Genomic DNA, 72,089 nt, shown 5'->3' on the forward strand with positions numbered 1-72,089 from the left:
TCAGGGCTTCCCAGAGGCCACTTTCTCTATACTAATTCTGCTCCATGCAGACCTCTGTTCTCAGATGGTGGGTTTGAGACCCTTTCCACTTGATCCCCTGCATATCAACTCCCCTTTACAACCAGAGCACACTCACATGCAGGGCCCTGCATCCTACTTGTGGTTACATGTTAAGTCTTTGGAGGTCCAGCAGAACACCCCGGGCCCATGAGACATGGGGGCCAAGGTCACCTAGTTTGTGTTCTGTTGACGGGGGAACTCTCCTCCCATGGCCAGGAGGGAAAACCCATCTCTAAACCACCACCAGCTCCAAGGCTAGGCTGTCCAGGTGTGGACTCACTCAGATAAACTGTTACAAGGCATTGGCTGTGCATAATAAATTGCCCTATTTCTTAGTCATTGCATTACAAAAAGAGGCTACGTTCAGCACATAACTCCTTTAAATAGTTGTAAATAATCCACAGCAATGGGATAGATACAATTCCAAAGATGTGGTAACAGTAACTTCATCACAGTCCATAGAAATGGTAAGCAGTCCCATATAAGGGTGGTTCTCTATAAATATCCAGCAAAGTGGAAGAAGGGGGCACATAATTACAATTACATTTCTTTAGCTTCTCCTTAGTTCCCATCCTCCAAAAGAAAGAACCCACAGACCCACAGACCCCCCCCCTATTAGTTTTGATCCCTTAAAATTAGGGGGAAGCTTCTTTCTCCAAGTAGAGGGTTATTTTTATAGTAGAAGGGCAGTAACCCCTTCCTACACCCAAGAGTTATGAAGATGGAGAGGGATTTGCAGTCCTAAAGTACCTTCTGTTCAAAAGTGACAACGCAGCTGCTCCATAGGTACAGTGGGGTCAGTAAATGTTGTCATTCTAGAAAGGGAAGTGTGTCACTGATAGGGTCAGCAGGTGAAAATGTAAAATGAAGGCTCAAAAATGGTGGGCAACCACCACATCTTATGACTGGTAAGCTGTATTGTACTACATTTTTGTTTTTGGGTTTAAATATGCTTTAAGCTAGTGAAACATCTGTCTTGTTTCCTAAAAAGTCCATGGCGGACTGTTGAGTTAAAGATACTAATTAGGTTGGGTTTTCCTGGCAATTGCTGCCGATTTCCACCAAGGCTAGCCGATGTCAGGGTTCACACCTGTGGCTGGGTACTCACAGATGTGGTTGACAGTAGCATTTATATTTCAGGGTTATGTGGTGAACAGTAAACAGCAAACACATGACGACCAACAAGCAGCTTGTTTTCAGATTAGGTGGTCAGGTTAGGCCCTCATTACAGTTTCCTTATTTATGGTTTCAAGGATTTTGGGGAAACATTCTGACCACTTTCTTCTGAAGTCCATAATATAGAGAAAATGCACATTGCCTTTTGGTAAATGACTGTCAGATGCAGAAAAAAGTAGGCAATTTGCACATATATCATTCAAAATGACTTTGTACATGACCCCATCGACTGTAATGCTAGAAGAATAATACGGCTTGATGAAACACGCATGTGATTAACGAACTACACAAATAAATGACCAAATCTTACTATAAACAGAGTTTGCTGCAAGCATAACATTACCATACCATATGTCAGCACCAGTGGCGGAATTACCAGGGTCGCAACAGTTGCACTTGCGATGGGGCCCGGCCTTCCACCACTGTGGGGGAGCCCAGCGGGGTTGCTATTCACAGGGCCCTGAGCGGAGAGCGTGTCTCTCATCTAACAGCAGCGCAGAGACACCGGCATTGACAGTTTTATTTCCCTCTCTGTGCGTCCTCTCTGGCACGGGATGACAGAGGACACACAGCTGATCTCTCCCCCTTCTCCCCCCTCCCCTGTGTGCTACGCGGGAAATGAAAGCTCCTTAGCTTCACACTTGACTGCCCGCGGAGCACACAGGAGAGGGGAGGGGGAGAAGGGGGAGAGATCAGCTGTGTGTCCTCTGTCATCCCGTGAGAGAGGACAGACCGGAGAGGGAAATAAAACAAACTATCGATGCCGGTGTCCATGTGCTGCTGTTACCTGAGAGACACGCTCTCCGCTCAGAGCCGTGCTGTCCTGAGAAGACAGAGGATTGATGGACACTGATAGACACTGATAGAGGACACTGATAGAGGACACTGATGGGCACTGATGGGCACTGATAGAGGACACTGATGGGCACTGATAGAGGACACTGATGGGCACTGATAGAGGACACTGATAGAGGACACTGATGGGCACTGATAGAGGGCACTGATGGGCACTGATAGACACTGATAGAGGGCACTGATAGAGGGCACTGATAGACACTGATAGAGGGCACTGATAGACACTGATAGAGGGCACTGATAGACACTGATAGAGGGCACTGATAGACACTGATAGAGGACACTGATAGACACTGATAGGGGACACCGATGGGAGGCACTAGGGGGCACTGATAGGAGGCACTGGTGGGCACTGATAGGAGGCACTGATAGGGGGCACTGATAAGGCACTAGGGGGCACTGATAGGATTTACTGATGAGCACTGAAGGGAGGCACTGATAGGGGGCACTGATGGACATTGATGAGCACCGTTAGGCAGAACTAAGGCAGCATTGATGGGCACTGATGGGCAGCATTGAAGAGTACCAATAGGTGGCACGGATGGACGCTGCAATAATGAGCACTGATAGGTGGTGCTGATAGGCAGATTTGATGGGCACTAATAGGCGTCATTAATGAGCACTGATAGGTGACACTTGTAGGCGGCATTGATGGGCACTGATACATGGCACTGATGATTGGGGCACTGATTATCAGTGTAAACAATTTACTGACATTCTTGGCAGTCCTTTCCTAAAACAGACACAGCGTGGGAGGAAAGGGCTGCAGATAACCGGCAAGTCTGTTTACATGTGATCAGCTGACATCACATGGTAAAGAGCCACTGTGATTGCGCTGGATGCACGTCCCAGGGGGCATGCGGGAAGCATGGTTTTGGGAGGATATCCATGGACACCCTCCTAAAATTGGAAGCCCGGTGTCTAGCCGAGAAAGTTCCCCCCGCAGATAAGGACCCCCCTGTACTGCGCAGGCGCAGCGCTTGCGCAGTACGAACGACTGCGACTAACGACTAAGGAGCCGCCGAAGATAGCCGAAGCTGAAAACCTTCAGCAGTACATGGCGCCTGCGCCCTGAGTCCAGGTTCAAGCCCCACCATCCAAGTGGACCTAGAGGTAGAATAAAAAAGTGCAGAGCGAAGCGAGGCCATGCCCGAAGCGTGGCGAGCGAAGCGTGGCCAGCGAAGCGAGCCCACGAGGGGCCCTGTTACAGGCGCCATGTATAGCTGATTTACACCTATTCAGCTTCGGCTATTTCTGTCAGCTCGTACTGCGCAAGCGCTGCGCCTGCGCAGTACAGGAACTTTCTCGGCAGAACACCGGAGCTCGGATGGAAGGGGGGGCCCCATCATGGTTTCTTGAACCGGGGCCCTGAAGGTTCTAGTTACGCCTCTGGTCAGCACAGACTTACTATGTCTGTAGTGTTTATTTTAAAAACCTAACTGACGGGTTCTGAGATCACAGGACAGAATAATTGTTTCATGAACATATAGCTGTGAACCTTGGAAGAGGGTTGGTGTGTCACCGCTTCTAAAAGGCTACTGCCAACTGTGCAACGCTTGATTGACTGCAGTGGCTTTATGTCTTCCCTACCCTATTATCGGCCCCTTGTCTGCATTTTTCACTCCCGCCCTTGCATATAGGGTGGCAATTTCCCATCCATGATAGTATAGGGTGCCAATGACTTCTTACTTTCAATAGGCAGCTAAATACAATCTTGATACTATCTGAGCTTTTCCAGAATGGGGAATATAATTATAAACTCAGGAGGGGTCAAATTTTATAAGTCCTGTTCTAATGGCACTGCAATGCCAGTGTCCTTTCTAGTGACATATTTGACATGCTCAATTATGAGGTTTTAAAATCTTTTTTTTTCTAAAAGGCCTGGCACAGTATTTCTAGCTCCTACTGCTATAATTAGCCTTCTACCATCTATAATGCCAATTCCTGCTAAATCATCTGAAATTTGACCGTGGATGGTCCTAAATCGGCACCATCTGTTCAACAAAAGAGTTGATTTTTCAATCAACTTTTGTCAACGGAGCCAGGTGGGAAAAAAAAATCCAATCAAATGTAGTCACTGTTTGAGCATTCTGACAGCCCCCGCCCAAGACAATGCAATAACCAGCAGGAGAGATGCCTCCACCCACCCTGTTTAAACAAGAGAAATCTGCACGAGTGGCTAGCCTAACAGAAGTCCACAAAGAGCCTGGGGTCAAATTGCAGGCAACTTTTTTAAAGTGTAAAGCCAGAGGGTCTTGGGTGTTTTTTTAATAAACACCCCTTACAAGTTTTGTCTTTTTTTTGCAGTCTGTGTTCTCATATTCCAGAGTTGTCATAAGAATGGGTGTCAAGCAAAGTGATGGGATTTCCCCTCACTTTCTGTCTTGAGACAATGACCACCAGTGAAAATAAAAAGGGATGAATTTCCCCAGTGGGGACACAGTCAGCAATAAAAACTTATTGAAAGGTCTATTTCCCCACTGCTCTATCCAAACATGGATAGAAAATTTGCCTTTATATACACCTATAAGGAACCTGACATACATGGCAGTGTACTGTATTGGAAGTTTTGCCTTAACATGAGGCTGGGTCAAATGGATTTCCAGTTATGCTTGGCAAGAGTTAACACCTTCAAAACCCTCCCCCACAGGTCTAGTCCGAAAAATGTATTGACATTTCTTCATGTTTATCAGGGTTTATGTTTGTGTTTGGTCTTGGTATGCATTTTAGTTTATTCGATTCCGGGGGGATACACTGTAGGGAAAGTGCATGCAGTACATGCCAAAACAGTCTGCACTTCTGCACCCAGCACCCATATGAGCAAGGCCTTGTACATCTAAAGAGATGGGGTGGCATCACTATTCTTACAAAATTGGACCAGGTTATGATTAAAGGTCCAACTGTTCATCCTTGCTTAACAATTACTATTACGATAAAATACAAATTATTATTATCAGATGAACCACACATACTGTATTTACCATTCTTCCAATATAAGCGTTATTTGACACATTCTGTATGATAACTTTTTGTTTGTACAAATTATCCAGAAAACAATCAAAATTCTCATTTTCAACTTAAACACACTGGACTTATTTACAAAGCAGAAGCAGTTGAAGATCTGGAGATTTACATAAAAACAAATCTTTGGTCATGATGGGGTTGACCACAAGGCAAGACAAACTGGAGTGTTGGGAGTCCTCAAAAAGAATACCCTCTTACCTGTAGAAGTCATGGCTAGGTCCTGGTATGGGCACTCCAAGCTGCCACCTTGTACTCTTCCAAACGTAGCAGAATAGATAGCAATTACTGTATTCCTCTTACAGCTCAGCCTCAGTCGGTCGTCCTCACAGGCCACCTTAATCTTAATTTCATCTAAAATGAAAGCATAGATATAACAGTACAATGTTCTAGTCTGATTAAAAACAAACTTTCTTCTAATAGTGAATTAAACCATTCACCCACTGGTCAAAAACCAGCTTTTACATAGAGGCAGAGTCACTGAAAGTTCCAGTGCCGTATTTTTGGTACAAATTGTTTTGGCTTGAGAGGCACTTTGAGTTTTCAGTGCTGGATAGTGGGTGAGGGTTAGCATGTTTGTCATGTTTGCTGGTTTCTGCAGCCCCATTTTCCCTTACTTCTTGTCCAAGTGATAATAAGTCATGATGGAAAATACAAAAATTTACAGTTTTCACTTGATGAGAAAAGGATAGAAAATTTTCAATGGGTAGAACTGTTCTGATGGTGACAATCTAACAGGGGATATGTTCACTCAAACCTTGTTCTCTCTTGTCTCTGGAATAGGAAGCAAAATGAGGTAAAAAAAACTGTACTACATGCTAAACTCCCCACCCCAGTCCTAAATTCTAAACATAAAAGGTCTACCTCCCATGCAAATACACTACCTGGCTTGGAAAGGTCATTTGGTGCCTACAGGCCACAGTGCAGGAGTACAGCTTATCCCTTGTACATAAGTTCACACGTGAGCATTGAACATCATAGAAAGCAATTGCCTTACTTGTTATATGCATATATATTAAAACAAATAAGTAGGCCAGAGTCAAGGCCTGTAAACATGAAGGGGGGTTGACTATGCACAGTACTTTACAAAAAGCTTCTACAGACTCTACACATGCATACGTTTGGCTGAACATGCCCTTTAAATAATTGCAATGGGGATTCTTCTCTACAAGTCTTACAAAGTTCTGGGGAATGTTGTACTTACTTGGCCTACATTTATATCCCACCACCAGGTATTTGCTGGTTCCTTGACATGGATCAGAGCCAAATAAACGACTGTTGACAAGCAGCTGGCAGTTCCTCTGATCCTGGCACTCATCCAACACTTTCTAAACAAGAAAATTTCAGCACTAAGTTATGGCAAAAAAAAGACACGCAAACAGATGTCACATTCAAGAAAATTTGAATAGAAATGAATGTGGCGCTCACTCAATGAATCATCACAAACAGTAAAATTATAGTTTAAAATCAGGACAAACAGCTTCACATATAGTACTTCCAGTCTCGGCCGTGACTGGAAGTGATGTCACCTGGCTCCTCCCGATGCATTGCGTCACTGATCACGTGACTTCATCAAAAAGAGCACTTTATATATTGCATTATCACTTTTAATACTGTGGCACCTTATTATGCGTGTTAATTACGTTTTTGATGCACTGTCACTTTTGTATTTTGCACATAATTTGTTGAAGTTTATTATGATGATTCATTCAGTGAGCGCCACATTAATTTCTATTCAAATTGTCACTGTGTGGGAACACTTATCCATGTTGGCAGCTACTTCATTTTATTTATATTTATAATCACTTTGTTTGCGCATTAGTATATATTATTATAACGTTCAAGAAAATATGACTGGGTAATCCCAAAATAATTGTCTACAAAGGAAATACCAGAGCCCAATCTTGGGTCTTGAGTGGACTCTCTGCCAAAAGTGTATAAATGGTTTTATTATGCTTAATGAAAGTTCACTACCAGCAAGCATCCCATTGGACATTGGTAGGGAGATCAATGCAAGCACCAGCTGTCTCTTGGCTGGGGAGATGATCTAGTATACACCCACTACCCCATATACCAGCAAGGTCCTGTGTAAAAGAAGTGGTCCATACTGCATTTCAATTCATACAAACATACACCCACTTATGCCAGCATGAGCTGAGAAGTGTACTATGTATATACTGTATATGAATGTAGCCATTCTGCTTTGCCTACACATGATATTTACAGCTTGCCCTAAATGAGTAAATTATATGGTGGTGGCTCAGGCATAGAATGTTCTCGGTCTTCAATCATTTAGAATAACTGAACCCCGGGGTCATTCTGTACTTGAGTTACCATTACCTACAAATTGTGTACATCTTGTTCCTGAATTTACTTGGCGGTGGGGCGCATTGTGCAGTAACACTGTATCCATGTAAATGTTTGCATAAACATTTACGGGCGTGAAGAGTAAAATATGGTTTAAACCGTGAGCAGAGAATTTTCTTGTTTTGTTGATGCAGCCCAACGATACAGACCAAAAGAAAGCTGTGTGAATGGAACCCATGGAATACAATACTGCTGTATTTAGAGCCTTATAAAATTTACAGATCCGAGGCAGCATATCATATACCCATGTGCATTAGCCCTAAGTGTTAAAGTGTATTTCAATCCAAAAGTTTTTGCTTTTTTATAGTTATGGGTAGGGATTAGACAATGTCAACTTTTTACTGTCCCTGCTGTTACCAGGACTAAAAGTGAGGGAAAATTAAAAAATGTTGACTTGTCTCCACAACAGGAATCTTCAAATACATGTAAAGGTAGGTGAGTGGTTGGTCATCACGTCCTCCATATTTCCCTCCTCATTGAGCACCAAGCAAGAGTCACATAAGAGGCCTAATGCGGGCTTGGTTCTGGGCTACGCTAGACTCTTTGGTGGGATACCTTTACTTGAACAACTGACTGTACTCTAATCTCTCCTGATGTATTAAGCATCAGCACAGTCACTTGTGCATTTAGTAGGGACACACAGGGCCAATGCCTTCTCCACCAGTCCAGCATATCACCGCTACCTCACTCCCAGTAACGGTATGGGGTCCCGTCCAGCGTGGACTTCATGTGTGTACGTCACTTAACTCTTCCTCTCTTATACCTTTGCACAGGATGAGGGCCCCAGTGGTGCAGACCTACTCCCCGTTGCTATGGGAGATGGATCGCTGTTGAAGTTGATGGAGTGCCGCAACATCTCCCTCACTGCAAGAGGCTCTCTCACCTGCCACATATACACGCTTATGACAGGCTGCTAGAGAGACTTTTGTTACCCTTATTAACCACTGTATCTTCACACTGTATTAACTCTTGTACCATTATCTTAATTCCCCAAGGTGTTTAGTGACCCAAGCTGTAGACTATATATGCCAGTTACTTGCATTACATCCCTTTAGTAACTTCAGACCAGGCAAAAGGCATTCACAGGTATCAGTTCAACATAAAGTGCAATCTTTCCCTAACAACCCTGGTCTCTAACTCAGGCTCGTGGCTGCCCCAGCATACCTGCATAGCAAAGAGTCCATATCTGGCAAAGGCCATAGTTGGCATATTCAAGAGGGTCGACAAGCGATCCTCCTGGGCAGTGGGAACTAGGGCTACGGTACGTCACTGGATTCCATACTCCGGTTGAACAGCATTACATAATCCCCTAGGTTTTCTCCCCCTCTGGGTTCAAACCCCCTGTTCCTTTTATAACACACAGAACCAGTGGGTGGGACCCAGTGACGCCTGTCAAAAGAAAATTTAGGAACACAATTTACTCAACTTCCCCGCTGGGGCAGCGTTAACTAATACCTGCCTACATACAGGATACGGGTTATACCTGTTCTGGTGGCAACTATAAGATGGATTTCCCTCTCAAGAGAGATTTCCTCTATTTTATTGACTCCATAATGGAAAGTGAAATTTCCACAATACTTTCTATTTGCTAACAGGGGTTTTAAATGATCCCTACTGCTAAATAAAAACTAACCCCAAACTATCGGGAAAGAAACAAATACTACCTCAGGAAAAATATTATTTTCCCATTTTAATTATGGTCAATTAATTTTATCACAGCAGTTGCTCACCTGGGAAATTTACTACACAATTGCATGAATGTTACACCAATTGCTTGCATGTTTAACCACTTCTGGACCACCCTATAGCAGATTTATTGCTACCCAGCGGCCCTCCTGTGCAGGATCACACATATATATGTGATTCTGCACTTCCTCCTACAGGGGGGAGCAGCAGTTGCAGCAGCGGGCCGCTTCTGCTGTGCTTAATCAAAACAGAAGCCGATCTGTGGGCGCCGGACACTGGATGTCTGCCGGCACCCGCCAATCGTCAGTGTAACACACAAAATGGAGAGCCATCTCTTCCCCTAGTAAAAGCAGCACACAGTACACAAAAACACTGGCTAGGCACACAGTTAACCCTTTGATTGTCCCTGATGTTAAACCTCTTCCCAGCCAGTGTCATTAGTACAGTGAAAGTGCATATTTTTAGCACTGATCACTGTATTAGTGTTACTGGTTCCCGCAAAGTGTCAAAAGTCAGTTAGTGTCCAATTGTTTGCTGCAATATCGCAGTCACCTTATAAGTCACCATTACTAGTATAAAAATAAAAATTCCATAAATATATACCAAAGTTGGTGGGTGCTTTAACGTTGGCGTAAACTAATCAATATACGCCTATTGGGATTTTTTACCAAAAATATGTAGCAGAATACATATTGCCCTAATTTCTTTTTAATTGGATATGCTTTATAGCAGAAAGTAAAAAAATATTGTTTTTTTTTTCAAAATTGTTGGCCTTTTTTTGTTTACAGTGCAAAAAAAACTGTGGTGATCAAATACCACCAAAAGATTGCTATATTTGTGTGAAAAAAATTAAATAAACTTTTTTTGGGTAAGTGTTGCATGGCCGTGCATTTGTTAAAGCAATGCTGTGTCATATCTCAAAAAATGGCCCAGTCATGAAGGGGGGTAAATTTTCCAGAGGTCAAGTGGTTAATCACAGAAATACAATAAAGAAAAGTTTCCTCTCTTTACTGTTCTATGGATAGTCATAGGATCATTGGGATGAAAAATATGCTATAGACGCAGGGAAGAGGAGCGCCTACGTTCTGTATGTGTATACACACACTGTGAAGAGCAGAGTACACCTGTTGATGAGTTGTCAGAAGGCTCATAGCCAGCTGGCTCTGTGGCGCAATGGATAGCGCATTGGACTTCTAGCAGTGTTGTAGACATTCAAAGGTTGTGGGTTCGAGTCCCACCAGAGTCGCTTTTTTTTCAAAGGCCTGTGTTGTGTCAGGAGAGGTGTTACATGGTGACTCTGGAGTGTGTTCTGTGTACATCAGACATGCCAAATTAAGAGGAATAAATTAACTGGGGGCCACACTTACCCAACTCTAGAAAAATTATTATAGCACTTTGGTATTATTAGTATGTTAGTATAATTAACAACATAAAAAGTTCAAATTACAACATGTTATTGGCAAAAGGGGCCATAGAACATTTCCTGAAGTGCTGAGCTGCAAAAATCACATGAGGAAATGTAGCCTTTGTCTACTGGAAAATAGCCGAGATCCACTCACATAAAATCCTTAAATAAACTGAGAGCTGTGGACAGAATCACCAGCTTGGCATTTTCATTCAAACATTTGTACTGAATTCTGAAAAATTGTTTGTCAGAGTTTTCAATAATGCCATAATTGAATCAAGCAAGGTCCTTTAAAAATTTTGTCCAGACCTGCTATTTGAATGGATTCCCAGATATATTAAAAAATAACAAAAAATCAAAGTATATATATTATTTTTTTTTTTTTCTTGACTGAGGACTGCATTCAGAATTTCCTTCAGATAAGAAAAAGAAAAGAAAAAATCATCTTTCACTTTCGATTTCCCTCATTATTAAACTTAAAAATGGTTACATTTGGTCCTAATTGAACATTTCAAAAACCTACAATTTTTTAAACTAAAATTTTAACCTTGTATAACCAGCTTAAAGCCTAGTACACACGAAAAAATTCCACTTTTGAAGCGATCATACGATAATCTGATTGTTCGTAACAGCTTATGTCTGAAATCATCCGAAGGAAAAAACACAAAAATTTTCCTCCTACGATCCCAGATCGTACGATTTTCGTTTAATCAGTACTGGTTTTCGTCCGAAAATACAATACATATACATGACACCGCGTCTGAATTTTTATTCTGTCATACAGGAATTTTCGCATTTTAGTAACCTATTTGTTTTCAGTATGGAGACTAGCGTGCAAAAAAAAAAAAAAAAACAGACGATCATTAGTTTGATGATCTCATCGTGTGTACTAGACTTTAGATGTATTACAGGCTAAACCAGCCTTTTTCAATCAGGGTGCCTTGAGGTTTCTTCAGGGATGCCTTGGTAAAATGCCTAAAAATTGCCTTAAAATTGTATACAAGCTGGTGTGTGGACGACGGCTGCCTTTTAGTTACACAAAGCCACGGGTTTTCATTGTACACCATTACAACCCTGAAGCTGCTGGCGTCCTAACAACCATCGGTTGGTAAGGAGGATGTCAGTCGCCTGCATAGCATCCTTGTTTGACCCTCCTCTGCCCCTCTCTATCAGCATTGGGGTCACATTAGCTGAGTGATGGAGAAAAACTGAGGGAGAAGAGAAACATTGGAATACTAGTCAGTACTCGTGTGCAAAAGTGTATTTGCTGTGGAAGAATAAATCACTTCTAACGTTGGGTGTCCTGCTTGTGTGGATGTTGCTGCATTATGTAAAGCTATTAGAATAGTTTTTACATTTTAGAATGGGGTGCCTCGACTGTCCATCATTTTTAAAGGGTGCCTTGAATGAAAAGAGGTTGAAAAACACTGAGCTAAACTATGAATGCTAATTAACATTGTCCTCCCGTATGTATGATTCTAATTACTTGCAAAGATCCTGCAACCTTTTCTGTAAAGAGGTGGACCAGCTAACTCTGTTTAGAAATGTTCATAACCTAACATTCAGCCCCACAGTGCATTGCTCCAGTATAGGTCAATACCAGATTTGATGACAGATATACTGATCTATAATGAAGGGGTTTGTGGTCACTTAGGTTACCAAGTCTAAAGAAAAATGAAGAAAATATTGCTAAATGAGGCCTGCAGGCTTGATTGATAGAGTAGGCCAAAAAGCAGTAACAGTAGAAAATTAAAGCTGAGCGCCAGGCAAATGGCTAAATAAACAAATAAATACACAGGAGCGATTTTAGTTGCCAGTGGATTAGCCATTTTGTGTTTCTGTCCACCCAGTCTTAACATTTCAAAGCTCTGGCACATGGCGCAGCACTGTTCAGCAGAAGATCTGATTTTTCTCTGCTGCAGTCCACTAACATGTACAGGTCTTGTCAATTCCTACAGCCTGTAAATGAGCATAGTGAGCAAATGAGAAGCAGCAGACTCATAAGCTCATCTCCGCTTTCTCCTCCAATCAGCATGTTGGCACATGAGCACTGCAGCACAACTGGTTGGTTCTTTGTGCTGCTTCTCCTTCTCTTATGCCCCATACACACGGTCGGACTTTGTTCGGACATTCTGACAACAAAATCCTAGGATTTTTTCAGACGGATGTTGGCTCAAACTTGTCTTGCATACACACGGTCACACAAAGTTGTCGGAAAATCCGATCGTTCTGAACGTGGTGACGTAAAACACGTACGTCGGGACTATAAACGGGGCACTGGCCAATAGCTTTCATCTCTTTATTTATTCTGAGCATGCGTGGCACTTTGTCCGTCGGATTTGTGTACACACGATCAGAATTTCCGACAACGGATTTTGTTGTCGGAAAATTTTATATCCTGCTCTCAAACTTTGTGTGTCGGAAAATCAGATGGAAAATGTGTGATGGAGCCTACACACGGTCGGAATTTCCGACAACAAGGTCCTACCACACATTTTCCGTCGGAAAATCCGACCGTGTGTACGGGGCATTAGTCTGCGCTCTGTTGTACAATGGCTTACAAGAGGTCGAAACCCAGTCAAATTTAGGGACTTGCGCTAAAAGCAAAATACATATTAATGATTTATTAATATAGAACTGAAATTAAGCTGTGTCTAATAAAACTACGTATAGTTCAGCCTTAATGTATGCTGTTGGACAAACATGGTTCAAAGGCTTCTTAGTGCTGGTACAAATCCCATGGGGACACACCACCACCAAAGAAACATAAAGTAAAGGAATGACAGGGACACACAACACATACTGTATTAAAGTTTTCTGTGCTTTTTTAGTGGCAAGAGGGGCACCTAGTGTCAACCTAATAGGGTGGGGGGCAATTGTAATGTAACAAGATTTCACCGACTGCTTTCTGTCAGATTACTCCTTTGGGTGTCTGAGACATTAACCGGTTCAATACAGGGCAATTTCACCCCCTTCCTTCCCAGGCCAATTTTTAGTTTTCAGCACTGTCGCACTTTAAACGTCAATTGCGCGGTCGTGCGACGTTGTACCCAAAAAAAATTGACGTCCTTTTTTCACCACAAATAGAGCTTTTTTTGGTGGTATTTGATCGCCTCTGCGGTTTTTATTTTTTGCGCTATAAACAAAAGAAGAGCGACAATTTTGAAAAAAACACAATATTTTTTACTTTTTGCTATAATAAATATCCCAATTTTTTTTTTAAAAAACACATTTTTTCCTCAGTTTTGGCCGATACGTATTCTTCTACATATTTTTGGTAAAAAAAATCGCAATAAGCGTATATTGATTGGTTTGCGCAAAAGTTATAGTGTCTACAAAATACGGGATAGATTTATGGCATTTTTAAAAAAAAAAAAAATTTTTTTAATTTTTTTAGCGGCGATCGCGATTTTTTTTGGTGACTGCGACATTATGGCGGACACTTTTGACACATTTTTGGGACCAATCACATTTATACAGCGATCAATGCTATAAAATTGCATTGATTACTGTGTAAATGTGACAGGCAGTGAAGGGGTTAACCACTAGGGGGCGGGGAGGGGTTAAGTATGTTTCCTAGGGAATGATTTTAACTGAAGGGGGAGGGAACGCACTAGGGGAGGAGATCGATCAGTGTTCCTCCGTTCTGGGAACACAGATCGCTCTCCTCAGAGCTGACAGGCTGTGGATCTGTGGGTTTACACCCACAGATCCACATGCCGGCCCGGTTAACGGGCAATCGCGGGTGCCCGGCGGACATCGCGGCCGCCGGGCACACGCACCGGGTCCCGAGGAACGCGGCGGGCGCTCGCACTCCCGGCGGCGCGCGCGCGCCCCCTAGACGGCCGGGAATCCCAGGACGTCATATGACGTCCACCCAGGATAGGGGATCCCATCTGTGGACGTCATATGACTATGGGCGGGTACTGAAGTGGTTAAATCATTGCCATCTGTTTATAGACAGCTAAAGTGAACCAGTCATGTGGAAATATGGAGGCTGCCATAGGTGGCCAATTCCTGAATATTCTAGGTTTTCTGCCTCTGTGCCGATCTAGTGGCTTCAATACTTTACGTCACTGATGTGAAATGAGTATACAAGCAGAATAGCTAGAAGTCCTAAACTACATATTTGTGCCAGGCCTGTGCTTCAACGTATTGACACACGAGGTTGAACATGACAGGTAAGTAGTATCAGAAAAGGGTGGCAGCCTCTTTTGCTCATGACCAGTTAACTTTGAGAGTATTGAACATAAAATAAAACTGGTAGCTCTATCAAGTAGTTAAAATGACTACCCCTGCCAGGGACAGCTCTTCAACAACTAGGACAGTCAGCGGATAATAGTTAAACCAAAATATAAAAACTGGAAGTGCCAGAAGACAAACTAGTGGACGGTCTGATGAACCCTAGAATAGTCTTGACAAAGGCACTGGGGCATCAATTTAGATGTTTGATACTCGTGCGGGTAAATTTCTAGGAATCTTGAGCAGAGGCACATGAAAAGGGGTACCTGATATACATTCCTTGCACCCACTTGCGCTTGAAGACACCCGGTGCCAGACAGGAAATACTGAGCTGATTGGATTGATGAAACATTTACAGCAATGTTCTCTCAGCACTGTATGCTGCGTGGTGGTCAGAAATGGTGCTTTCATTATTTACACACCTTCATGGCAAGATTCTCATCCAGTGGGTCCTCCAGCCTTGGAAGAGCTGATACAGTATTGTTTTTGACTATTCAAGACAAATGTTTGGTGTCTTAGGGTTACAATCCTTCGTGTTGGCCAATCAAACAATTTTCTTGCAATTTCAACAATTTGCTTGAATTCTAATGCCCCGTACACACGGTCGGACTTTGTTCGAACATTCTGACAACAAAATCCTAGGATTTTTTCCGACGGATGTTGGCTCAAACTTGTCTTGCATACACACGGTCACACAAAGTTGTCGGAAAATCCGATCGTTCTAAACGCGGTGACGTAAAACACGTACGTCGGGACTATAAACGGGGCAGTGGCCAATAGCGTTCATCTCTTTATTTATTCTGAGCATGCGTGGCACTTTGTCCGTCGGATTTGTGTACACACGATCGGAATTTCCGACAACGGATTTTGTTGTCGGAAAATTTTATCTCCTGCTCTCCAACTTTGTGTGTCGGAAAATCCGATGGAAAATGTCCGATGGAGCCCACACACGGTCGGAATTTCCGACAACATGCTCCGATCGGACATTTTCCATCGGAAAAAAAAACGACCGTGTGTACGGGGCATAAGAATTTCTATCAGCTGCAGTTTAAAAACACTGAAGGTAGATTTCCTTGGTTTATTCGCTTGTTGAAATTGCTAAAGAATTGACTAAGTATATGGTCAGCATTAGGCCATATTCAGTGTGACGTGTTGACAGGGTTGTGCAAGGATTCTAGGATGCAACAATTGGCAAGTGGAACCATTGGAATTACTCATTGCAATACAAAGAGCTTCCAGCTTTTCTTATAAAAAAAAATAAAAAATTTAAAATTGGCCAACAAGTTGCACATTAGTAATTAACACCGTGTCTGGTACAAATGGTTCCTAAGCACTTCGTTTTTTTCTTTATTAGATGTGTCCCTGAAAGGGAGCATTTTTTTTGCTTCAACTTGTAACAAAACAATGCTCAAACAGCTTTTTACCTGCATAACTAAATCAAAGTTGATTAAAGTTTTCTAACCCTGCCCTTGGTTTGTGTACTGAGCATACATATGAATTGAGCACTTTACCATTTACACCTTCAGGTTTCACTAGCAAAAGAACAATAAATATAGAACGACTCCCGGAGACCTTTTATTGTCAGACCTGTGCAATGATTACATTTTGAATACAGACAAAGGCGGCTGGAACATTAGCTGCAGTGTTAAAATATCACTCAAATCCACTGCTTTAAGGGTAATTTCATTTTTATATACGTTATTGCAAATGTGATATTTTACACTAAGACTGGGAAATAATCTGAGTTGTACAATGAGATTCACATATTCTGTAGGTCTACTTCTCAGTTCAATTCACAGCTGAATATCTTGTGAAAACAAACCATGCAAACCCATGTTGTTACAAAAAGATACCATAATCTTTATTCAAAAATTAAAATCATATAAAAACCCCATCATACAAGTCATATTCTTATATATGCAACCATTTAGATATTTGGTACCCTGAAAATGTCCAAAAGGTTATCAAGTCCATAAGTCACCAAGTAGCCAAATGTATGTACCCATCTTAATAACCAAGATAGAGTGTAGAGAGTTTAAAACACCTGTTGGGTTATTATTGCTGCTTGTGCCCCCATTAGGGAGATTCACTCTCTCAATTTTCCTGTTGGCAGTTATCAGTGACAGCGAAAATGAAAGAAAATCCTAAAATTTGTCGCCAAAAGAGGAATAGAGAGAAAATCTTCTAATGAAGGCACCAGTTCTGGTGACATTCAGGGATTCCCTATCTTTGGAGGAACAGTCGATAGAACTATCCCTTAAGCCGGGTACACACGAACAGTTTTTTTTTGTGCTACCCAGCGGGTTGCACAAAAAAAACTGACAGCTCCAGTCGGAGCCACTTTACTAACCATGTAAGGTTAGTCCAGCGATCTCCCCCACTGGACTGTTGTGTTCTGACAGGGGGATGCCCCCCCCCACCCACCAGAACACTCCGATCAGCGATCTCTGCCATTGGCTGAGAGCGCTGATTGGGAATTAGCTGTTTTTTTTTTTTTAACCGGCCGTTGCCGATTGACATTTGTCCCGTGTGTATGGGGCTTTACTCTAACCAAAATTGGAAAAAAGTTTTACCTTTAGCTCTACTTTAGCAAAGAACATTTTTATACAGAAAGATTGCATAACCGAGCAAGGCACCCTCACTGTATATGATGGTGTGTATATAATGTACTGTACATTACTGTCAGTCCTACCTCATCTACTGTAAATCAGGAATACAAGAAGTAACCCTTTGACTAATGCATTTAATGATTTAAATTTGAGAGTCTGGTGTATGAAATTCCTTCTGAAATAGAAATGCTCTTTTTTCCAGAATTGTAATAAAATAAAGTGTAAAGAATTTTTTTTATACTTGACCAAGATATTTTTGTGACACCTTCAAAGTCCTACATGGTATGATAGTTTTTCAATATTCTGCTATAGGGATGAGACATTTATTTTTATCATTATGAACCTTATTCAGATATATACTTGAAAAGTATATAAAGTTGATCCAGGGAAAATCCGATTGCCTCTTGGGGGATCAGGAAGGAATTTTTTCCCCTGCTGTAGCAAATTGGAGCATGCTCTGCTGGGGTTTTTTGCCTTCCCCTGGGTCAACTGAGGGTATAAAATTGGACTTGTGTCTTTTTTCAACCTGACTAACTATGTAACTTGAATTACCTTTTGTTACAATATTGAGTTTTAGCATTAAAAAACCTAAGCAACTAAAGCCAGCAGCACACAGGCTAATCTGAGCAACAGCTACTGTATAGATGTTACAAAGCGTTCTGTAGTAGAACATATTAGGAGTGACGCTATGGTAATAAAATGGTTTATGAAATTTTATAGATTAATAAGTCCAAAAAATTATTAGAACAGAAGATATTTAAAACCGAGACTGGTGCAGTGAGAAGTAGTCATTTGTAACCAATAGTGTATTTTATCTACAATACCAGTTTTGCATAGAGCTATAGTTTTCTCCTTAATCACCTCAAAGATGATCTAATTATTGCCTGATCCCATAAAGTAGGTAAAGGCTAAAATCTAACATGTTTTACTTTTAAAACCCCTTTTTACTACAGAAGTTTTAATCTGAACAGGTCAAACGCCCTCAGAGGTTCAATTGTTGTCAACATTACCAATCTGAAAACAGTGAAAATAAAGACATGTCCACTCCCTACTACCCACTGTGATGGGAACCTGTTTACACTGTAGACACAAAGGAGTCACATTGATTTATCAAGTTCAGGTGATGATTCGATTTGCATTCAAATGAAGGTTTGAAGCTTCCTGGCTTGGCTCCTGTCTAAACTTCTTTATAAAAGACCAAGATGGTCTGTGAACCACAAATATCCACTTTTTTCAAGATCTTTCTAAGACTGGACCTTGCAGAAGCTATTTTATCAACTTTTGCAGAAACTCAATCTACTTTGAACTTCTACTCCTAGCTGTCCGTTCTGTGCCTAGGTAAGTCTAGTCTTCTAAATGTATCTTTGCTATATTGCTGGTATTTTGGTTTTCTTTTCAAAAAGAAAGTAATTGCAACATTTGAAATACATTTATAAAGAATTTTGAGCAAAAAGTCTTTACATAAAAATGTTGTGCTCTTATGTGCAGAGAAAGCCTGATATCACCATATTCAAAATGGCAGCCTACTCAACTTGTGGGATTGAAGGAAGAATTTGTGGTGAAGAATATGAAATCCTGGAACAGCTTGGAGAGGGTACTTATGGTTTAGTTGTGAGGGCGGTAGACAGGGAAATGGGTAAGTGAATTCTCCTAAATAATTACAAAGAGTATTTCTTATTTAGAAAAGCTGGCACTCCATTGTTTACTCTGCAATCTTGCTGCCTCTGCCAGAGCACCGGTGGTAAATCCACATTATAACACTGGGAGGTAGCAGCACCTACTTTCATGTATTAGTATTTCTGATTTGCCCAATTGTTTGAACCTTTAGAACAGATAACAAAGAAATTTGAATCTTTGCTAAAAAAATTGTCACCTTAGACATATGGGCTTTGTTACAGAAGTTTGGGTTAAAGATCATAATGAACAAAGATCAACCAGTTCTTCCTATCTTCTCAGTGCTGAATAAGAACAGGACAAAACTCCAATTAGGCAACTGGCATTGCTTCCCCAGAAAATAAGAGTCTTTCAACCTGTCTCAATTTCTCAATTTAATCCTCTTACATGTCTTTAACGTAACCTTGCCATAGGTAAAAACAAGAAGGCCACCTTTTTTCTTTTAAATTCTCCTGAAAGTGCTAGTTGTTAAGCCAAAGAGAAAGCCTTAATATTTTTAACAAAGTCCATATTTGCATACATGATACAAGTCAGTGATTCTATATACACTGTATATTACATTTGGAGGGTACAACATGACAGCCAAGAAATTGGCATTTTGAAGAGGAGCTTACCAATAGCAACCTTCCTGTTTCTCTCATGATTTGCTTTAAGCCGGTCATGTCATAGGCAGTTACAGTAAGCCACATATGCAGCTAAGCAGGTAACAGATTTTAATAACAACTGATGATTCTCTATGTACAACCCAGATACTTAGCATTTACAGAGGACAATTGTTTTGATTTAGATGTTGTGATATATGTTTTTATATGTAATAAATTAATATTTTATCTTCAATTGAATTTTGTGGTCGGTACCAAGATAGATCATTTCCCCTTGGAGGGCTGAGTAGGATGGCTTCAGCAACTATCCCCATTCCCCTCATATTTTGCATATACAGAGGACAATAGATCCAGCTGCATGGATAGCTCTATAACACACTGCTAACAAAGGCTCAGAGGAGCTGACTACATGTTGAAGAAAACCATCCAGTCTATGTAAAGTTAGTGGACTCAAGTATTGTACATCAGAGGTTTTTAGATGTTCAAATCTTATTTGTAAATCAATTCATTTTTTTCTCTTTAACAGGTAGACTTGTTGCCCTAAAAATGGTGAAAAAGGAACTAACCAAACGAGAAGAGTTTTTGCATGAAGTGTGCATTTCACTCTATCTTACTGGACACCAGGGCTTCATCTCTACCTATTCAAGCCCTCTGGAAGCCTCAGACCACTATGTGTTCAGCCAGGAATTAGCACCTGCTGGATCGCTTCACTCGATCATCCAGCCAAGCGTAAGTAAAATAAAGCAGCTGACACTTCAGCATTTGCTTGCCAATTTATTCATTTTTATATATATATATATATATGGTCCTAGGGATCCTGGAAATAAATAGTAACTGGTGTTTTGTCATGGGTACATTCTGTAAATTGCAAACATTTATACCAAGTAATGTTGGCCCGGTTGGAAAGAAATAAGGAAGGGTAAAAATCCCTGTCAGTTATTTTCTGCAGTCTACATTCTCTGGGCAAGATCTTTCTTAATCCCATCATGAAGATGAAGTTGCAGCACAGAAGGTTTTGCACCTTCATGCATAGAATGTTTGAAGGTGTAAAACCTTAAAGGATAAGTTCATGTTTTACAAAAAAAAATGAATGCACATTTTTTTTGCAGGTAAAAAAATGTGAATAAATTTATTTTTTTGGAGCTTGTAAACCATTGCACCAGCAATCAGCAGATCGTTGGTGCCATGCAGGTCTCCAGCAGAGCCTGTGTATCTGCTTGCCGGTACATCCCGTACAGGTAAGCAGATACAATCTGACAGGAAACATGAATGAACTATCACTGTGCTTCGCAGCATTGTGGTAGTTCATTGAAAACTACAAGCCGACAGCCGCAAAGGCTGCCGGGCCTTGTAGTTTTCCATGCACAGAGCCCTGTCAATCAGGGCTCTGTGCATGGAAGGGAGGGAAGAAGGGAGGAAGAAGAACCCCACTAGCTGTCACAGCGGGGATGCGCGGGGGCCGGTCTGTGTAACATGTAACATGTTATGAAAGGTAAACTTATCCTTTAAGGCTTTAGAACCACTTTAACTATTACCTTCTGCTTCAGAGACAAAATCAACAAATAGAGGCAGTTGCATCCCTCCACTACCACCTCACTTCCTAGGGGGGATATAGGAAACAATAACATGACATAAGTTGTAATGCTTCACCACTCTATATGAAAGGGTAGTCAAAGTTTTTAAGATGCAGGTAAAATTTTAAATCACTTAGACCTCCCATCTTTCCTACATTTCTGAAATATTTTAGATTAATTGCAATCATGTTAACATGTAATTCTATTTGCAGATTTAGAAATTAACATTGTATAAATGTGATATTTCACATGAATTTCATATAATCGTTTTTACTTTTCCAGGTGGGAATTCCAGAAAAGCTGGTTAAACGCTGTGCATTACAGATCACCCAGGCGCTTGAATACATGCACAGTAAAAAACTGGTGCATAGGGACCTGAAGCCAGATAATATTTTACTTATGGACAAGAGATGTCATAACGTCAAACTAAGTGACTTTGGACTCACTCAATGTGTTGGTACTGTTGTTCCATCAATGTCACCCATCAACCAGTACATGTCTCCTGAACTGTGTACACTAAAGCCCACGGAATCAATTGTCGTGGATCCTAGTGTTGACATCTGGGCCTTTGGTGTTGTTTTGTACGTTCTCCTCACTGGAAACTTTCCGTGGCAAATGGCTCTTGTTGAAAATCTATCGTTTCAAAGGTTTGTTTACTGGCAGAACAACATTGGCCACATGCCACCACCAAATGGTTGGAAGAAGGTTAACAGGAGGGTTCATGGTTTATTTCATGTACTTTTTGCCCAAGACCCCAGCTGCAGGAATGAAGTAGGAGTTGTACTAAACTATCTTCATTTTCCTTGGAACTTTGAAGATGCAACCCAAAAAGACATTGATCTTCTGGAACAGGAGAAAGAGGAAAATGTTGTAACAGGAGACAAGGAGATTGAAATAATTGTACTGGAGGGAGACGATGAATACATTATAATAGAAAATCATGGTGACATAGAATGTATTGTTGTGAATGATTATGAATGACTCTTGAATTTGCTTTAGTTCAAATAAACATTGCTTCTTTTGAAAGGCAACAGCAGTACCAGAGTCTAATCTCGGGAGGGGCACTGCCAGAAAATACATTTTTTGGGGGGAAATGGCTGGTGTTGGCGCTTCAATCATGACGGCACCATAGTTGTTATGGTGTCAGGATGATTGAAGCACATTATTTCTATTATTACATTGTATATAAAATTAAATAGGTCAACTCACCATAATGCAGAATCAGTGGGAGCCCTGAGCGTGTCACTTGCCACATCGCCTGCCACCAAATTAAATGATGCAAATCCTCAAACAATCCATGTTAATTCCATTTTGTGAGACAACAAAACATGAAAAATGCCAAGGGGAGTAAATACTTTTGCAAGGCACTGTAAGCCAGTTTAGGCAGGGAACTTCATAAAACAATTTTAAATGATTTAACTGATTTGTAAACAGAATTGATCAGTATAGATATGTGGAGGTTGTTAAAAGGTGCAAGCTCTGGGGTATCCCCTTAGCTTTAATGAGAACCCATCTCCTTAGAGAAGCCTATCCAGCCTCCAACTAACCTTTTACATTTCATATATTTACAAATATTATTAGCTCAGTCAGCCCATCTTATTTCTATCTAACAACTGTAATTTAAATTTTCTCCATCCGCACAACCCCACATTATTATCTCTTGTATCACGTGACCCTCCCTTGTGAATTGTAAGCTATAATGAGCAGGACCCACTGATTCTTTTTGTATTTTAAAGCAGAAGTAAACCCATCCATAAAACAGTTTCATTTCCGGCTCGTGCCGGAAATGTTACACTCCCATTGGTTGTGCTCTCAACCAAATTGTCAAACCATCCAATGGCGGGTGTCATAACTGATCACATGTGCAGAATCATGACAGTTATAGATTAAACAGAGGCAAAGATGGCAGCTTCCTTGGCTGAAAACGATAGGGGGGGTTTACTTACACTTTGACCATACTGTCTGCCTTCATTTTGTAAAGCATTGGACAAACTGTTGGCACTATAGAATTCCTGTATAATACTATTTATTTAGCAATGGCACCTTTCACATTTTATCTTGGCAGCTTATCTTTATACCACCAACATATATGAAGGAAACCTAAACCCTAAAAATGTATAACTGATCTGTTGTGAGAAAACAGTCAATTGTAAGATCTTGGTAGGTATAGGGACATACATTTGTTAACATTATTTTAAGCTCAATCACTTGATTTTTTTTTTTTTTAGTTCACTACAGCTTTAAATGAGTGGTTTTGCTCTGCTTAGCTTAAATATAATTTGCATAGGCACAAATTTTAATTTTTAATAGGAGGTTAGGGGGGTTATTGAGCATTTCTACATTTCACATAAGTCTGAGTTCACACTGTTGCGGATTTCCCAGCATCCAATTCACATGTCAGGAGATTGTGACCGGCTCTCTGTGGAGCCGGTTCACACATCTCCAAAGCGGTTCTGGTGCGAATTGCGAGTCCTGTGCATCTTCTAGTCTGTTTCAAGTCTGAATTCAGTCAAACATTCGGACTCAAATCGGACCTGAAACTGTGAACAGGGACGCACTGGACCCCTGCTGTGAGCCGTTCCGTGCTTCAGTGTGAACCCAACCTAAAGCACTTGCTCTCATTGTGGGCAACTTTTAGTTGATGCCAAATGCAGTGCAATTTGAAATGACTGGGGCCAATATTGACATTTAAGGCTCTTAAAACCCCTTATTAGGAAAACTGTATAAGTTAAAATATATTTTTAGCCCTCAGACATACCCTTAACTATATCTACAGTATGTTCTGTAACAACAATTACTATTATTTAGTGGCTGTATTTGGCTTTACATTTACTTTATTGGGCATAAGTGTAGTCAAAGTTTTAAGAGAGGTGAAATTTAAAATTAGTTAGATCTCCTATCTTCCCTAAGGCCCCTTCCACACGGGGCAGATCACAGGTCCGTCTCCGCTCACTGGAGCAGGGAGGGGCCTGTTAGAGTGCCGCTGATTCCTATGGAGAGATCGGACGAAAACAGACAGCATGTCCATTTTCATCAGATCTCATCCGATCCGCCAAGATGGATGGCGAAGGTCTGTTTTTAGCAGATCAGATGTCAGATGGGTGTCAGCGGACACATCTCCGCTGACATCCATCTCCCCATAGGAGTCAATGGATGGCCCGCTTGGATCCGCTTGAAAAACAGACAGGCGGATCCGAGCGGGCTTGTTAGGTGAAAGGGGCCTAAATTTTCCAAATTATTGCTGAAATAGGGAATGAGCCCAGCCTCAATAGAATTGGAGATGCACTGGCTGGGCACATAACTAATTAAATCAACAACAGGTGGTTAACCAGTCATGACTACAAGTCTTATGGGATAACTGGTAATAGCAGAACCCTGCAAGTTAAAGCCAAGGAACTACATGTACCAGCATGCCTGCTGGTCTTTGGGAATAGTAGAGACAGATCTGAAGCAAAGCTGTGACAGTCAGCACTAGGTTGACCCAGTCATCCATGAAAAAATTTGATTACTCAAGCGCATTGCCACTTGCTTCCAGCAAATTTACTGTACCTAAGGGTCCTTTCACATGGGCGATCCGCCCGGCGGAAACCGCTTTGTTCAGCGGGAGATCGATCCGCTGATTCCCACTAAGCAGGCGGCTAACAAGTCCATCTCTGCTCACTGTGCTGAGATGGAGCTGTCAGAGCCCCACTCTCCTCTATGGGGAGATCAGATGAAAATGGACCGCCTGACCGATCCACCAGACGAATGGAAAATAGGGTCACCATTCGTCTGAGTTTCACAGACAGGATCAGATTGGATAGAGGCGGATGTCAGCGGACATGTCACCGCTGACATCCACTGCTCCATAGGAGTGAATGGAGCGTCCAATCATGTCCAGTCTAAGCCAGCTAGAACTGTTCCCACAGAAAATAAAAGGCTAAACCAACCTGTCTGATCAATTTCTTGAATCGGTAATTTTTCATGTTTTAACATAAACCTGCCACGAGAAAGACACGAAGACCACTGTATTTAATCTCTCCTTGAGCGTGCTAGATATTGGCTGTAATGCTAAAGCATAAGCCTTAATATTTTACAAAGTCCTTATCTGCATACTTGTTCCAGGTTAGGGATTCCCAAAATTTTAATTGGAAGGGTCAGTATGATAGCCTGGCAATTGACAGATTTGATTTAAGTTGGCCATACATACTATAGTTACAGTGGGCCACATAAGCAGCTTAGTATTTAACAGATTTGACCATCAAATGTGATGGGCACCTATCCACAACCCAGATACTTGGCGTGTTCAGGGAACATTAGACCTACAGTGCCTTGCAAAAGTATTCACCCCCTTGGCATTTTTCATGTTTTGTTGCCTGGAATTAACATGGATTGTTTGAGGATTTGTATCATTTAATTTACAGAACTTGCCCACAACTTTGAAGATGTATTTTTTTTTTTATTGTGAAGCACACAACAAATAGGACACAACAACAGAAAAAGTCAATGTGCATAACAACTATTCACCCCCCTAAAGTCAATACTTTGTAGAGCCACCTTTTGCGGCTATCACAGCTCCAAGTCACTTTCTATGAGCTTGCCACATCTTACCACTGGGGTTTTTGCCTATTCCTCTTCGCAAAACTGCTCCAGCTCCTTCAAGTTGGATGGCTTGCGCTTGTGAACAGCAATCTTTAAGTCTGACCACAGCTTTTCTATTGGATTGAGGTTTGGGCTTTGACTAGGCCATTCCAACACATTTACATGTTTCCCCTTAAACCACTCAAGTGTTGCTTTAGCAGTGTGTTTGAGGTCATTGTCCTGCTGGAAGGTGAACCTCCGTCCTAGCCTCAAATCACACACAGAGTGGTACAGATTTTGCTCAAGAATATCCCTGTATTTAGCACCATCCATCTTTCCCTTAACTCTGACCAATTTCCTAGTCCCGACTGCTGAAAAACATCCTCACAGCATGATGCTGCCACCACCATGTTTCACTGTGGGGATGCTGTTCTTTGGGTGATGTGATGTGTTGGGTTTGTGTCACACATAGCGTTTTCTTTGATGGCCAAAAAGTTAAATTTTAGTCTCATCAGACCAGAGCACCTTCCTCCATACATTTTGGGAGTCTCCCACATGCCTTTTCGCAAACTCAAAACATGCAATTTTATTTTTTGCTGAAAGTAATGGCTTTCTTCTGGCCACTCTTCCATAAAGCCCAACTCTATGGAGCTTACGGCTTATTGTCGTCCTATGTACATATACCCCGAGTCTCTGCTGTGGAACTCTGCAGCTCCACCAGGGTTACCTTAGGTCTCTGTGCTGCCTCTCTGATTAATGCCTTCCTTGCCTGGTCCATGAGTTTTGGTGTGCGGCCGTCTCTTGGCTGGTTTGCTGTTGTGCCATGTTCTTTCCATTTGGTTATGATAGATTTGATGGTGCTCTTAGGGATCATCAAAGATTTGGATATTTTTTTAGAACCTAACCCTGACTTGTACTTCTCAACAACATTGTCCCTTACTTGTTTGGCGAGTTCCTTGGTCTTCATTGCAGTGTTTGGTTAATGGTGCCTCTTGCTTAGGTGTTGCAGCCTCTGGGGCCTTTCAAAAAGGTGTGTATATGTAATGACAGATCATGTGACACTTAGATTGCACACAGGTGGACATCATTTCACTAATTATGTGTCTTCTTAAGGTAATTGGTTGCACCAGAGCTTTTTATGGGCTTCATAACAAGGGGGGTGAATACATACGCACATACCAATTATCAGTTTTTTATTTCTGAAAAATAGTTTTACGTATATATTTTTCTAATTTTACTTCACCAACTTAAACTATTGTGTTCTGATCCATCACATATGTAGCACTAACTCACGGTGGAGCTGCTGGTTTAAGCGGGTCTGTTACCTTCGCTTTGCTTCCCTCTGTTTCACCAGCACCGGGTCTAGGGGTTCCATTGAGTTTACTGCTGGACGACACATGCACCAACACTGGAGTACGTTTTCAATGCTTTATTAAACAGTCAAACTTTAGGAAGTAGCAGGAAAGAGATCTTAGCAACAAATGTCCCCGTAGAATCCAGATAATTATGTGGAATGCATTCCCCTCATGGGATACACTCTTTGCTCGTCTGGATAGGCCTCTCTCACCGGTCTAGCAGCCAGTACGCAGCACGAATCTAAAGTCTCTGCCACAGACTTGTTTGGGGGGGGTAAATCTGCACGATCCTCTGCCACAGGATGTATCAGATCTTCTGCAGTGAACAGTCAGTCACAATACCTTTTAAGCCGAACCGGCGACACTATGCTGTATAATTACTTCTTTTGGATACGTCCTGCAACCGAGTCACCAGGCCCCTCTATAGACCCGCACGCTGCGCGATCTCTCCAAGACGGGTCCTCCCCTGGGATCTCCTCGGCTGTCCAGCTTCGTCACACAGGACTGACAGCTCAGGACCATTCCTCGGCCGCAGTGGTAGGCCCCAGACAAGCCTCTGGACCCACCCCTGCGCCGCAGGATCGTGGGCCTCCCGATCGGAGGACCACGAGGTAGCTCCTTAATGCATACCTGTCGGCCAGGAGGGCCAGCAGGTAGGCTGAAAAAACTAACTTAGAACATGGCGTCTGTCCCATAAATACCCCCTTCCCAGAATGCAACTCGGAGGACCACCTCCACCGAGCTTGTCTCCAAGACAGAGGAGCATCTATACACTTCGACACATTGCCCTTCCAACACTGACTGGTAGGTGTCGCTGTTACCATTAGTCAGCATGGAAGCACACACGTCAGCCAAGCTGAAACAGAGGCGAACTTTTAACCTTCATAACACACAATTTACTAAATTTACCTAATCTGCGGTAGATTGTAAATCTACCAGCGCTACACATATAATTCAGATTAGAAAAACATTGAACTAAAGGCTGTAATGTAACAAAATGGGTAAAAAGCCAAGGTGGGTGAATACTTTTGCAAGACACTGTAGCTGTAAAGGAAGCCACCTAGCTCACTGCTAGCAAGGGCCCAGAGAAGATGTCTACATTGTGAAAAAAAACCCATCCAATCTATGGAAAATTCATGGGTTCATGTACCGGACATCATCCAGAGCCTTGGATGCTCATATCTCATTATAATCAACTTTTTACTTTAATAGGTAGACTTGTTGCCCTAAAAATGTTGAAAAAGGATCAGAAAACTTTCTGCATGACATGCGTATGCCACTCTATCTTACTGACCATGAAGGCTTTCTCTCTGCTCATTCCAGCTTTCTGGAAAGCTCACACTACTATTTGTTCAGCCAGGAATTGGCACCTACTGGATCTCTTCACTCAATCATCCAGCCATGGGTAAGTAAAGCAAAGCTGATGACACTCCAGCACTTTTTCTAATATCATCCTATGGATCCTGAAAATACATAGAAACTGTTTTTATGGAATTAATACAGTCTATAAATTACAAAAAAAAACTTACACCAAGTTATTGCTGGCCAAGTTAGAAAGGAAAATAATGTATTCTACTACTAGTCACAGTCTTGGATAATTTTGCATAAAGTAAGGGATGATTAAAACACTGTTGGATACAGTCTTACAGATTTTCCTTACTTCTCATCTTGAAGCTGGAACAGGAAATGGGAGAAAATCTATACAGAGTTATGGGACAGTTGTCCACATTGGAAGATTACCCCTCGCCTACTGTTCTGATGACAACTAAAAATTATTGATTACCTATTACTTTGTTTTGAAGACAAAAGCCATCAGGACAAACAGGTTAAACCCCCTTACCCCCTCTCCCTTTATAGAGGGGACACAAAACCATGATATAATTATTATTAGGCATAAGGGTATTCATTAAAGGGGACTTCCAGACTCCGATAAGCCCCCCACCCCCAGGCCCCGACAACCACAGCCCAGGGTGGTTGGGAATAGGCCTTTGTCCCCATGGGGACAAAGCACCAACCCCTTCCCCATGTTGAGGACATGTGGCCTGGTATGGTTCAAGGAGGGGCACTTGCTCGTCGTCGTCTCCCATCCTGACCTGCCAGGCTGCATGCTGGGATAAGAGTCTGGTATGTATTATGGGGGAGACCACACGCCGTTTTATTTTTAAATTTTGAATAGCCGGGTGCTGGAATTATAACCGTGAGTTATTTTAAATTAAATTTTTTTCTTTAGAAATGTCAGTTTTGCTGTAGCATGTTCTGTATATGCTACAAATGCACCACTTTACAGTCACATTAACCGCTTCAGCCCCGGAAGATTTTACCCCCTTCCTGACAAGAGCGCTTTTTGCGATTCGGCACTGCAACTGACAATTGCGCGGTCGTGCAACATTGCACTCAAACAAAATTGGTGTCCTTTTTTTCCCACAAATAGAGCTTTCTTTTGGTGGTATTTCATCACCTCTGCGGTTTCTATTTTTTGCGCTATAAACAAAATAAGAACAACAATTTTGAAAAAAACGCAATATTTTTAACGTTTTGCTATAATAAATATCCCCCAAAAATATATAAAAAAACTATTTTTTTCCTCAGTTTAGGCCAATATGTATTCTTCTACATATTTGGTATACTTGGTAAAAAAATCTCAATAAGCGTATATTGATTGGTTTGTACAAAAGTTATAGCGTCTACAAAATAGGGGATAGTTTTATGGCATTTTTATTATTTTTTTTTTACTAGTAATGGCGGCAATCTGCGATTTTTATCGGGACTGCGACATTATGGCGGACACATCGGACAATTTTGACACATTTTTGGAACCATTGGCATTTTTACAGCGATCAGTGCTATAAAAATGCATTGATTACTGTAAAAATGTCTCTGGCAGGGAAGGGGTTAACACTAGGGGGCGATCAAGGGATTGTGTTCCCTGGGAGGTGATTCTAGCTGAAGGGGGAGGGGACTGTGTAGGGGAGATGACAGATCGCTGTTCATACTCTGTATGAACAGACGATCTGTCTCTTCTCCCCTCAGAGAACCGGAAACTGTGTGTTTACACACACAGATCCCGGTTCTCAATGTGTCAGCCGCTATCGCGGGAGCCCAGCGGTGATCGTGACCGCCGGGCACTCGCATCGGCTCTGGGGGTGAGCAGCGGGGGCGCGCGCCCCCCTAGTGGCCACAGGGTGAAGCAACGTTACATAAGTACAACTGCGGTGGCTGGTCGGCAAGTGGTTAAGGGGTACCTCCAGGCACGATATTTAAAGGAATTTTTCATTTTCATTTTTGCACTTTAAGCATCATTAAAATTACTTCTTCTGAAAAAAATATTTTTTTTATAAATTTTCTTTTATTGATAAATGTCCCCTGGGCAGTACCCAGACTCCCATACCCCTTCGATGGCCAATCACTTACATATAATGTTGTTTTGTTCTTTATTTTTTAACCGGCACTTTTAAAAAAAATGTTATTATTCAGATGTCAGCGGGGAAACCCATTGACAGCTGATGACTCATCAGTTGTTAAGGACGCTGCTGCCGGCTTTCCGGCCCCGTTCCTTAACAACCAGCTTACACTGCACCCTGAATGGCCAAAGCATTGAACACAGAATGCACTGTGCAGCACTCAGTGCATTGCAGGGTGTTCGTCGGGGAAAACACCTGGCATACATCCTGCAAATTCAGGTGTTCAGCGAACGGCCAAATGTTCAGCACAAACTCATGCTTGGGCCAAACCATTAGCCCATCCCTACAGGACAGTAGGGAGTACAGCCCAGGCTGGCAGGTGTGCATGAAAACACACCAACACCATGGACGCTAGGTGCTTTTGGGTCGTGAGGCAAATTATCCATTGGGGGACAATGGACATCTTCTTACAAATACAAATCCACTAAGAGACCTGGGGCTAATAACACTAGCTACTGTTTAGACAAAGTCAGAGGGAATAAGTGCATCTTAAATAGAAGAGGGAAACGGTCTGGCTAGGCCAGGGGTGTAGTTAATTGAATCAATAGCAGGTGGTTAACCAGTCTTAAGCACAAGTCTTGTAGGATAACAGGCAATTCCAGAACCTTGCATGTTAAAGGCATGGGACCAAATATACTAGCATGGCTACTGGCTTTGGGAGTAGGGGAGACAAATATGTAGCAACCCAGATAGCAAGGATAACTTGCCACAAATATGTGGCAGTGTTAAATTGTAAGTCTGTTAACTTGCTGCACATTCTTATTGGCAAGTTATACACTTGCAGAGCACTTGAAGCACAAGTTCTAGCTGACACTTTTTCAATTTGTAGCAAATTTGTGTGGCAAGTCTCAAGCAAGAGCAACGTTTCAGTGGTGATTCTACACAAAGAGCTCTGAAAGTCTACAGCATGAAAATTCAGCTACAGTGACCCCTGTGGTGGGATGACTATTGCACAACATAACTGAACCAGAACTTGCAGGAGACTTGCAGAATGTTTGCAAAGAACGTGGATCTGCAGTTATGCAATGTGGACTTGCTGCAATCGTGCAACAAACTTGTGAAGCCTGGCAAGTCTATAGCTTAACAAGTAATTTTCAAACTTGCAGCACAATGGCTTGCTATAGGGCAGAGATATGCAATTAGCGGACCTCCAGCTGTTGCAGAACTACAAATCCCATGAGGCATAGCAAGACTCTGACAGCCACAAGCATGACACCCAGAGGCAGAGGCATGATAGGACTTGTAGTTTTGCAACAGCTGGAGGTCCGCTAATTGCATATCCCTGCTATAGGGGAAGGAGGGTATGGGCCCAGCTTACATAGAAAGTGAGATGGTCTGGCTATGTAGCTAATTGAATCAACAGCAGGTGGTTAACTTGTCTTGAACACAAGTCTTGGTACAGTAACAGTAGAACCTTACAAAGCCATGGAACGATATGTACCAGCATGCCTGCTGATCTTTGGGTTCAGAGGAGACAGATCTGCAGCATTCATATCCCCATGCTTTATTTCTTTCTTTTTCTTTTAAGAAATCACTTTGAAAATACCCCCCAAGCTTTTCAAGCCATGACCATCTTGAATAAGGGCAGATAATTCATGTAGCATTTAGTTCCTGGAATTCATCTGCCCTTAGCTCAGGTATGCAGGTAGGAGGGTGTGCTTAGCTGAGAAAACCTCTCCTTCAGAAAAAAGGGAAAAAATGACTCTTGGGACGTGTGACATCATTTTGGCCTAGACCAGAAATAAAAAAGAAACTGAAGAAATGTAAAAAAAAAGTAAATTATATACCTTCCTATTTACCAAAGCTAGAAGCATAAGGATTAAAAAGAGTTAATGCTGATTGAGAGAGTTCCACTTTAAATAAAGAGATGGTCTAGCTGGGCTTGGCATATAACTAATTGACTCAACAGCAGGTGAGAAATCAGTCTTGGACTCAAGGCCTGTGGGATAACAGGTAACAGTAGAGCCTTGCAAGATAAAGCCGTGGTGCTCCACATACCAGTATTCCTGCTGGTCTTTGGGATTAGAAGAGACAGTACTCCCTTAGGGCTACTCCCTGGATGGTGGTGGCCCCCTGGGTACTCTCTACTGCCAACAGAGGTGTATGACGCTCATTATGGAATGCTGGGCTGACAGGGCAGTCAGCAGGAGATGCCCAAGGTAGAGACATCAAACAAGGCACTGGGAAGGTTTTAACATAACTCATTCTTAGAGGAGCGACCTCGGGATGCTATAACAAGAACTTGACAGATGAATTGGATTATCCACATGTGGAATGAGGTAATCCCCAGTATCACAGCTACAAGGGAGGAACATGCTAGTTGGTTCAGTGATGGCTCCATAGGGAAGTGTTGACTCAACAGGAAGAGCCCAAGTTTTGTAGGATAACGGGTAACAAAAGAACTCTGCATATAAAAGCCATATAACTACATGTACCAGCATGTTTGCTGGTCTTTGGGAATAGAGGAGACTAAGGATGAGCTCAGGCATGTTCACAAGCCGTACGGGCCGAGCCCACCAGGAAGTCGGCACTGCACAGCGCTAATCACAAGCAGTGAGACATTTCCCGATCTCTGCAGCCGCACATCGGGACAGTGTCTCACTGCCTGTGATTAGCGATGTGCAGTGCCGATTTCCTGGCGGGCTCGGCATGTGCGGCTTGTGAACATGCCTGAGCTCATCCTTAGAGGAGACGGATCTGGAGCAGTAGGCAAGCTCTGACCTGATCATCCATTAAAGAGCCGCTTACTCCAGTGCATTGCCACTCTAGCCTTTAGCACATCATTTTTGTATATTGGCAATATCTCTGCCCATCTACCATATATCTAAGCCTGCAGCAGGAATATAGGCAGACATGGGGTGGGAACTGATAAATTGCTCTCACAAACAAAGATAGAGGTCAGTTTAGCTGGATTTTAATACTACAAAGCATTATTGCGTAGGTTTAGGAACCAACATTTTCTAAGCTAGGCCACCATTTGGGTGGTGACATACCCATTTCCTTAACTTCCTGTGTTGACTATGATACAGGTAATTAAGGAAAATCTCCATAGTGGGACACGGATGGCAAAAAACTGACATAAGGGATATAACCCAACACTACACTATCCAAAATGTAAAAAAATGTTTTTTGCCTTTTTAGTTCTACTTTAAACAAATAAAACTCATACAGCAGAACTGTAGAGATTCAAACTGAGCAATGGCTCACTCACTGTATATGATGGCATGTACAGTGTGTGTGTGTATATAAAATATGCATAACATTGACCAATGCTTTTAAATGTTTCAATTTTGAGATTCTGATGTATGAATAAAACTTACAGGACTCCTTCAGATTTGTGTGTTGCAACAACGCATGTTAGAGGCACGTTACAATAATGCATGTCCATGCCTCCCCTTCTCTTTTTTTTTTTTTTTTCTTATGCATCTGCTTTCATTCATTGTGACTGGTGCCCTAACGCTCTAAATTAGCACCCAATGCTAATTTTTTTTAAAGGATAAGTTCACCCTTATAAACAAAAAATAATGCACTTTTTTCTGGTTAAATGGCTATATATAAAATGTATATTTTATCATGGAAAGCATTGCACCAGTGATCAGCAGGTCACTGATGTCATGCAGACTGTCAGTGTAAGCTGTCTGCCCATACCTGTGCAGGCAGTTTTACAATGACAGAATCAATGAACTACCACAGCACTCAACAGCGCCATGGTAGTTCATGGAGAAATATAAGCCAACAGCCGGAAAAGCTTCTGTAATTGTAGTTTTCCCATTCACAGAATTCTATGAATGATGCAGCTGGGAGCCCCACACGGTGTGCTTTTTTTTTTTTTTTTTTTTTTCTTTTGCATTACCTTTTTGTTGCTTATCATTTTATTTTGGCATAATAAAACCTATGCAACTGTAAGGGCCAGTTCGCACCACAAAAATGCACTCCAGATCCGTTTCGGGTGCGTCTTTGCATGGGCGTTCCGGTGCCTTTTTGATGCATTGCAGATGCTTTGCTTTGTGTGGTGTGGGTGTTTTTTTTGTTTTCTGGAACTGACTGCACTGGTGTAAACTTTGCCATTGAAAGCCATGTGACCTACTTTCCAACCGTTTTTAATGCAGAAAAAAAACTGCACTGGACTGCATGTGGTGTGAACTGCCCCAAAAACTAAAGTGAGCAGTACACAGGCTAATCCCACCACTGATACTGCATAGATTTCTGTAGTACAACTTATTGGGAGTGATGCTATGGTGGTAAAATGGATTTTATTAGTTCCCAGAAAGAAAAGAAGATATTTAAATCGAAAGTGGTGGTTTCCAACCAATAACTGACTTCCTCTACAGTACCAGTTTGCATAAAGCTTTAGGCTGGGTTCATATATGTGTGGTGCGAATTCCAGCTCCGTTTTCTCTGCAAAGAGAAAAAAACAGCGGTTCCTCTCTCCGTTGTAGCTGCGGATCAGTGAGCAGGGAGAGGGGGAGGAGAAGGAGAGAATTTGTGTTCAGATCGGAATGCATCTGCGAATCAGATGTGTTCCCATAGAAGATAATGTGCTTGTAATTTGCACCGCAATGCCAAGAAAAACGCACACGTTTTTTGGGCAATGTGCAGTGCGAATGCAACGCACATATGTGAACCAGATGCATTCAAATGAATGCATTTTAAAATGTCCTGCGAATTGGATGCGGTGTGTGAACAGGGCCTTAGACTATTTTTTTTTTTCCCTCTCTATTGCATTTAAAAGTGTATCCTGATACTTGATCCACATAAAATATGTGATGGCTAAGATGTGTTTTTTTTTTTTTTTTTTTTTTTTTTAGCAACCTTTTTTGATTTGTTATACAGTAAAATCCAGTTGCAGCTGGTGCTGTATTATTGGGGGGGGGGGGGGGGGGGGTGGCGGCAAAATCATCATCCATCATCATCCATCATCATCATCATCATCATCCCACAATTCAGTTTAGGGCTGATAATTTTCTTGCAGGATAATTTTATTATTCACTCTGACTTGTGGGAGTGCTGGCTCAGCTGAGAATTTCATTTTAGAGTTTTTTTTAAAGTGTGTGTGCGTATACAAATACTACTTCCTTTTTTTTTTTTTTTTTTTTTTTTTTATCGTTTAGTAAAGGAAAACTTTTGAATTTTTGTTATAGGTTACATTGTGGATACTCTTTATGAATATGGCAAAATAAAGAATTTGTGACTATACAGTAGACATGGGCCGAACACCCCCCTGCTTGGTTTGCAGCAGAACTCCCAAACCGGGAAAATGTTTTAACCCAAACAGCGAACCCCATTGAAGTCTATTAGAGCCAAACGGGAAAAATCAAAAGTGCCAATTTTCGAAGGCTTCCATGCAAGTAATGGGCCTTACAAGGGGTATGGGGGCCTGAATACTGCCCTGGAGGACATGTATCAATGCAAAAATGTTTTTGAATTATTTTTTTTCAGGAGCAGTGATGTTAATTATGCTTAACCAGTTCAACTCAGGAAGGTTTTACCCCCCCCCCATGACCAGGCCATTTTGCGATTGTTATCATTAATATTCTCTGAAAAGTGGCCAAGAAATCATAAATTCTGCCAGGGTGTGTAAACTTATGAGCACAACTGTGTTATATTTATTGTGTGCCAATGGGACTGTAAAACCGTGAGATATTGCTAATGTCCATATAAAACTATATCTGCCCCTGTCACTATATATCAGCCATTTGGTATTCTGAGTGAACAGTTCAAAGATGCAAAAACAGGCTAATTTTCAACCAATTATGCCTTCTTAATAAAATGATAAAATTGCCTTTACATTTACAGTGTAATGGCTAAATCCAGGCTTTTGTGTACCTAGACTTAGCCATTTTCACGCAAACTCCTCATTTTTTTGATTGACAATAGTCACAGAAAAAATGAACTCACGGCATGGGAACATCATCCGTGATTAAGCCCAACTTCTATCAAAATGTGTTTAGTTTTTAGTAGAGCAGGGAAGGGTTAGAACTCATGACAGAAGAGATGGGAAGTAAGGGCAAATCTGCCCAATGATAGTCAGACAGAAGTAAAAACCTGGCACTCTATTCAAAACTTAAAGCAACATTTTGGCTGGGGGTAAGTTAAAAGTGAAATCACAAAGACTTTCTGATTAACCACTTCAGACCGGAAGTTTTTGCCCACTTCCTGACCAGGCCATTTTTTTGTAATACGGCGCTGTTGCTTTAACTGACAATTGCACGATGCTGTACTCAAATAATATTATAATAATATTTGTTTTACCACAAATAGAGCTTTCTTTTGGTGGTATTTGATCACCTCCGTTTTTTATTTTTTGCGCTATAAACAAACAGCAATTTTCAATAAACAATATTCCTTCTGCTATAAAACATTCCAAATAAAACATTTTTAAATAAAAAAATTAAATAAAATTTCTTCATCAGTTTAGGCCAATATGTATACTGCTACATATTTTTGGTAGTAAAATCCCAATAAACGTTTATTGATTGTAGACGCAATAACTTTTGTGCAAACCAAACTATGGGTTAGATTTATGGCCTTTTTTTTTTTTTTTTTTTTTTTTAGCAGGAATGCGACATACGGTCAGATTTGTCTGCCACAAAGTGATAATTTTTTGGGGACCAGTGACACCACTGGTCCGTGTCTCCTGTGAACGGCGTGTCGTGGCGTCGGCCGCCGGACCCGCTCATTGCCGCAGTATATGTAGGGTGGGCAGTCTGGAAGCGGTTAAGGGATAGGAAATCTAGAAGTGGGCCCATGATGAAATGTGTGACTTGACTGGGTGCATGTAGCTGATATATTGTTTTATTATATAAATGTAGAATGAAAATCCATTTTTCCAAAATGGCTATGCCCACTTATCTTTGTTTATATCACATGTCTGTGCCTGGCCCAGCTATTCTGATCATTGGTGTGTCCACCATCTCCTTTTTTGACACTTGTTTTTAGAGATAGTCAGGTGCTCACAGCTTCCATGACAATACATAGTTTGTTTTTACACCTAAAGAACACCTTCCTGTTCTCTTCCAGGCAGACACTACTTAACACATCTGTAGTCATTGCAGATCACTGCATTATAATCTATTTAGTAAAATAAAAAAAAATGGAAATGTGTTACTAGTGTATTAAAGTACTAATTTTTCATTTGACACAAATTCTGCTCTCAGGCAATACAAAGCTAATTTGGGTATTCTTTGACAGGTATTCCAAATGGAAATATCTCTAATCTCGTCACTAGGCGGACTCATTTGGTGTTCGTGAGTTGTATGTGTGTGTGTCTGAACTTCCAGAGGCTTTTGGTTCTCCGTTCATGATATATTTTTTTTTTTTTTTTTTTTTAGATTGCGTCTTGCTCAACTGTCACAGGTAGGATTGGTATGTCATTTCTTCATTTCACGTATCGTTGTTTAGGTACCCCGTATCATCGAGGCCCAGGAATGGAACTTACGAGTCCATTTGTTAAAGTCTCCGTGCGTAGTCTTGTATAGCCTCGTGCAAACCACAAATTCATGGCTCAGTTTGTCGAGCACAAACCCTGAGCCAATTAATTCGTACGTTCTTGCTCTTCGTTGTCACACGCTACAAAGTCGGCCCGTTTTCAACTGTGGTCTTTGTCGGTTCCTGTGCATGATACCCTCCCATTCCCTGTTTCGGGGCATTTCTCAATTCATTTATCTCCACACACACCTATTACTTATTATGGTTATGCCCCCTTTTTTGGTATACAGACCAGGGCACACTTTAGGTCCATTTTATGTTGTAAATCTTGTGGTGTGTTTATGTGGTTCACATCCATCCATGAAGGGCTTTGTGTGTGTGCGTGTGTTTTTCTATTTTCATTGACATTGGAAAATGTGTTATTTCAAAGGTAACAAAAGATATCCACCTTGCACCCTACAATGGGATCTACATTAACAACTGTGTACGCTGAGAAATTCTCAAGATCAATACATCAGAGTTCGGGCCACGGTACAAGCAATTATAGCTTTCACGTATTTTAATCTGTTGAATATACCATCTTATTGGTAAGTTTTGAAATTCCTCCTCCCCCACCCATTTAGTACAAGAAGAAAAAAATTTGTTTTACTTAAGACATACCATTGGGGGGGGGGGTGCCATGCAGTTCTTTGCAGGCAATGGCTGGTGTTGGAGCTTCAATCATCACGGCACCATGGTTGATTTGGTGCTAAGATGATTGAAGTGCATTATTTCTATTATTACATTGTAATATAAAATGAAATGGTTCAATTTGCCATAATGCAGAATCAGTGGGAGCCCTGAGTGTCAGGTCACCTAGCCACCAACTGAAGCTTCCCACTGTTGCCTGCCACCAAAAAATACCAGATGCAGCTTGTCACTTTTAAAAGGCAAATTGGTGACAGCAGATCTGGCAGTCTCTCTCCCCAGCTTTTCATCACATGGCTCCCAGAGTAAGTGCGGGCAGTGAGAGATGATGTAATCTCTCTGCTGCTCATGGCTGCACAGTGAGGGCAGAACTGTGGCTATGCAGGGCAGGCGGTGAGAGATGTCATCTCTCTGGTCGCTCATCCTACCGCTTCTCTCATCTGCCAGCCAACCCGCCTGGCTCTCTCATGCCGCTCGGCCCGCCACAGAGATTCCACGACCCGGTGGTTGGACTCCTGTCTTAAAGAAACAGCCAGCACTCTCTTTGGCAGCCTAAAGCCAGTACACCCTACTAGTTTGAATGAAAAAAAAAAACTACAGCTCAGGGCAGAGCTGCTGTACTAACAATTCAATATTGGTACAGAGATCTCCCCTGCTGAGCTATTGTGTTCTGACAGCCCCTCCCAAACCCCTGTCAGAACACTCCAGGATCAGGAGTTGGTTGTTGGACTTTTTTTTGGTCATGACCTTTGACTGAATCCAGATGAAGGGCTGGCTTTTGTCTGACCTGGCTGCTGTACACACGGGCCGAATATTGGCTGGTTTCTATTGAACCAACCGATGCCACCCAACATTCAGCCCATGTGTACTAGCCATAAGTAGAAAGCTTAGCATGCTTTGTCATGACCATTATGGACACCTCCTATACTAAACCTGTGTTCATTTTGTCGACCTAAAACAATTTCGTTGACACGAATAAAACTAAAATGGCATTTTAGTCAAGACTATGACTAAAACCAAATTGAAATTTGACATCAAAATTAACACTGCACTACCACATAAGAATATGTAGGGGGGTATCTACTAAGCTGCTAAAAAGGAAAAAAAAACATGAAAGGCTTTTCTTTTAAAATGTAGTTGTTTCAATAGATTTTATAGGGTGCGTTTTTATATTTTCAAGTTGTACTTCTGCTTGTCAAAAAGAAATACCGTATTTATCGGTGTATAACACGCACCCCAAGTTTAGGAGGGAATTTTAAGGAAAAATAAACTTTTAGGAGGGAAGTTGAAGGGGAAAAAAACTTACATTTAAATGCCCATCATTGCAGCCTTGCCCCAGTGCAGCCTTGTCAGTGTCCATTGCAGCCTTGCCCCAGTGCAGCCTTGCAGCTCGCAGTTTGAAAATGGTGCCGCTCCCCTGCGATCCTGTGATCCCCCTGCGATCCTGAGCTTCCAAATTGCCGACCGCGATTTGAAAATGGCACCGCCAGCGCCGAAATACAGAGCCGGTCCTCGGCTCTTCTCAGCGGCTCTCGTTCACTTTCGGCTCCACTCGTAGTCCCGCCCGGGATGGGCATGACTGTGAGCGGAGCTATCCGAACCTAGCCGAGTATACTCGGCTAGGTTCGGGCGGCGCTCGAGTGAAGCAGAAAGTGGCCGAGAAGAGCCAAGGACCGGCTCTGTGTATTTTGGCGCCGGCGGCGCCATTTTCAAATTGTGGTCGGCGATGTTGAAGCTCAGGATCGCAGGGGATCGGCGTATAACACGCACCCGCGATTTTCCCCTGATTTTAAGGGGAAAAAAGTACGTGTTATACGCAGATAAATACGGTATTTATGAAAATTGCTTTTATTTAAAAAGACATTTTATATATCGCAACGGCTAAATTTTGTATCTGTAGTGCATGTTCAACCCTTAATACTATAAATATGTTGAATTTTTACTCCAGGTGTATATTATTTTGGCGATTCTAAAGAAATGTTTACATGCATTACAATTGAACTAAACCCATTAAATTTTAGAGTACTAAAACAATTGCAGATGGTATTTTAGTCAAGACTAAAACGAAATTTGTCAAAATTAACACTGTACTAAACATGTCTTTAATGAAGATTTGATAGAAAACCAAAGATTCTAAAATGTCAGCTTAAACTTTTAAACTTAAAAAATATAAATAAATTTCACCCAAAAAAAGCTGAAGTTTTTTTAATAGGAAACTTTCTCTCAATGATATGGGGCTGGTTTGAAAATGAAGAATACAATAGATTCCTATAGAAAACGAAGACTGTTCTAAATCACATCGAAACAGTTTGCAAAAAAACCCGCTTTCTGGTGTGTGTGTGTGTGTGTGTGTGTGTGGTTTTTTTTTTTTTTTTTTTTTAATCAAAAGGAATGAAAAATAACTTATTTCATCTTTAGGCAATCCGTTTCTCTCCATGTTTCTAGCACAGTATAATACAAAGGAAGAGCCAAGTGTTTGTTTATTATGAACAATGAAATCCTTGTGTGATGTAAAGTCAGCCGTAGATGGTTTTTCTTTCCTGCAAAGCATGGTTGATTAACTTGGGTACAATTGGCCTGCCCATACATAGTTCGAATCTGGGGTCAGTCCCTGCTGAACCAATACGGTTTAGAATTTGACGGCTGATATCTCTCATTTGTGTTTAGGTAAAACAATGTCCATGAAATTGGTGAGAAAGGACAGGCACAAGGTAAAAGCATTTCTAAAGGATCTCTTCATGCCCATTTCTCTGTATAACAACCGAGGCATCACCTTCTACCCAATCTTTGACACCCTGGACTATTTCATCATGACCCAGAAAATAGCTATGGCCAGAAGCCTACATGAGCCTCAGGTGAGCTGTTTATGCATTTGGTTAAGTGAGTCTTTTATTAAAACTGGAGACAAGAAGATGAAAACCAACATTTAAAATGGTTGCTGACATCAGTTGATCAAGTTAGAGATAGATATAAATTTATATATCTATTTTCCCCAGGAAAATAGCTACTGCCAACAACTCCACTATTGTTCTCAATGTGTCTAAATGAAAGAAGAAGGGGGAGGGGGGAGAAACCTTTTAGGCCCCTTTCCCACCTGAGATTTTTTTTCTGCTTGTAGCGTGTAGCTCTTAAACGCTCAACAAACCAGAACCCATTAATTTCAATGGCCTCTTTTCACATATGAGCTTCTTTTGGCAGATTGCAATAATTTTTTTTTTTTTGCCCCATAGACTTCAATAGAAATGCCTAACTTTGTGTTTAAGGCCCGGTTCACACTGGTGCGATGCGAGAACCCTACGAATCCACTGCAGGTTCCTGCATCGCACCGACTCGCATGTCAGTTCACACTGCCATATGCGAACTGCTGGGGAGTGTCAATACATTGTTAACAACACCCCCAGTTTAGCTCGCGTATCGCACTGCGAACTGACAGTTCGGACATGAATCGGATCGCATGTGTGTGAACACGCATGCGATCTGATTCTGGTCCGAACAGAAAAAAGGGTCCTGTGCGTGTTTGGACCGAATTTGGTGCGATATCAGCCATATTGTCTGTATGGCTGAAATCACACCGCACAGACATCGCATGTAATGTGAACAGCAGTGCGCTGCGAATTACATGCAATGTCTGGCATCGCACAAGTGTGAACCGGGCCTTACACTCAAATAGAAGATCTCCACCCCTAATTTCCTCTCCCTCTCCTCACCCTAATGCTTCCTATTGGCTAAACAAAAATGCCTGAAGCTGTAAGACTCTTGTAATACACTTCTAAAATGCTTTAAAAAGCTGCAAAACCACTTTTAAAAAAAATAACCAAAATATGCCAGTAAATCACTACGCTCAGGTGTGAATGGAGTCTAAATGACTGCATTACTTTTAGACGATAAGTGCTTATTTTATTGAGTGTATGTTTTTTTTGTTTTTTTTAAAGAAAAAAAAAAAAAGTTATACTTGCCTGCTCTGTGCAGTGGTTTTGCAAAGCAGCCCAGATCCTGAATCCCAGATTCAACCCATGCACATTTCAGTTTTGGGTGAACTGACCTTTTTCATTAAAGCTACAAGTCTGCATAAAAAAAATTCCTTTAGAACTATTAACTTCAATTCACCTAAACTATGTATATAGGTTGTGATTTTTTAAATGTCTTATATTTTCAGGTGGGAATTCTTGAAGAAATGGTAAAATGCTGAGTAATACAGTTGACCTGGGCTCTGGATTTCATGCATAGCAAAGGATTGGCACCTGACAATGTCTTGCTCGTGGACAAGATGTCACAAAATCAAATTGTGTGACTTTGGCCTAACTAGGACTATTGGCAAGATTGTCATCTCAATTTCACACCATCCTGATTTTATCCCCAGAGCTGTATGACCTCAAGAACAAGAGGTATTTGGTCATCACTTGAAGTGTAGATTCTTGGGCTTTTTCAGTGTGGTTTTTTTTTTTTTTTTTTTTGTTTTTTTGTTTTTTTCTTTGTTCTAAAAGAGCTGTGGAGGGGGGTATGATGTAGCAGGTCTACAACTACTGGCAGAAGGAGTGCCAATATCCTTTCCCCACCACCTTAATGGAATGTGTGCACAAATGAAGCCCTGAACAGGTTCGTGTTTCTTTTACAGGACCATGTCTCTCGACCCTCCATTCTCTCTCATAAGTTATAGAGCTAATGAAACTGAGAATGAAGGGTTGAGAAACCGTAATGAATAGTCATTATATTTAAAGAATTCTTTGAGAAAGAAGATGACGAGGATGGATCCACAGAGGAAGATGATTGAAGAGTTTCAATTTGTGATCATACCGGATCAGGAATCCTCAGTGGAAGAGGATAAAAAAACATTGAAGAGACTGAATTTATCATGCGAGACCAGGAGCTCAGGAATAGCTTATACTGAAAATGAACCATGCAACCCATTCCAAATGTCAGAAAATGCAACTTTAGTTGAAATTACTTATGTCTCTCCAGAGAATTATTAAGTCTCTGGTAACCAAGTGCCAAGGGGATGAGTCTGGGACCCCAAGAGCTCTTCAGATAGTTTTCACAAGTACAGTTTCAGATTCTGATTTGTATTTTGCCATGGAAGTTACTACATATTTGTAAACATTTTCAGGATTAAATTGCTGTTGCAATTATAGATGAACGCTTTCTGTGGATTGATTATCTGAATGCATTTTTGTGCACAGCCAATTGCAACATGCTTTCTTAATCCTATTGTACTTTAAAAGGAAGAAGGCATGAATGCATCAAGTAAGCTTGACCGATAATCAGACATTTACTTCAAACAGTATATTTGATAAAAACCTGACTGTAGTCTTAACCCTCCATCCAAACTAACTGTGGCTTCCTGTCCCAGTGCCATCCTCGTATTTTCTTGTCCTTGGGACAGGAAGTAAAAAGAAATCGGCCCATCAAGGATGGCAACCAAAACTGGACAGATGTTCTGACTTTTCTACTTTGTGCAGAGGGCAGATGAAGCTCTTTTACAAAAACTGCAAAATTGGTGCTGGGATAGCACTGCTGAATGAGTGCATTGGTTTTATTTGATTTTTATTTTAATAAAGGGAACTATGCAATGTCTTCTGTTATCTCTCTTGATTTTTATGATCTTGGAATCTAAAGAGTTCTCAGAGTTGGGGAAGGATCCGCATAGGGATTGGAGGTGGCACCGTGTTAAACCATTGAAGATTGCACTAGATGTTTGTATATTAGCACCACAGTGACTTTATGGAAATTGGTGTTTATGCACAGCTTTCTGACAGCACTTTGCACCTAGGGATTTTATACAAAATAACTTTTTTGGGATTTTGCACTGTGTGTGTGTTTGTATTCTAAGTTTCTTTTTTTTGTTTTTTTTGTTTTTTGTTTTTTGTTTTTTTGAAAGGAGTTTTTGATTCACATGTCAAGAATACAGGCGGACACTGGTAAAGGTCTGATTTATTGATGGTAGCTTCTAGCATATCTACCACCTTGATCACATTCTGAAAATAGTGATTGAAAGGCAACAGAATCCTTTTTTGCTTTTCTTCCCCCTTTTTTGTTTTTCTTTTTAAATGACTACACTATATTACCAAAAGTATTGGGACACCTGCCTATATACATGCACTTTAACCACTTGCCACCCAGGCCAATTCTGCCATTTCTCTCCTACATGTAAAAAAATCATCTTTATATTATTTATTTATTTTATTGCTAGAAAATTGCATAGAAGCCCCAAAAATTATATATGGTTTGGTTTTGTTTTTTGTTTTGTTTTTTTGTTGTGTGTGGGTTTTTTTTTTTTTTTTTTTTTTTTTTTTTGGGGGGGGGGGGGGGGAGGTCCTGTGCTTTAAAAAAAACAAAACCATAAGGTTAGCCAAATTTTTTTTTTTTTTTTTTGCATAATGTGAAAGATGAAGTTACACTGAGTAAATAGATACTTAACATGTCACGCTTCAAAATTGCACATGCTCGTGGAAGGGCGCCGAACTTCGGTACTTAAAGTGAAGTTCCACCCAAAATGGAACGTCCACTTTTTGGAATCCTCTTCCACCCCCCCCCCTCTGGTGTCACATTTGACACCTTTTCAGGGGGGAGGAGGGAGCAGATACCTGTCTAATACAGGTATTTTCTCCCACTTCCTGGCATAGATCACTGCGGCGTTCATGGTGACCTACGCCACTTCCGGCGCCTACTCTGTCCTCCCCCCGCTGTTTTCTGGGAGACAGAAGACAGCAGGGACCAGCGAGGGCGCAACTCGCCCATGCGCAGTAGGGAACCAGGAAGTGAAGCCGTGTGGCTTCACTTCTTGATTCCCTTACCGATGATGGCGGTGGCAGCAGCCGAGAGCTGACGGACAGATCGGCTTTGGCTGCTGACATGGCAGGCTCCCTGGACAGGTAAGTATCCATATATTAAAAGTCAGCAGCTGCAGTATTTGTGGCTGCTGGTTTTTAAAAAAAAATTTCCGATGGACCTCCGCTTTAAAACCTCCCATAGGCGACGCTTTAAAAAATTTTTTACTGGTTACATTTTTTTGAGTTAGAGGAGGTCTAGAATTATTGCTCTCGCTCTAACGTTCATGGCGATACCTCACGTGTGGTTTTAACACCGTTTTCATATGTGGGTGGGACTTGCATATGCATTCGCTTCTGCGACCCCCCACATCTCACCTCTAGGTTGGAAATCCTGAAAGCCAAAAAAAATCTTGGCTTTCCAGCCGAGGCGGCACCGTTTGTTTGAATGCAGAGGCTGAGCGTGATATCATCATAACATCGCGCCCGGCCTCCAAACAATCAGAGACTCCGGCGACCATCTGGTCCACCAGAAAGCTCTATGGTAAACATCCGGGGCCAGCGGATCCTGTCTCCAACTCACCGTTGAAAGCGATGAGTCGGTAGAAGCACCGGAGGGTGGCGGGAGGGGGGAATGTCCCCTCTTGCCGCCATTAACAATGATCAAGCGGTGGAACAGTTGCTATGATCATTCTTGTAGTGTAGGGAATCGCCAGCTGAAAAAGCTGATATCTGAATGATGCCTGTAGCTGCACAAAGTCAAGGACGTCATATGAAGGCCAGCTGGCGGGAAGTGGTTAATGGCATCCCAGTCCTTAGTCCATAGGGTTCAGTATTGAGTCCACCCTTTGCGCAAACAAGGTCCATAAAGACCTGAATAAGCAAGGTTGGGATGGAGGAACTTGCTTGGCCTGCATGGAGTCCTGACCTTAACCTGATAGAACACCTTTGGGATGAATTGGAGAGGAGACTGTGAGCCAAGCTTTCTCGTCCAACATCCGTGCCTGACCTCACAATTGCGCTTCTGGAAGAATGGTCAATCATTCCCATAGACACACTCCTAAACCTTGTGGACAGCCTTCCCAGAAGAGTTAAAGCTGTTATAGCTACAAAGGGTGGGCCAATATTGAACCCTATGGACTAAGACTGGGATGCCATTAAAGTTCATGTACGTGTAAAGGCAGGTGCCCCCAATACTTTTGGTAATCTAGTGTATCATAACCCCTTTTCTCTTTCTCTACAAAGGCAAAACAGTGGGGGGGGACTACAATGTTTAAGCTGAGGGGGTTGTTCTTTCAAAAAATGCGACTGATTAGTCCCTTCGCATTTTGAAAAGTTATTTTAGGAGCCAGATCTACTCTGTAGGGTATGCTTGGCGTTGTCTAGGTATGGGTTAGAAAAGGGTCCTTCTGTCTAAGCTCAGTGTTTTATAGCAGATATACACTCTACATGGCTTCAGCATGGTAGCACTTCAAGATGCGGATACCATTTCTACTAAGCAGTGTTATAAACCTGAATAATCTGGTCTTAAATAAAACCGCTAAAGCTAGCCATACATGGATCAAAATTTAGCAGAGACCAGCTGAGATTTGATCCATCTATGGGCAGGCTGATAGATTGACTTGGGTACAGTGTTTCAAATTTCAAATAATGTAGGCGCTCTAGTGTTCATAGGCCGGAGTAAGGTCTGGTGTAGTTCAGTTTGGGACCAGAATTTTGTAAAAAGCAGGGTGGATCCATTTTAATCATCGTTACTGCTCTATGTATGTGTATGCCAACCTTCTGGTTTAACATAGTCAAAACCTATCCCAGGCTACAGCATAGTATGCCAATCATAGCTGCACAGATGTATTTGATGGCAACCAATCAGAATTTACTCTGCTAAAATCAAACAGTACAAGATGACTTCCAATTAGTAGCTATGGGATTCTTCACTTGGTGTATGAGACACTCCATTGGCCATCTAAAAAAGTTGAACTTTAAAGGGGGGTCCTTGTAAAGGAGTAAGCTGTTGTTGTCAATGTGCAATCGGCCCCCTCGATGGATTACTTGTTTTTACTGCAAATGTCCCTTGAATTCCCTTAATTTTTTTTCTAGCGCATCCTAGTAAGTAGTAACTGAAGGGGTTTATTAACTGACACAAACTCTAACTGCAAATGTTTCACCTAATCAAGATAGCTCTGGGTATATCCTATGGGAAAGCCCCATTCTATAAATGCCCTGTACTTAAGCAGCAATGATTATAAAACCATATTACTCATTCTGTCTCTTTACAGTACTACTACCTTCACAAATCTTCATCTGCCCCTTTCACTATATACCAGACATATGGAATTCTGAATGTTTGAACAGCACATAGGCTTTGTCTTGATAAAATACAACCGTTGATCACAGGCTCATTCATGTACTTAAACTAAAGCCTAGTACACACTGCTATATTATTAATTTTTTTTTTTTTTTTTTTCTTTTCGTTCAACCCAGCGGGCTCAACGAAAAAAACTAACAGGCCAGAGCCACTGTACTAACAATCCGATGTTGGTACATTAATCTTGCCTGGTGTTCTATTGTGTGCTGACTAGACCCGTGCAATTAGTTTCAAATTAGTTTTTTTTGTCAATTCGGCATATTAGTTATTTCGTAAACCTCAGAATTAACAAGATGGCTTTAACCAATTTTTTTTTTTTTTTTTATAAAAGTTTTCTGAAAGTTTGAAAATTTGAAAGAACGAAACATTCTGATTCATTTCTATTATAATTAAAATAAGTTTATTAACCATTATTTAAACTATATAATAGTTATAAACTATTAAAATATAGGTAACTGACGTTTCCTCTCAAATTTGGCTGTTAATACAAATTCATCTGAAGTTGCAAATTATCCAGCATTCGTTAGTGAACGTAATGAATACAAATTTATCCGAAATAACGAATGCTGGATAATTTGCAACTTCAGATGAATTCATATTTCTTATGTTAACTAACAGCCAATTTTGAAAGGAAATTCCAATACCTATAATATAATATTAATAGTTTATAACTATTATATAGTAGTATTTATTAAATGAATGGTTAATAAACTAAATATTTTAATTCTCCAAATGTTTTTGTTTTGGATTTTCGTGGGATTATGAATTATCGAAATAACGAATACCGCATCTAAACTAATGCAACGTTTCGACTTTATATAAAGTTATGAATTCAAAGTAACGAATGAAACGAAAAAATACATTTCAGCAGTGCACATGTCTAGTTCTGACAGGGGGCGGCCCCGCTGCCAGAACACTCCAGTCAGCGCTCTTGGCAGATCTTTTTCAGTTATGCCTCTTCAACGGAAGCCAGCCCAACTGCAGTACACATGGACTGAATGTCGGCTGATTTCTATTGAAGCAGCCAATGTCGCCCTTGTGTACAGGGCTTTAGGCATGTTCACCGGCAAACCTTTTCCATTCACATTAGTTGCACAGGGTGAATCCTACACTAATTTGCAAAGCAAAAATAAGCATCATGGGTCTCCATTGGGTATCTGAGATTAAAGTTCAGTGACATTGAAAATTTGAAACCAAGTATGGGTAGGCTGAATGTATCAAGTTGATCGCCTAACTCTGGTACAACCAGCCAGCCGGATTTTACATGCAATTCTTGCTAGTGTTTAGTATAGCTGCTAGCAATAATCACTGTTCACCCTTGGGAACAGCTTCGCTCTGCTGGACGGATTCCCCTGTCAACACTGTGTGGTTGCAGGAAAGAAATATCCATCTATCTATGGCCGGCCTTATTCCTACAGGTCACTGACAAGCTAAGGAGACACCAAATCCTTTATCTAATTGGTGACCTGCTACACATGCAAACAATTATCTTAGATCCCTTTTTAGAATGCAAATAAAGTACTTTGTATGGAAATCTAAAAATGTCTTATACCATACATGTAGAACACAGGATTAGATTATTGTAAAGTAGTGAGCAGATTACTCATCTCTTATGCAAGTTTAGTTTCTGCTACAAGCACATGGCTGTGGGCACCAAGGATGTGCCCATATTGCCTTCTTCCTTTATTTAAACATAAAATTGTGCCATGCTCTGCTAATCAAGTAATCATTGGTGTGTCCATCTCCTCCTTTATTGAAACTTGTGTTTTAGACATCAGGTGTCCCCTTGTTGGTTATAATTTCACAACTTTAGTGATAATATATCCTTTGTTTTTCCATATATAGAAAGCCCTCCTATCCACTACATCGATAATTGCTCGGTTTTTAAATGTTATAAACTGTACCATGCAGTATAAAAGCTTGTTCCTAATACAAGGCTAACGTACAGTATTTTGCATTCTTGGACAGGTATTCCAAATTAAATGATTTGCTATTTTTAGACCCAGTGACAAGTTTTAGTGTGTGTGTGTGTGTGTGTGTGTGTGTGTGTGTGTGTGTGTGTGTGTGTGTGTGTGTTTTTTTTTTTTTTTTTTTTGTTTTTTTTGTATTGAGATCTCTCCAAAACAAGAGCAAATACAGAAATAAAAAATAAAGGTTTACTGTCTGAACAAAGACTATAGAGTAAAGCTGGTCATAGAATGTTCAACAAAACTTCTCAGAAAATGTGAATGTCATTCAAAAGATTGTGTTCTTTTAACCACTTCAGCCCCGGAAGATTTTACCCCCTTCCTGACCAGAGCACTTTTTACAATTTGGCACTGCGTTTCTTTAACTGACAATTGCGCGGTCATGCAATTCTGTACCCAAACAAAATTTGCTTCCTTTTTTTTCCCCACAAATAGAGCTTTCTTTTGGTGGTATTTGATCACCTCTGCGGTTTTTATTTTTTGCGCTATAAACAAAAAAAAGAGCGACAATTTTGAAAGAAAAACATTTTTGCTATAATATCCCCAATTTTTTTTTTAAAACTAATTTCTTCATCACTTTAGGCCAATATGTATTCTTCATATTTTTGTTAAAAAAAAATTGCAATAAGCGTATATTGATTGGTTCGGGAAAAGTTTTAGCCTCTACAAAATATAGGAAAGATATATTTATGGCTTTTTTTTTTTTTTTTTTTTTTTTTTTTTTTTTTACACATTTTTGCGACCATTGACAATTATACAGGGATCAGTGCTATAAAAATGCACTGATTACTGTGTAAATGACACTGGCAGGGAAGGGGTTAAACACTAGGGGGCCATCAAAGGGTTAAGTGTGTCCTAGGGAGTGATTCTAACTGTGGGGGGGGGTGGGCTACCTAGGACATGACAGCGATCACTGCTCCCGATGACAAGGGAGCAGTAGATCTGTCATGTCACAAGGCAGAACGGGGAAATGCCTTGTTTACATCTCCCCGTTCTACCTCTCCACACCTCAATCGCCAGCGAACATAGAGTTCCCGGGACCTGCGAGCACAATCCCGAAAGGCAGCAAATTTAAAGGGACGTACCTGTACGCCCATTTGCCTGCCTGTGCTATTCTGCTGACGTATATCTGTGTGCGGCCTTCGGCAAGCGGATAAAGAAAATTTAGTTGAGATCTATAAATGATTGGCTGACCAAAACTCCCATTTAGCAAAAAAGTGAGGCACAGAATCGTTCATAGCATGAACATATTTTTCAGTTCATATAATTGAATCAACTAGTGATTTTGATAGAAACTATATGAATTATGTGGGGTTTGTTTTTTTTTTTTTTTTTTTTTTTTTTCCTATGTAGTATGAAACCTCAGGAACTGGTGCAAGCAAATAGCCATTTGCCTTTTGTGGTATTTACAAAGTGACAGAGGGTTACTGACCTTTGACTAAAGTTGCAGGACAAGTTGTTAAAGTTTCAGCTTATTTGAATGCAGTCTAAATAAACATGGAAATAATAAAAAAGCAAATTTGAACACACCTGAATTTAAATAGGATGTCATAAAATGCATTAAAAAAAAAGCCATTACTACACATGGCCTTTGTCCTATTTCATTATGTACAGTATATGTACCCAAGGTACACTCAAGCCATCCAAAGACGGATCAAACCTTGACCTGTTCAGCAGGGACTAACCTAGATTTGATCCATCTATGAGCAGGCTGGTTGTACTAAAGCCAATTAAAAAGGGATCAACTTCAAAACAACCAGCCTGTTGGATTTTTCAGATGTGATTACTGCCAGCGGCTATAGCTGCTAGCAGTAATCCTTATGTTTTGCCAGCAGGGAAGAAGTTTATTTTTCCAAGCAAACTGTGAAAATCCAATTTTTCTAACCTCCCTGCACTTATCCCTACAAGCCATCAATAAGTGAAGGGGAAACGGAATTATTGATCTAATTGGTGACCTGCTATACTTGCAAGCAGTTTTCTTGGGTCCTTGTAAAATTCAAATAAATATAAATAAAGGATGTTTATGTCTAGGAGGTGCTGAGATCACTTTTCATTATAGTTTCAGGAGCAGCACGAAATGTAATGCCTAATCCTTCAAATTTCCTGCAGAATATAAAATTTGCTGGAATGTATGGTCATCAATGAGACATCTATTGAGCAGATTAATTGAATAGAGTCCAGTTTCTGATAGAAGGGTTTGGCGGTATGCAGTAATGCGCCCTCCCATCCTTGTTTACATCACAAATCTATGCTATTCATTGGCGTGTCCACCATCTCCATTGACACCTGTGTTTAGACATCGTCAGATACCTCCCGCTCATTATAATTTCACAGCTTCCATGACAATACATCCTTTGTTTCACACATACAGAAAAACACTCCTATTATCCCCTTTTCAAGGAGACACGTTTCACACATCTGCTACATTCTGATATTTATTTTGTTTTAAATGTGCAAAAAGGGTAAGAAATGTTCTAAGCTGTACTGCTTTTACATTTGTCAAACACTAAAAAATTCTGTTCCAGGACAATAAAAAGCAAATGTTGTCTAAAATCAGTATTAACCATTGAATATTTTTAATTGTGTCACCATGTAAAAAAGGGTAGAACATTTAGATCCACTGACAAGTTTGAGGTTATATGAATGCAGCCTAATCAGAAGCGAGTTCAAATTCATAATGTATTTACCCCTCAGCATACCAAATATTGGTAAAGAGATACAGGAAGGGTACAATTGTACCTCTCATACTGTGCACAATAAATGGGGCAAATGAAAAGGCATAATGGTGTGTGTGGGTTTTTTTTTTTTTTTTACACGAAGGGGGGTGGGGTGTCTGTCAACCATTACAACCCGCATAGACAGGCGACAAGTTAGAATCTCTATTAAAGAGTATTTATAATTTTCATACAATATTGTTAATGTCTCACTATATATTATTCATCTTTTAAGTGTCCATACACATTACGTAAGTAGTTCTGAAATCAGATCTAGTAAACATTTCATTTCTGTGGCACCCACAAATCATGTTGGTCAAGACTCCATAGGGAGGAATAGGAAAATTCATGTTGGATGGAAATCATTTTCCCCCTAATAAGACTGTGCTGGCAATATCTGCAGTGTGCTACCCCCCCCCCCCCCACCACCACCACCACCACCACCACCACCTCACCCATAGGGATACACACAAATTGACTTCTATTCATGCCTAGAAAAATGTAAAAGTGCTTGGCAGCAAAAAGCTATGGAGCTGGTTTGAGCATCTCTGTACATCTGACCATCTTCTGGTGTCTATGGACAGATTTATACACTTTTCATTGCAATACAACACCCTCTGATATCTTTTGGCAGTTTTAGATAAACCAACATTTGACTGCACATTCTGAGATTAAACGTACATCTATGAGTAATATAAAGGTGGCCCAGCATTGGCAAGTGGTGGTCCTTATTTTCATCGTTGTTTGAATCTGTTAAGTAGTTTGTGTTCTAAGCTAGGCTACCTGAATGATAACCTTCTGTGGTCATAAGTGCTTGATATTGCACAGGTATATTACTGAATATGTATAATCTCCCTGTGGGTGGGTAGATCACTTTTCCCATGTAGTTAATTGGAGAATCAGAAGCACTAGACCATGTCAAAGGACAGGCAGGCTTCTCCCACCTACCATTTTACAGGAGGTGGTTATCATGTATGTCTATTCTTAATTAAGTCCTCACTATTGCCAGAGAAGCAGATCTCAAACCTTTTAAAAGGTTTTTAAATTAGATCATCAATAATGTCAATGTCATATCCCTAAACATGGACATCTTTGCAAGTACAAGTATTCTCAGAAAACGTTGGCAGGATCAGCATAAGCATGCTCAGTAACTGCACTTCTATTTTGTGTGTTGCTTGCACAAAAAACACTAGCTATTGTATTTTGATTTTCTGTTACTATATAAATATTATGAAGACCTTTTTTATATTTTTTTTTCAGCTTTCCTTTTCAATTAAAACCAAGCAATTGACCTCTTTTGAAGATGGTACCCAATAGGACGAGGGGTGTTGACTGACAGTCTGGTAGGGAGTTATATTGGGGAATCCATTGGCAGTTTGTGATCTTAAATATTAAGAACCCTTAATTTATGTTGGAAATTTCCTGAAATAATATCAGTGGATTCTTGTCTTTTAACAGCCATTGTGACCTGTAGTGGCCACAAATGGGTGATGCGTATATTGCCAATTCTAGCTATATCTGGAACAGATACACATGCAGTGGGCACAATCAACCGTTCTCATTGAGAAGATAAGCAATTGTTTTAATAAAACTTTATACAAAATACATACTATTTTATAACGTCAAGATGAAATGTTATAACCGAAATGACTTTTTTCTTATTAGCAGAGTTTGCATAGTTTTCAATTTGGATATAGAGGCACTGGTAGAGGAGTGGAAAATATTAAAATGTAAAAAAAAATTTATTATAATATAATATTTTTCTTCCCATTTTAATTTTCAGGATATTGAATTCATATTTACTAAAAATACATAAACCCAGAACCTCCTAGTTTTTCTAACCTGCCTGGTTTCTACCTGGGTTCATTTACATCTAATTCAATCACAATACAGCTTCAGAGGATGGTCAGGTTCTTGGCGATGCTTGATTAGCATCTTAAAAGAGTCCTAGGTTCATTTCATTAGCTCTAGACAATAGGTGATCTCAGCCCACTTTCTGATCTCTACTATAAAGTCTGATGTTCTTGGACCCTCAGTCAATATAAAACCTGTCAAGATCTGACTGAGAAGGTAGCTTGGATCCTACAAGAGCCAATTTCCACCGACTAACCAGACTGAGGATATTTTCTGTCCTACAGGACAATATTCTCCATCCAACTGAGCAGTGACTGCATTTTCTAGGTAAGTTTGTCACTGTCTTTTTTTCCATCTGGTGTTCAGTTTGATGGGCTGCGGATCAGGCTAAGATGGCAAGGGAAGGATCATAAATAGACATTAGAAATGGCCATCACCATTCACAACCGTATATGTTATGAATAGAAAGCCCAAACTTTTTCAGTTTTGGATTGGGTAAGAAAAATTTTAGAACAAACTGTTATTCTGTATTTTGCTGCCTGTGCTCTGTTGGGAAGATTTCCATTTTGGTTCCAGTCCCTGAAATGATGCAAGAAATGCTTGTAAAATGAGGGAGGTAGCACTTTAGGCTGGCCATAAATTATGCAATTTTCTTTAAAAAATAATTGCTTGAATCCCCCATCAACACTGTGTGTTGTGTCACTAAAGCTAGAGAGGGCGAAATTTGTCACAATTCTGCAGAAAAATCAATCGGCTTGTTTAATTAAGCTTTAGCAATAAAACCTGGAAGCGGATTGATTTCTCTGCATCATTGTGATTAATTTTGCCCTCTCTAGATTTAGTAAATAAACCCCACAATGTGAGTGTGTTGATGGGGGAATCGGTCATCTTTCATCAATTGTATTTACCCTTGCTATGAAGCCGAGTACAGTGTTGCAAGTCATTTTTAAGCCAAAAGATGGATTATATTTAATCCTGACAAATATCCACAAGCCTGTTTATTTTTATTATTAAAAACTTCTAATTGGTTTTATCGAAAATGTATATGCACTGTAAATACAATTCTAAGTACAGCCTACATTTCCACCCATTTTAAAATAAAAAAGAAACAATTAAAAAAAAAAAAAAAAAAAAAGTGATACACATTTGCAGATATTTTAATGGAAACCTGTACCAAGAACTGAGTATTCTTAGGTCAGCAAATGCAGCCTACATATTCCCTAGTTTTTAAAGTTTTTTTTTTTTCTTCTTCACTAACCCCTGAACAAACATGCAGATTAGAAAGTCAAACCCAAGTCTAAACGCCTAATATGTATACTTGTTCTGCCTCAAAACTATGGAAGCCAATGAATTGCCAGCCTTTACTAGCCTCTCCATGAGTGGAGAGCTGTGATGGCAGCCTTTTGAGTCTTATAACGCTCTAGAGCGGTTGTCTCAAATTAACAGCCCTCCAGCTGTTGCAAAACTACAAGTCCCATGATGCAATGTAAGGCTGACAGTTACAAGCATGACTCCCACAGGCAGAGGCATAATAGGACTTGTAGTTTCACAACATCTGGAGGGCCGCCAGTTTGAGAACCCTGCTCTAGAGTTTCTAGCTTGTGGAATGCAGATTTGGACATTTGTCTGATTGTCATCATGGGTCAATGAAGGTTTGCTACATCAAAGAAAATTTGACAGTTTAAGGTTAGATGGCTTTTGCTCTTCTCAGCCTAATACTGTATAACCTGGTAATTTAATCCTAAACCTCCACAAAACATTTCTACTGCTATGCTCTGCATAGATAGTCAAAGTACATTTGGGGTTACAATAGCAACCAAATATGTTCTACTATTCTAAAAATGTCAGGGACTGAGCTGTGTAATCTGGCAAGACTCAAGACTAACCTGCAAAATCATTTATTATATTAGTCAAACAGTTCACATTGTTAAATATGTCAATTTGCATGGAGTTTCGTTTGGATGTGAACCTGTCTCGGACAATTTACCAATCCCTCTCACCAAGGTGTCATCCACCTTCTTTTTTTTTTTTTTTTTTTTTGTATCTGTATACGATTTGAACTGTGGTGGTATAGCATACAAAAGGTTTGGGGATTTTAATGTAAGACAGCACAATCAGATCCTGCTTCGAAAGAATGAAAATGGGCCATAAATGGTCATCTATGAAAAGTTTGTTTTCTAATGTCATTGACATTTGAAAAAATGTGTTATTTCTTTTAAAAAAGGTATCCGAAGACTCCCACCCGCTCACACCTTACAATGGAACCTGCTTTTACAACAGTGTACGTTAAGGATATCTCTGATCACTTTCAGTACATCAAGAGACTGGGCAAAGGCACTTTTGGTAAAGTCCTACTCGTTCAGGACAAGGCCACAGGTATGTAAAAGCAATTATAATTGTCATGCCTAAAGTATTTTAATTGACATGTAATGCATCATCTGTTAATATAATGTATTTATTTATTTTTTAAATGTATTCAGTATTTTAATTGGGAAAACATGAAATTATATATTAGCATTTTATATGTGAGCCAATAGCAGCCAGTTAGTGACCAGCTCCAAGCAAAATATAAGCTTTCTACAAACAGTTATTAGCAGAAGGGCTGCAGAAAAGAACAACTAATTGACTGCAAGGTATACCCCCTCTTTATAGACAATGGAAAATCTTCTATCTCAGCATGTTTTGCAGACCATTATGGATACACCATATAATAAACTGGTCTTCATTGGTTAGAAAAATGAAAGTATTTAAAACATTGGTTTAAACTTTTACATTTCCAAAATTGTAAACAAAAATTAGACCAAAAAGTTTCTCAATAAGGAATAGGAATTCAAATAACTGTAAGCAGTAATCTTGTAATATTCAGTGATAAAGGGTTGGTTTGAAAACAGTTGGTTCCTATAGAAAATCAAAGACTGTTCTGTGAGACATTTTAAGATTCCATCAAAACTGTGTCTGAAGAAAATGTGTCTTTTTTTTTTTAGCGCTCAAAATCAAATGTATGAAAAGAAGAACTTGTTTTATATAAAGGCAAAAACCAAAAAACATTTCTCCATCTTTCTAGCACAGTATAACATGGATAACAAAAACCTTTTGTATGATGTTCATTAGAGTCCGGTTTAGGATCTGATTGTTAATGTGTCTCTCATTTGTGTTAAGGTAACCCAGTGGCCATGAAAGCGGTGAAAAAAGACAAGACCAAGTTGACAGCCTTCTTAAAGGAACTATCCTATTCCATCGTTCTATCCAACCACCATGGCATCATAGCCACCCACCCAATCTTCATAGACACCCCGAACTATTACATTATGACCCAGGAGCTGGCTACAGCTGGGACCCTACATCAACTCATTGAGCATGAGGTGAGGTGTTTGTACATTTGGTTCATTGTGTCTCCTTTCTTAAAACTAGAACCAAGAAAATTAAAAACAAAATTAGAGTTGTTATTGTTGACCTCAACCAACCAAATTTAAAATTTTCTTTATGGAGAAAAAAAATATATTCTAAATTGATTGATTGCTACTGCCAGCTTCTCCACATTTTGTTCAATATAGACACCTTGAGAGCAGTTAATATTCCATCTTTACCACTACATGACTGTGAAAGTGTGCTGCATCAATAACTGTCTCACTCCAGAACAAGGGATGCAGATTTTTCATACAAATGCAATGGTTAAAGTTTCAGTAGATAAAATACATGACAAGTCAATTAAAGTTAGATGATTGCTCCCAAAAAGGGCATAAAGTAAAGTTTGAGATAAAAAAAATCTGCAGAATTTCTAATTTCTTTCCATTATAGCCCCGCTCATTTTTGCTAGGAACATGAAGGTCTTCCATGTGTTTCAAAACCTAAAAAATACATCAACCCAGTTCTCCCTAAATATATTACTTGTTCCTTTTTGTTCAGCTGTCACCTTTCATGCAATAAGGAAAAATGTCAGATTGCTTTTGTATTTTTGGTTGTCAATTCACCCACAACTGAAGGGTGTATGGATCTTCATGAAAGCTGCAAGTCAGCATAGCAAATTTCTTTTAAAACAATTAAAGCCAATTCACATTAACCATGTTTATTGTATTTCATGCACTATTGAAATGTCTCATAAAAGGTTTTCGGTCTAATATTTCAGGTAGAAATTCCAGAAATAACGGCGAAACGCTGTGCAGCACAGTTGGCTAGGGCTCTGGATTACATGCATAGCCGAAGATTGGTGCACCGAGACCTTAAGCCGGACAACATCTTGCTTATGGACAAGGAATGCCACAGTGTCAAATTGTGTGACTTTGGACTATCTCGGCCTATTGGCAGTATTGTGACTTCCGTGTCACACATCATCCCATCTCTGTCCCCAGAGCAGTGTGCGATGAAAAGCGATGAGTATATGGTTGTGACAACAAGCATAGATTCCTGGGCCTTTGCAGTTCTTATTTATGTTGCTCTAATGGGAGACAATCCCTGGGAAGCTGCTGTGGAGGAGGATGAGCTGTACCAGGCCTTCCACTGCTGGCAGAAAAGTGGCAACAACATTTCTCCACCAGCTCGATGGAAAAAGTTGACAAAAGAGGCACTGAACATGTTCAACAAATTGCTTTCTGAGGACCCTGACTCTCGATCCTCTGTTGTTTCCATCACATGTTATCTTCGTTATGCTTGGAGAATTGAAGAATTCTCAGAGGAGGAAATGACAGAGGATGAATCCACAGAGGATGAATCCACAGAGGATGAGGAAGAAGACATGGAAGAGTCTGATCTTTTTACAATGCAGGCCCAGGAATCTACATGACCACCAGCACATCTTGGCATTGGCATATTGTATGATTTTATTCTTATCTACAGTTGCAGTTTACCGTGATAATAATTTTACTTTCTGCATTCCTTTTTGAAACCTCTAAACCCAATAAAGCTTTGTAACGTCAGATATTTAACTGCTGAAAACCTCATATGTCTCGTGAAACAATATTTTATCTTCACTTCACATGGTCCTTTTCCCTGCGCTCTTCAATAGGCACCTGGTAAAACCTCAGGTATTGACAGGTAGCATCTAGTATTATAAAAGACTGTTTTTCCAATTTAAAAAAAGCAGCACAGAAAAATTTTATTTGAAATGCTCTCATTTCCATAAAACATTTATTTGTTTGAAATATTCTCATATATCTCAAGTCTCCCGCGAGGTGCGGGAGTCTCTCGTATTTCTACGGTGGCTCTCGCACACCCGCAAGCGTCTCATGAACTCCCGGAAATGATCGGTGCATCAGGGAACAGCTGTGAACACCAATCTCCTTTGTATAGATTTTTAGCTGACAGCCGCTTCTCCTTCTCTCCCTCCTGTGGCTGACAGCTAAAAAGCTATACAGGGAGATCGATGTTCACAGCTGTCCCTTCTGCTGCACCGATCATTCCCGGCTGTTCTGTGTGCTCCTCACCCCGGCCCCATCCTTGTCCTTCTCTCCCCCCCCTGTTCTCCTCCTGCCCCCATGTTGTCTTCCGCCCCTCCTGTCCTCCTCCACCCCCCTCATCCTTCGCAGCTGGCTCCCCTCCTCTCCTCTTCCACCGGCTGCAGGGGGGGGGGGGGGACTGTCAGGAATAGGACACAGTGAGCAAGATCACTCCTGTGTCCTGTGATAACTGAGCAGAGTAAACTGTTTACTCTGCTCAGTTTATGAATAAACAGGAGCCTCTGTCTCCTGTTCATTCATCTTTAGTGCTAGTGCTGAGAAAGGGACTGGGGAATCTGTGACCTCAGTCCCTTTGTCTATCTCAAAGGGGAGATGTCATGGTTCTATTTAGACCCCTGATATCTCACCAAAGCCCCCCAAAAAATATTTTAAAAAATAATAATAAAATAAACTACTGACACCACTCTCTCCTGCCCTACCAACACTGTCCACTACCTCAACCCCCTCCCCCCAAAAAGCATTGTGAAAAACAATTAAAAACGAATTAAATTGTAAAAAAATCAATTCATAAAACTAAAAAAACTACTGACACCGTCCACTGCCACATACCACCCACCCCCTTCCCTAGAAGCACTGTGAAAAAATATTGAAAAAGTGATTTGAAAAATACTTTGTTGCTGGCGCGAAGCGCCACCTCCCTGAAATGAGTTTGCCACCTCCCTGAAATTAGTTTTTGCAGGTTGGGATGTCTGTATTCTTTTGACTGTACATTCCCTGCATTATTCTGTGTTTTTTTTGCAAATTCCCTAGAACTGCTCTATCCCACTTTGAATGTCATAGCCCTCTTCTATTGGTGTCTCATTACAGTGTGCTGGCCCAGTGGGCTGAACAAAAAAAACCTAACCACTCAGGTCAGAGGCGTTCTACTAACAATCTGATATTAGTACAGAAATCTTGCCTGCTGTTATGTCTGACAGGGGGACGGCCCCCCTGACAGAACTCCAGTAAGCTCTCTCAGCAGACCTTTTTCAGTCATGCCCCTTTGATAGAAGCCAGCCCAACTGCAGTACACATGGACTGAATGTCAGCCAGTTTCTATTGAACCGGCTGATGGCACCTTTGTGTACGGGGCTTTAGCCATGTTCACCTGCAATCCTCTTTTACATTTACAGTTGCAGAGGGTGGATACTACACTTATTTTCAAAGCAATAATGAATTAGCAAGAATAAACCTTGTGGTTCTCCATGGCAATCTGTGATTAAAGTCCAGTTACATCCAAAATATTTTATTTACTTTTGAGGGTGGAAGGGTTAGAACCTTGCCCAGGCAATAGGTACTAAGAAATCTTCTCAATAACTAACACAGAAATCTCTCCAATGGGGGAAAAGAGGAAGCGCGCACACACATTGTTAGTAGAGCAGGGATGGGTAAGAACTTCTGACAAGGTTTTTTGCTGTCTCCATCTTCCTAGCCTAGTTCTTGTACAGGCACTACAAGAGATGGGAAGGGCAAATCTGCCCAATAGCAGTCAGACAGTAAAAAAGTAAAAATCTGACCCTATGCAAAACTAGAAGCAAATTTCGGTTGGAGCTAAAATAAAGGATTAATCAGAAATCCAAGTCTTGGTTATCACTTTTAAAGGATAGGAAATCCAAAAGTGGGCCCATGGTAACAAAATGTGACTTGATGGTGTATGTAGTTTTAAGTGTGGAAAACCTTTCAATGGGCATTCATTGGCAAAAATAGCAGTGAATGACTGGAAAAGTGATCGATCATTGCTGTATAAAATAAGCAAAAATCCTGAGATCTTTACAAAATAAAACCAGTACTTTGGAAAGATACATTGGAGACAGAGTAGAGGAAAAATGAAGGTGACATTTGTAGGGTCCCTCATTAGCCTCACTGTTAGGATTATTTTCTTCTTCTCCCCCCCCCCTTTTTTTTTTTTTTTTTTTTTTTAATAAAGCCAAAAAGAAACCTGGTAAAAAAAAAAAAAAAACAAGCAGTAGCACACATGACTCTCATCCTTTTTGAAGTAGTTTCAATTTCTCAAACAGCGAAAATCCAATTTCTAAAATCACTATGCTTAACCACTTGCCGACCACCCCACATGTACTGCAGGGCCAGCGGTTCTCCTGTGTGAAAAAAAACAGTGACCAGCTTTTGTAGCACCAATCACTGTATTGGTGGCACTGGGCCCCAAAAAGTGCCACTTGGTGTCAGATTTGTCTGCTGTAATGTTGCAGTCCTGCTATAAATTGCTGATGGCTGCCATTACTAGTAAAGAGAATTAAACCATAAAAATATCCCACAGTTTGCAGATGTTAATAACTTTTGCACAAACCAATCAATAATGTATTGGGATTTTTTTTTACCAAAACAATGTAGTCGAATACATATTGGCCTAAACTGATGAAAAAATTTGATTTTTCTTTTTTACTTTTTTTTTTTTGGTTTTTTTGTTTTTTTTTGTTTTTTTTTTATTGGGTGTGTTTTTATAGCAGAAAAAATAATTTTAAAAATAATATGGCCTTTTGTTTATAGCGCAAAAAATAAAACCACAAGGGGTGATCAAATCCCACCATGTCCTTTTTTTTTTCCCCCAGTGTCGCATGACCACATAATTGTCAGTTAAATGCCGTATCGCAAATAATGGGCTGGGTAAACCTTCCGGGGCTGAAGTGGTTAAGGCAGCAAGAGACGGTTTAAATCTCAGACAGTTTCTGTTGAACCAGCCAAGATTTGAACAAGAGTATGGGCAGGCTGAATGTACCCAAGTTCGATTGACCAACTTGGAAACAACCAGCCTGCCATATTTTACATGTGATTCTCGCTAGCGGCTGGTGTAGCCGCTAGCAATAATCATTGTTCACCCTTGGGGGCAGCTTCCCCCTGCTGGAAGAACACAATGGTGCTGCTGGAGGGATTCCCCAGTCAACACTGTCTGTGGTTGCAGAAAAGATGGCCGGGTTTATTCCTACAGGTCACCGACAAGCAAAGGGGAAACTAAATCCTTTAACCAATTAGTGGACTACTACACGTGCAAACAATGTCCTTAGGTCTCTGACAAATGCAAATACAATACTTTGCTAAACATGTCATAACTGGACAAATTTCCATACATATAGCATATTTTTAGAACAAATGATTATATTATTGTAAAATAGTAAGCAGATTAATTCTCTTCTGTCAAGTTTAGTTTCCAAAAGAAGGGCATGGCTGTAGGTACTTATGATGTGGTAATTCCCCCTCTTCCTTGTTGAGACATTAATACTTAGTCGAGCCTGGCACAATTGTATGTAGTCTCCTTTATTGAAACTTGTGTGTAGACATCAGGTGTCCCCCCTCATAATTTTCACATCTTCTTCCTCCTGTTTCCTTACAGGGAGACACTTTTAAAAACAGAACTATCCAGATGAGTTAAATGTGCAAAAAAAAAGTTATAAAGTGTACCAATTTTGCTTTAGAGAACCACACAAGTTTGTTCCCAGACAATACAAAGCTAATATTGTCCAATATTGGCATTCTTTGACAGATATTCCAGTTATATGCTTTTTTTTTTCTAATAATTTGATATTATTTTTCAGTCATCTGGCACAAAAATGTGTAAAAAAAAAAATAGACCCACTGACAAGTTTCAGGTTTATTTGTTTTATTTACAAACTTTGACAGATCTAAAAAAAAAATAAAAAAAGGAGAGAAAATGCAGAAAACGTAAGAAAAAAAAAAAGTTTAACCTGAACAAAGACCAACTTTAGTCCAAAGCTGGTCATAGATGGATAGAATTTAGAAGAAAATCTCAGAACATTAGAATGTTATTCATTCTATTATTGTGTGCTTTTAACATTTAATTTTGGATTGAATGGACCTTTTCAAATGAAAAAAAACACATACACTGTTAGGAAAAGTATGTTATAAGAAAGTTTGGTTGAATTTTTAAGAAAATTGTCATTGGAAAAATTCTACCCATCTTTGGCCAGCTTAAGTATCAATTTCCAACAATGGTGAAATGACGTAACAAAGATTTCCATATATAGTGTAAGGACGTAACAAAGATTTCCATATATAGTGTAAGGACATAACCAAATATATATAGTCTCAGTGTACAGAAAAGATCAGAGTAAGGCAGGCCAAACATGATTGCAGGTTGAGAGAAAAAAAAAGGACTTGATTCCCCCTATCAACACTTTTATGTGGATGGTGGATTTGCTCCCACTAAGTTAGTGTATTCCCTACTGTCAGAATACACTGATCAGCACCACTGGTGGTGCTGATCGTGCAGAAATTTTCCAACAGGCTGGTTGTACAGAAGTAAATTTTACTGATCTGACTTCTGTACAACCAGCCTGCCCATACATGGCTCAAAATTCAGGCAGTTAATCAGGGACAGGCTGAATTTTTTTTCATATATAGCCGGCTTTATAGACCTGAAAAGTTAGTTCTGTATGCTGTATAAAGAAAAATCTGAAAATCTAGTTGAGATATATAAATGATGATTGGTTGACCAAAAATCCCATTTAGCAAAATGAGACATCGAATCATTAACATGAAAGATTTCCAATTAACATAAATTAATAAACTTTAGTGATGATTTTAAGAAGCTATATAAATTGTGTGAAGTTTTTATAAGGAGTATGAAACATCAGGAACTGGTGCAAGCAAACAACCAATAGCCATTGCTGTGTTTACAGAGGGGCAGAGGGTTACTGACCTTTTAACTAGAATTACAGGACAAATTGGTAAAGTTTCAGCTTGTATGAATGCAGCATAAACATGTTAAAATTAGGGGTTTTTTTTCCCAACACATCTGAATTTAAATAGGACGTCGTAACAAATACATAAAAAAAGGTCATTACTATCCTTGGCCCTCGTCCGATTTAATTTATTTTGTACAGTATATGTACCTAAGGTACCCATAGATGGATCGAAACTAGATCAGACCCTGTTGAACCTGCCAAGATTTGATCCATCTTTGGCCAGGCTGGTTGTACTGAAGTTTAGCCATTGATAGACTTCCGTACAAGCAGCCTGTCATTTTTTTCAGATGCGATTACTGCCAAATGTTATAGCCACTAGCAGAATTCTTGCGTTTTACCAGCTGTGAAGGGCCACCCCCTAACCGGCAGAACACAATAGCAAAACTGACGGCGTTGATTGGGGGGGGTTTGCAAGAATGAAAAGGGCATCGTCTATGGCTTGCTTTATATTTACCACTTATCTCTGCACTAATATATAGGGGAATAACAGTTTACCAGCAATTACAATTTGGATAAACAGGAGTAGGATTAGAACATCTATGAAAAATATTTATAATCTGCAAGCAAAATTAAAATGTTACTATATATTATTCATCTTTAAGTGTCCATAGACATTAAATACAAGTAGATCTCAGTAAGATCTGGTGACAATTTAATTTCTGTGCAGTAGAGCAAACATTGGGTCAAGACTCAGGGAGGTAGAAAAAGCAGTAAAGCAGGTAATGATGTCGAATGGCTAATATTTTTCCACTGATCAACTACACTGGTGAAATCTGCAGTGTATCAACCAGCAGGAATGCCACCTAACTGGTTTGATAATGCTGTACTTCCAGCCACCCTTTGATGTACATGGACATCTTCTACTCAATGCAGTTGTGATGGAACATAGGCTGATATCTACTGGTACTTTTAAATTAACATTTGACTTTACCCACAAATACTGTATGTGTTTTTAATCTGAGGAAATGTTTAAAGATGGCCCAGTATTCTTGAGTGGTGGTCCTGATTTTGGCATCTGTTTATACAGTCAGGTAGTTTGTGTGAATAAAATCCTCCTGTGGTCATAAGTGCTTGATATGGTCTAAGCAGATTACTGAATTTGTCTAATAATCTCCCTGTGGGTAGTGCAAGCCTTCACTTTCCGATGTAGAAGACTGACAACTCAGAAGGATAAATTAGGACACAGTCCAGTATTTGACAATGGCACAGAGGACAGACTGGTATTGCCCCTTGAGGGGATTTCCACCTCACTTTCGGTCAAAGCAGACTTCTCTCCAGTCGTAAAACAGAAGAATAAACACATTGGGGTTGATTTACTAAAGCCAAATCCACTATGCACTGCAAGTGCACGTGTAAGTGAAGTCATTGTAGATCTGAGGGGAAGCTCTGCTGATTTCTATCATCCAATCATGTGCAAGCAAAAATGCAGTTTTTTATTTTCCTTGCATGTCCCCCACAGATCTACAGCGACTGCACTTCCAAGTGCACTTGTAGTGCACAGTGGATTTGCCTTTAGTAAATCAACCCCATTGCTCATAAACAAACAGGTTAGAACTTAAGACGATATTTTCATTGAGGTCTCTGCTTTCCTATTCTAGTTCTTGTATAGGCAGAACTAGAGACAGGAAGTGAGGCCAAATCAACCCAATGGTAATCAAAGACAGAGGTAAAAAACCTGACTCGCTATCCAAAAACAAACATTTAAACCTAGCTCCAGCTGAAATATTGCTTTTAATGTGATATAAGCAAGACCTGGATTTTCTACCCTTAAACTGGAAATACAAAAGTGGACCTATTGTGACAACTGTGGCTTCACTGGGTATATGTAGTTATATTGTCCTATATAAATGTGTAAAACCCTTTCAGTGGGCAGTTGATGTTTTTTAAAAAAAAAGTGAACTACTGGAAATAAAAAAAAAAAAAGAATTAATTGCTTTAAGCAATAATCATGGGATGGATGCAAAAATCATGGCTAAATGCATAGGATTCAATGAGTAGAGAAAGAATTAAAAGATGGCTTTTGAGGAGTTTTGAGGATCCTTCATTTGCCTCACAATTTTAGGATTTTTCTTTTGTGAAAAGACAAAGTGAAAAAATGTTAAAGAAAACAAAAATTTAAGCGATAGCAGAACACACCCTTTTTTTTCCCAAGCAAACAGTGAAAATCAATTTTTTCCAAAATAACTACACTCATCCCTACAAGCCATTGACAAGCTAAGGGGAAACAAATTATTGATCTAATTTGGGACCTGCTATATATGCAAGTACAGTTTTCTTGGGTCCTTGTAAAATTTAAATAAAAAGCTCTAAATAACAAGCTCTGAATGGAAATTTACTAAAAATCTGACATAACTATACATATACTTGACTATAAATTAAGGATGTTTGTGCTACTCTGAAACTATAAGGAAACGTGACCTCAGCCCCTCCTAAAATCTGACGCCAAATCCTTCACATTTCCTGTAGAATATAACATTTGCTGGAATTTATGGTCATTGATAAGACATCTAGTGAGCAGATAAATTAAATTACATCTTCTGAATCAAGTCCAGTTTCTGGAAGGACAATGTGGGTAATCAGTATGCAGTAATGCCCCCTATCCTTGTTTACATCACAAATCTATGCCAGGCCCAGCTATTCATTGGTGTGTCCACCATCTCCATTGACACCTGTGTTTAGACATCATCAGATGCCCCTTGCTCATTATAATTTCACAGCTTCCATGACAATACATCCTTTGTCTCACTCCTTTCAAGGAGACGCTCCAAAAATCTGCTACATTCTCATTTATGGTATGTTACAAACTTTACTGCTTTTACAATTATCAAACACTAAAAATCCTGTTCCAGGACAATAAAAAAACAAAAAAAAAAAAAATATGGTTTAAAGTTGGTATTAACCATTGAATTATTGTATTTGTGTCACAGGACAAAAAAAGGGAAACCATTAAGACTCACTGCTAAGCCTGAACATAAGCAAATTAAAATTCATAATGTATTTACCCCCCCCCCCCCCCAACACACCAAATTTTATAGCACTTCATACCAAATACATGGTCAATAACAATGGTTTATCCTTTGCCCCATTTATTTATTTTGTACAGTATGTGTAGCTATCAAAAGGTACACTTGTATCCTTCACTTATCTCTTTACCAATAAAGGGGATGGTCTATCAGCCATTACAATCTTCAGAGAAAGGAGAAGAGTCAGAACCTCTATTCATAATGTGCAAACAAAATTGTTAATGTTTTACTATATCTATCATTAAGTGTCCATAGGCATTAAATAGGAGTAGTTCTCAGTCAGATCTAGTGACCATCTAATTTCTCTGTGACACCCACAATGTGGGTCAAGACTCAATGGGATGGAATAGAACTAGACAGGTTGCAACATTCATGTTAGATCGAAATACTTTTCCCCCTGATAAGACTGTGCTGATAATATCTGCAGTGTACTACCCCTCCACCGCCTCTTCATGTTTAGAGAAATGTGCAAGTGCTTGGCAGCATCCAGAATCTAGGGTCTATGGACAGATTCACACCCTTACATTGCAATGCAACACCCTCTGATATCTATTGCCAGTTTTAGATAAACATTTGACTGTACATTTCCTCAAACTTACATCTATGGGTAATATAAAGGTGTCCCAGTATTGGCAAGTGGTGGTCGTGATTTAGAGCATTGTTTGAAACAGATAGTTTGTGTTCTTTTTTTTTTTTTTTTAGAAGGATGTAATTTATTTCTGTTGGTCATAAATGCTTGATATTGCACATGTGTATTACTGATTATGTATAATAATATCCCTGTGGGTGGGCAGATCCTTCACTTTTTCCATGTAGACAATTGGAGAATATAAGTACAGATTGTGCCGCTGTCAAGCACTAAACAATGTGAAAAGGGCAGGCAGACATCTTCCCACCCCATCATCATTTTTAAAGGAGATGGTTGTCATGTAGGTCCATCCTTACTACTGCCATAATATCACATATCTCCCAAGAATAACTAGTGGAGGAATAGCTGGACCAAGTTTTTAAAAATCTGAGGGTTATCAATATACAGTACTTGCACAGTGTGGACAGAAACCCTGTGCTTTGCAGCTTCTCTTTTCTATAGTAGAGAAAGATTAGGTCTGCTATCACAGAGACATTCCTTCAGGCTGGAAGTACTCACTATTGACACAGAACCAGGTCTCCAAATTTAGAAATGGTTTTTAACCTTGATTATCAGATTATATATTATATATATATATGCACACACACACACACACATGGGGAGATTTACTAAACCTGATGCGCACAGAATCTGATGCAGCTGTGCCTAGTAACCAATCAGCTTCTAACTTCAACTTGTTCAATTAGCCTTTAACAATAAAACGTGGAAGCTTATTGGTTACTATGCAGTTGCACCAGAGTCTGTGTGCACCAGTTTTAGTAAATCTCCTCCACTGCATCTCACAAAAGTGAGTACACCCCTCACATTTTTGTAAATATTTTATCATATCTTTTCATGTGACAAAACTGAAGAAATTATACTTTGCTACAATGTAAAGTAGTGAGTGTACAGCTTGTATAACAGTGTAAATTTGCTGTCCCCTCAAAATAACTCAAAAGTGAGTACACCCCTAAGCGAAAATCTCCAAATTTGGCCCAAAGTGCCAATATTTTGTGGGGCCACCATTATTTTCCAGCACTGCCTTAACCCTCTTGGGCATGGAGTTCACCAGAGCTTCACAGGTTGCCACTGGAGTCCTCTTCCACTCCTCCATGACAACATCACAAAGCTGGTGAATGTTAAAGACCTTGACCTTGCTCCCCCACCTTCTATTTGAGGATGCCCTACAGATGCTTAACAGGGTTTAGGTCCGGAGATATGCTTGGCCAGTCCATCACCTTTACCCTCAGCTTCTTTTGCAAGGCAGTGGTCCTCTTGGGGGTGTGTTTGGGGTCGTTGTCATGTTGGAATACTGCTCTGCAAGCCCAGTCTCCAAAGGGAGGGGATCATGCTCAGCTTCAGTATGTCACAGTACATGTTGGCATTCGGCCGCGACTGGAAACACAGCATCACCCGACTCTCTTTCTGACGCATTGCGTCACTGATCACGTGACTTTCTCAAAGGGTATAGGGTCGGGTGTACAGAGGTGACTTAATAAAGCAGAGCTGTTGTCATGGTGATCCTCATTAGAAGGACTAAGCTTCAAACTAATTAAAATCAATGCCAGTCTATATAAAGTAATACTAATTGACAAAATTACATGTAAAGTGAACTCGATTAAGAAATAGCATTAAAAAATTACGACCGCCATAAATGCACAGCGCCACCTGCTGGACAATTCAAGAAAAGACTCTCTTATCTATACTGACTACACATAATTCCTATTGCATCAAGCAAGCAGATATGAGCAATGGCATGCCATCTAGTGGATGTCTCGAGAAAATACCAGTCTTAATTTAAAATACCTAAATTAATTTACATCTTCATAGAACAATTCTTAAATAAAGATTAATATTAGGATCAAATGCAATACTATATTATCTAAGTAAAAGCAAATAAAACATAGCACTAGTGGAGCAATAACGGAGAGAGACGGAGCTAATTCAAAGGACCCATGATTAATGGCGAATAAAAATAAAAAATATAAAAAACTAGAATAAGGAGACCAATTAGATGGGAATTCAATAGTTAGAAATAAAGCAATTCAAGTCGAATTCCACATTGTGTCCCAATGGTGCTAGTGTACGGAGCTCATGTATCCACCAAGATTCAGATTGACTCAGTTTAATGACTTTGTCACTCCTCCAGTGAGGTTTATATTTTTCAATCCCCCATACCAATAACGAAGAGGGGTCTCTTTTGTGGAACTGATCATAGTGTCTGGACAAACTATGTTTTGGAAAACCGTTATTTATATTTTGTGTGTGTTTCCTCAGTCTCTTCCAGAGTTCCCTTCTAGTTTTTCCAACGTACTGGATTCGACATGGACATTCTAGGAGGTAGACCACCCCTTTCGTTCTACATGATATGAAGTCTTTTATCTGATACTCCTTAGCAGTTACGGTTGATTTAAAACGTAGTTTTTTCTTTTTACTTTCTTTCGTATGCCTACAGGTATAGCATGTTTTACATGGAAAGAACCCCTTACCGTTAAAGAAGGAGAACTTCCTTTGGGGAAGGGGGTACAGTACATTCTTTGCAATGAGGTCCCTCAAAGTACGTGCTCTACAGTACGTAAATCTTGGCTTTTCTTTTAATATTGCCCCTAAATGTCGATCGGCTTTTAAGATATTCCAGTATTTTTTACATATTTTTTCTATTTGTTTGTGCTGCATGTTATAGTCCATAACAAATGGTACACCACTCATAGCTTCTTGGTTTCTAGTTGAATCTGTGATCAGTTTCTTCCTGTCAATGGCACCAACCTCCTGTATTTTTTCTTTAATAAAATTATGTTGGTATTCCTTTTGAATAAATCTGTCACCAATAAATTCTGCTTGTTTCATGAATACTTCCTGCTTCATGCAATTCCTTCTCAGCCTAATAAATTGGCCTTTAGGTATGTTCTTCAGCCACGGTGTATAATGACAGCTATCCAATAGGAGGTAGCTGTTCCTATCAACCTGCTTAAAATGTGTTTGTGTTATCAAACAGCTACCTTCTTTTGAAATTTCAAGATCTAAAAAGTTAATGCTCTCGTTGCTAATTTCTCATGTCAATTTTATATTCTTATTATTCGTGAGCAAGTCAAAACCGAAATCCATCAAATTTTTTCTATCGCCCGCCCAGATGACAATAATATCATCAATGAATCTCTTGTATAGGAGGAGTTGCTGAGGTTTCTTGTTGTATAGTGCATCCTCCTCCCATTCCGCCATGTAAAGATTAGCCACACTGGGTGCAAACTTAGCACCCATTGCTATTCCACAAATCTGTTTATAATAGTTATTCTCATGCCAGAAATAGTTATGGTCTAGGCTATATTTCAAGCAATTCACGAGAAATTTCCTCTGTACGGCCTTCAATCCACTGAATTCTTTTAGGGCCCACTTAGTAGCTTGTATTGCTTCTCCATGATTAATAGTGGTATACAGTGACCCCACGTCTGCTGTTGCCAAGTATACCGGTCTGTCATCAAGTTTAATAGTATTCCAGTAATTGTATCAAATGTTTCGTGTCTCTCAGATAAGACTTAGTTTTCCTTACTAATGGCTGCAAGAACCAGTCTATATACTCCCCTATTCTAGCTCCAACTGAGTTTATCCCATTGACTATAGGTCTTCCCGGTGGTTTTTCTTTGTTTTTGGGAATCTTTGGGAGAGTATATATTACAGGAATATGACATCCCATTGGCTGGAGATATTTCCCTTCTTTTTTATTTAGTAGACCTTTATCCATTTTTCTATTAAATTGGCAAGGTCATCCTTATATACTGCTATTGGGTTACTTAATAATTACTGATAGACATCTTTATCACTTAATTGTCGATCCAATTCATCTTGGTAATCTTTCTTCGATTGA

General features: G+C 40.2%; 2 protein-coding genes and 1 non-coding gene across 3 annotated transcripts; all 3 read left to right on the forward strand.

The window, feature by feature from the left end:
• Window positions 1–10,324: 10,324 nt before the first annotated feature.
• Window positions 10,325–10,411, forward strand: TRNAR-UCU (transfer RNA arginine (anticodon UCU)). Its single transcript is given in 2 exon segments — window positions 10,325–10,361; window positions 10,376–10,411. It is a non-coding gene; the product is annotated as a tRNA-Arg (tRNA).
• An 8,525-nt stretch (window positions 10,412–18,936) lies between these two features.
• LOC141141173 (serine/threonine-protein kinase SBK1-like) lies at window positions 18,937–47,874 on the forward strand. The gene is made up of 6 exons (XM_073628875.1): window positions 18,937–19,057; window positions 20,224–20,426; window positions 21,554–22,226; window positions 41,430–41,617; window positions 42,919–42,939; window positions 47,803–47,874. The coding sequence occupies exons 1-6, from the start codon at window positions 18,937–18,939 to the stop codon at window positions 47,872–47,874; spliced, it is 1,278 nt and encodes a 425-aa protein (XP_073484976.1).
• Window positions 47,875–56,684: 8,810 nt separating this feature from the next.
• Window positions 56,685–59,206, forward strand: LOC141141174 (serine/threonine-protein kinase SBK1-like). Its single transcript, XM_073628876.1, has 3 exons — window positions 56,685–56,802; window positions 57,586–57,788; window positions 58,553–59,206. Exons 1-3 carry the CDS (start codon window positions 56,685–56,687, stop codon window positions 59,204–59,206), a joined length of 975 nt encoding a protein of 324 aa, XP_073484977.1.
• The last annotated feature ends 12,883 nt before the right edge of the window (window positions 59,207–72,089 follow it).

Source organism: Aquarana catesbeiana, linkage group LG04 (assembly GCF_042186555.1).
Source record: "Aquarana catesbeiana isolate 2022-GZ linkage group LG04, ASM4218655v1, whole genome shotgun sequence".
Classification (NCBI taxonomy): Eukaryota; Metazoa; Chordata; class Amphibia; order Anura; family Ranidae; genus Aquarana; species Aquarana catesbeiana.

Coding starts and splice junctions, on each gene's coding strand:
- LOC141141174 (XM_073628876.1), top strand. CDS start 56,685: ATGGAACCTGCTTTTACAACAGTGTACGTTAAGGATATCTCTGATCAC. Junction 56,803..57,585: donor CGTTCAGGACAAGGCCACAG/GTATGTAAAAGC, acceptor ATTTGTGTTAAG/GTAACCCAGTGGCCATGAAA. Junction 57,789..58,552: donor ATCAACTCATTGAGCATGAG/GTGAGGTGTTTG, acceptor CTAATATTTCAG/GTAGAAATTCCAGAAATAAC.
- LOC141141173 (XM_073628875.1), top strand. CDS start 18,937: ATGGCAGCCTACTCAACTTGTGGGATTGAAGGAAGAATTTGTGGTGAA. Junction 20,427..21,553: donor ACTCGATCATCCAGCCAAGC/GTAAGTAAAATA, acceptor TTACTTTTCCAG/GTGGGAATTCCAGAAAAGCT. Junction 22,227..41,429: donor AAATCATGGTGACATAGAAT/GTATTGTTGTGA, acceptor ATTTGTGTTTAG/GTAAAACAATGTCCATGAAA.